This window comes from Amblyomma mixtum, chromosome 10, assembly GCF_055824585.1.
Source record: "Amblyomma mixtum isolate Tamu chromosome 10, ASM5582458v1, whole genome shotgun sequence".
Taxonomy (NCBI): Eukaryota; Metazoa; Arthropoda; class Arachnida; order Ixodida; family Ixodidae; genus Amblyomma; species Amblyomma mixtum.
This window is the reverse complement of record NC_143021.1, coordinates 79,277,450-79,349,538: the sequence shown is the minus strand read 5'-3', so window position 1 is coordinate 79,349,538 and position 72,089 is coordinate 79,277,450. Positions and strand designations below refer to the sequence as shown.

General features: G+C 45.7%; 1 protein-coding gene and 1 long non-coding RNA gene across 2 annotated transcripts; both read left to right on the top strand.

Moving 5' to 3' along the window:
* The first annotated feature begins 24,182 nt into the window (after positions 1-24,182).
* On the top strand, positions 24,183-35,346 carry LOC149326249 (uncharacterized). Its single transcript, XR_016286014.1, has 3 exons — positions 24,183-24,593; positions 25,677-25,750; positions 35,119-35,346. It is a non-coding gene; the product is annotated as an uncharacterized LOC149326249 (long non-coding RNA).
* Positions 35,347-37,004: 1,658 nt separating this feature from the next.
* On the top strand, positions 37,005-43,733 carry LOC149326248 (uncharacterized). Its single transcript, XM_089564517.1, has 3 exons — positions 37,005-37,357; positions 37,603-37,797; positions 43,588-43,733. Exons 1-3 carry the CDS (start codon positions 37,006-37,008, stop codon positions 43,731-43,733), a joined length of 693 nt encoding a protein of 230 aa, XP_089420643.1. The 5' UTR covers position 37,005.
* The last annotated feature ends 28,356 nt before the right edge of the window (positions 43,734-72,089 follow it).

Below are 72,089 nucleotides of genomic sequence, written 5' to 3'. Positions count from 1 at the left end.
GACCGTGACTCGCAGGCACGGCGCTCTGCGAAACTACGGCACACGCGGTAAACAGCGGTTTCGTGGTCCACTTTAGGGGAGGAAATAGCCAATACAAACAGACAGGAACGTTACCTAAAGAGAAACGGGAGAAACTAAAAACCATTGCTTCGCGTGTTTGCTTTTCTTCGGCCGTGCGCCGCGCTTCCCCTCTTTCTTTTCTCCGCTGACTGAGAGAACGTCACTCTGCATTCTCAGCAGTGTTCAAACGTAGCGCGCCCGTATGCGGTGCGACAGCTTCGGTGCTTGCAATGTGCGGGTTGCTTGCGTTCTTTTTGCGTGCGCCTCTCTGCCCATGTGGCAGGTTCTGCCCACAGCTCTTTCGTTCTCGGAGACAACGAGCGCGGCGAGGCTTTTCTTGTCCTGGCTGCTCCTCCTCGTACTTGCAGTAAGCGTTTGAAGGTTGCAGGGAGCCAGATATTAGGCTCTATGAATTATGCAAATGCTTCCGTAAATATGCATTGGAAAGTTCTGGTTAGCTTAACTATAAACGTCTCGAAGACAAAATCAGTTCTTTTTCGCCCTAAAAATAAACCAGTTAATTCAAATATTGTATTGCAACTTGGTCTTTCAGTCATAGAGGTGGTACCAGTAATAAAAACCTTAGGTGTCCTTTTTCATGAGAATATGCAGTGGAACGCACATACTGACCTCGTTCACTCCAAACTATCCCGAATAGTTGGTATTCTTGCACGTTTTCGTAACTTTCTTCCTAAGCACATTAAATTACTTTTGTATAACTCCCTATTCACATCCACATTATCGTATTGCTACTTGATATGGGGCACAACAACGTACACAAACTTGTCCAAAATATATCGACTGCAGAAAAAAGCTGTAAGAATTATTTCAAATGAACCCAATGACGCCCCGCACAAAACCTCTTTTTGATGACATTAGATTACAACCATTACCAAACCTGTTCAATACACTTCTGTTAAAACGTCATCATACCTTTCATCTAAATAATGACCCTTTCCTTGAAAACCTTGCGACCCTGTCTCCGTTTGCGAAAGCATATAGCACACGAAGCAGTCAGACATGGAAGATTCCTCACATCCGTACTAACTATGGCCGCCAAATGCTGATGCACACACTACCACATGCTCTTAACTCTTCTAATAACACCTCCAAGTCACCTCCAAGACATTAACACTTACAATTATGAACCCGCAATGTTAGCCCTATCAATTAACATGTTTTTATGATTATGTAAAGCCGTCGCCATATATATATTGCTTTTCTTTATATCGCTATCAGTTTTTGTCCACTGCTGTTTGCTTTGTGAACGGGGTGCTAGCCTTTGTCAAGCCGTTATAGGCTTTTTGCTAGCATCCCGTTGCATCACGAGTTCTGGAACATCATTGTTGATGCTAAATAAATTTGAATTTGAATTTGAATTTGAGCTCCCCGGATATGGAAGACAGTGCCAAATCAGTATCAATAAATTGCCCTCCCTGTGGTTCTAAATTATTTATTGAGCTGGCTAAAAAGCCATATTAGTGCTTGAACATGATTCCTTTCATATCAGACAAAATAACAGTTTTCAATGTTGTTGTTGTTGTAGCCCTTGAAAGAATGGCAGGTACCGACACTGGGGGATCGGCCAAGAATCGGAAGGTAAACGATGTTAACTTTGCAATAGCGAAATGAAATTTCAACTTTAGAAAATTCCTTTTTTGCTTATGGGGACGCACGTGTCAGGAGCATCCGAAGAAATAAAAAAACCAGCTCTGTTTCAAAATAGTCTAGTTCAAGCGAAATAGATACAGCTATAGAAATATTGATTGATAAAACGGGCACCGAGTGTTCAAACGTTTCAGGCAAGCGCAGGGAATTCAAGGCATTTGAGGCTTTTGAAGAATATGGCGCAGAAGAGGGTTTCAAACAACCGTAGACCACTGCTGATGCAGCAGCTCTCACCTCTCATCGCTCGAGTGTACGCGCAGTACTCGAAACATTTTCAAATATGGGCCCACTGAGCAGAAATTGAGCACTGCCAGCGATATGCCAGCCCAAGCACGTGTTACGACGCTTCAAGCGACGGGCGATTTAAGCGATTGAATCTATTAATCAAGCTTTCATTTTATTCAGTATAGGCAGCTCCCACCATTCAATTTATGTTTTTGTTAAAGATTGGTGCATCAGTGCGACACAGTGTGTTCTTTGGAGGAGGTTTATTTGTGCGTACAAGGTAAAAGAGCCAATCATCCGAAGCAACTTACGATGACGAAGGAAAACCTGTCTGTTTAAACGCCATAGTTTCATTTTTGTTCGAGCTTTGGTCTTGGGGTTGCGTCCATCAGGTGCAATGCACTGTTTAGTGCTTATCTTTAGCCCTTAAAAGACGAAGTTATTGCCTGACCCGCGAACCATCCCATCTGAAATCAGAATGCACTGCCCTAATACTAGAGCCTTGGTTACTGCTTCCTGTGGCACTGGTTTGTTGCTGAATGCGATGCTTTCAAAGCGCTACAATTCGAAAAAAAAGGGAGGCAATCAACTCAATTTCTCTTTGCAGTACTACTCGACTGCATTAAAGCTGCGCGAAAAACGGAAAATCTAAAGGTCACCTGCACGTAAAATGTTTTAAAGCTAATTTCTGCTCTTGTAAGCACGCAGCACAATTTCAGCGTCAAGAGAGGTTCGTAATTGACTTCAGTTGCGTTGGTCGCCTCTCTCTCTATTTATTAATTTAAAAGAAGCTGAAATCGAACTGCTTCTATCTGAAACACTTGTACACGCCAAAACATGATCAGGAAAGGCAGCTATCTAGAAAACTGCTTAGTGGGGGCTTCGCTATCTTGTGCCGAGGGAAACTATCCGTACATGTGTTGGGAAGGAGTCGTGGAAATGTCTTTTACACTGCGTTGAGAAGTTTCCGAGCAGATGTACAAACGCTGGTGATCTCACGACGCCGAGGCGTTGTTCGTGTCATAGTAAAAGTGCTCGAGATAAAAAAAAGTACGCGCATATAGAAAGTTCAGTCCCAGTTCACAATGCAGTTAAGCTGCTGAATTGTTCTTTGCCTAGTCTATTTAATTTTTGTTTTTCGGCGTTGTTACCATTAGCGATGACGATGACGCATTTATCAGCGAGTACGGCTCGTTTTTGTTGAAGTGGAGCAGAAATATGGGAGTGCACTTTATTCGGCATTTGCGATACATTGCGATATATCTTCTGTTATCACAAAATTACTGTGTCTACAATCTAGCTCACTCGTCAGAATTTGATTTAATAAATTGTATGCGTATTAACCTGAATTATTTTTGTTGGTCGCCTAGCATCGCTGATATTCTAGTTAGGCTCGAGTGACTGTAACGAGCAACGCACTGTTGAAGGTGTTCTTGACGTGTGGAAGGTACGATTCGGCTCGTGTCTGAAGAGTATCTCGTGAGAGTGCGTCGCGCTGACTTCGTGTAACACTATGTCGTTCTATTTGGTCAGGAACACGTGCCGTAACGAGGGGTTACTCGAAAAGCAGTGCACGTGATTGGAAACTGTACGGGGGGAATTAAGCGTCCTGGTGGTTATCTTGCTCCATTAGAAAAAGAAGAACAGCGCTAACGAATAGAGCTTAAGCTGCCTGTGAAGCAAAATGGTTCCTTTGAAAGCTTTTTTTATTGCTTTAGTCAAAGGTTAAACATAAGACGAAATTGTAAGCAAAGTATGCTCATGTCTCGGGTATGTTTGTTAGAGTGAAGCGTTAAAATGTTCATTCGTGCAGAGCTGCGATTGGTCAAACACACAACCTATCATGCCGTCAATCTTTGCTGACTTACTGCTTTTTTTGAAAAATATCAAGTCAAGAGTATGAAAGCACATGCACCAAATACTAGTAGTTATTTTCATCGTCAGCAGCCAGGAGCATGTTTGCATGCGTGATGGTTGTCGTGGCCGATCGCGTCCCATTAACCTTTTTCTAGTAACGTTCTGCGCATCCGCCAAGCCTCCTCGTCCGCCATTATTGCTGACCATGCAAGGCGGAAATGGGGAGAAGATCGCTGTGCGTGTTCTTCCACTAAAGAGCCTATGCGCCCTCCAGAAGCGAAGAGGAGCGGTCGGTTTGGCCAGCATCCTGTAGTCACTGATCGAAAGGATCAATGCAGTGGGGAGCGTGTAGCCACAGATCACTCACGCCTACCTGCTCTGGCTAGGCGAAGCCAGTGTAGCTCTTTAGTATTGTCCTCGAAATAACCCCGCCACCCCGCTTTCGGGAGAGCGCCAGCCCTGAAATGGGAGGCGGTGCGGGCTGCAGACTTTGCCGTACAGCTTCTTCCACAGGGGAAACAAAGCTGGCTTGAACAGAGTAAAATAGAGTAAGTTTTCCGAAACATACTAAATGCCTCCACGAGGGGCAGTTAAGTCTCCTTACGTGCGGAAATGCGAAAGCTGAATGGGTGGGTGGGTGGGTGGGTGGGTGGATGGATGCATGGATGCACGGACGGACGGACGGACGGATGGATGGACGGATGGATGGACGGATGGATGGATGGTTATATGGATGGATGGATGGATGGATGGATGGAAGGCTGGATGGATGGATGGATGGATGGATGGATGGATGGATGGATGGATGGATGGATGGATGGATGGATGGATGGATGGATGGATGGATGGACGGACGGACGGACGGACGGACGGACGGACGGACGGACGGACGGACGGACGGACGGACGGACGGACGGATGGACTGAGTGATTGATTGATTTATGTATGTATGGATGGATGGATGGATGCATGGAAGATAGGGACGTCCCCTTTGAAACGGGGTGGTGGCAGTTGCCATCATGCTTATCTTTTCTTCTTTATTTTTGTTTAACTCTGTTCTAGACTATTAAAATTTCCCATTTTCTTTCAATACGGTTTCCTATACTGCTGACCTTATGTCCCCTCTCTGCTTTTGCGGCACCAATCTGCCTTTCGCTTTTTGCTAACTTCCACCGCAGATTTATTTACATGACCATTGTTATCTGTAAACCATAGGGCATCTGGAAGAGCGACTGTGCCTGCATCGACATCCTGATGGATACTATCGCATTTGAGTATGAGGTGTTCAAGAAGTATGGTGAGTTGGGCGAGTTGGATGTAGTTCGATTTGGCGGAAAGTTGAGCGCGGAGGGAGAAAAGATACTGGAAGGGGGACAAAACAATCGCTGTTTTTTCCCCCTTCCAGTGTCTTTCGTCCCTCTGCGCTGAATATTCCGCCAAAATTAGGTGTTAAGTTCTTTCTACAGGTATACCGCACACAGCACACGCGTCATCTTTGTTAAATTTCTTTTTGTAGTTGCGCATTCTGAGACACCCTGATCTAGCTTCAAAAAATAGGGCACTGCCTCTTGAGTTATCGCAGAGCAATTCCTCCCTGATCAGCCTTTTCGACTACCGATATTGTTCTACGCAATGCTTTTCTTTCCATTCAATTAATCCAATTTTTGCATTCCGCGTTTTTAGCCTGTCGTTTAATGCTCTTTCTTTCCCCGTCCTCGTGTCCGGAATACTTACTGGATAGTTTTCTAGTTATTTTCTGCCACTTTGAGTCAACGCTATTTCTGTATATGTATTTAAATACCTTAGCTGCCCACCTGTTATTGCCCAGTTTCCTCAGGCGTTCCTCATATAGTGTTTTACTCTTACCTTCCCGTGCTTCGAACGATGCCCAGCCCTTATTCCCCTGTACAGCCTCGTTTTTGGTTTTGCTGTCACCTGGTGCTAATCTTCCAACAGCTCTCAGATTTACTTCTAACTTCTTCGAACTTCTTCCATTAAGCACAGAACCGCATTCCCGAAAGTAAGCCCCGGCACCATTATTTCTTTGCAAATACCTCTCAGTACTTCATATTTGTTGTGCCCCATAATACCCTATGTTTCATTATCTCGGAATCTCTATGCCCTTTTGTCCCAAGAGGTTGTTCGTGCTTTTCCTTGCATATTCCCACTTCGTTTCACCATATCCCAAGATATTTGCATTCGGCCTCTCTGGTATTTTGTGAGGTTGAATTGTAAGGACCTGATCAGTTGTATTGTTCCAAACCAACACACCTGACTTAGTTGCGCTAAAATTGAAACCTTGAGCGTCTCCTTCGTCTCCACAACAATTAACCAGAATTTGAAAATCTTCGTGCCTATCTGCTGACACTACAATATCGTCCGCGTTGCTCAGCGACATTTGTGCCTAATCTGTAGGACAGATTATGTCCTACATTACTTTCTTGTAGCCGTCTTTCCATATTTATCAAATTACGCGTCTCTCATAGCCTCAGTCGCTTTGGGACGTTAAACCCCAATAAACCAAACCATATTTGTCAAATAAAGCATCAACCACAGTAATGATGGAGGACAACCTTGCCTTAAGGCTTTGTGTACCTCCACAGTTTTGGTACTTTTTATCCTTTTTCATGTAATTTCCCCTTATTATCTCTGTACATTTCTTCTAAACATCAGTTACCTCATGAATGATATCTTCATATTTTAATATGTTCCATTGGAGTTCCCTGTAAATGTTGTCGTATGCACCACTTATGTCCAGGGAGGATAAATACAGAGGTCTGTTTTCACCTTACCTATTTCTATTCTTTGGGTGAGCATGAACAGGCTATCATCTAAGCGCCTACCCCTTCTGAACCCGTTTTGAAGTTCTCCGAGTATCCGATTACTTTCTACCCATGACAGCATTTTTAATTTCAGCGCCTTTATCGGCAGCCTGCACTTGCAGATGCTATCCTAATCGGTCCGAACGATTTTATGTTCATGTTATCTCCATTCCCTTCATAAATCAAATCCAGTTTACTGTGTCTCCAGCTGTACGGAATTTACTCATTTGTTATGGCTGTCTTCAATGCATTTATCACCGTTTTTTTGCTTCTTGTGCTAATTTCATTAATGAGCTAGACTGGAATTTCGTCTATCGCTGCGGATGTGGATTTAGGAATATTTTCTTCGACCGTTTTCTAAATAAGACTGGTCAGTTCTAAACTGTTCTCGATTGTGCTGTCCTGTATTGCTCCCTCAATTGGGGCGATTGCATGACGCAGTTATAACTGAAGTAATGTAGTTCACAGCATCATCTCCCTCTAAACATTTTCCCTCGGCATCTCAAGTCTGTTCCTGCTTTCTTTGATTCGTTTTATCCAACCAGCTAATACGCTTCCAGAATTTTGTTGTCCCCCCTTTATTTTCATTACGATGTTCAGCCAGCCAGTCATCAGAGGACTGATTTATTTTAGCCTGGACGAGGGCCTGCCCTTTCCTTTTCTTTTGTCGATAAGATTCCCATTTTTGGCCTACTTCATCTTCACATAACTGCGCCTTCTTTTTTTCTCTGTGTTCTGTTGAAGCTACGCGTCATTGTACGATGGGCTCCTTAATTTCCTTATTCCAGCAGTTTTGTGGCCCCCGTTTTCCTCTCGAGTGGTTTCATTCGTTTACTTGTCTTATTTTTGTACTGATCAGTAGTTCTACCTGATTATAATCCCGCTTTTCCACGGGTGCTGTTTCACTAATGCTTCCCATATGTCGGCTGGTCTTAGCGCTCTTTGTTCGTCGTTTAATTTTACGTTCTCTTTTTTTTTCTGCACTCCTCTTTCCATCAGGGCTCCCAAATGTAGACTAATACATTGATGATCACTTCCTAGGCTATACATCTCTTCATCTGTTTCCATTATTGTGAGGCTGCTATAGATGCCTAGCGATATTATGCACCAGTCAATGATCGTCTGCCTGATACGGAATTCCGCGTGATTTTCCCCCACATTTCGTTTCTCTTTTGACAATAAATAGGTTGTGTTGCTCACACAAGCCTAGCATTAACCTCCCCTGATACTCTGGGTATACATCCAGATTATCGATATTGCCATTTATGTCACCCAGCAGAATAATATCGGCACCGTCTCCAAACTGTTTTAAATCGTCATTGACTGGATCCCTGTTTGCTTGGCTGCATTTGTCCCTTGTTCCTAAATAAACTACCTGTAGCAATATCCTTTCAACCTCAATTGTACCTGATACCCAGACATGTTTTAGCGAGTTCATTTTATTCTTTGCCAATTTGTTCCTTGATACATCAGCATACGTACTCCTCCTCCCCTCTTCTCCGTTGTTCTTCTGTTGGTCCCTTCTCAGAGAAAGAAATCGATTAACGGTGGATCTGCTAGATCCCTTATATGTGCCTCGAATAGCGCGTGCACACCTTCTTCTTTGTACTTTAACTGCGGTTTCATTTCTAGCCATTTCGCTCCCTTTCGACCCCCATTGCATCTTTATGTAACTGATCCTGGTGTTAAATTTATTGTTAGTAACTGTCATAACTAGTGAAGCAGCGCAACGGCACAAGGCCAAGGGAAAACGAGGACAAACACAGCGCTGAACAAACTCAGCGCTGTGTTTGTCCTCTTCTTCCCTTGGCCTTGTGCCGTTGCGCTGCTTCACTAGTTATGTCAGACCAACTCGCCCACCAGTTCATGTTAGTAACTGTGTTCCAGGACCGCCTTGTGGCCATTTTCTTGGGCTCGGCCGTCATTGTTACGCTTCCTACGTCGCCCTGAGTTGCCCTAGACCCCCTTAAAAAGCTACCGCCCGGCCTGCCAGGTGCCAGCCGATCTCTGCTCCTACCCTTGCACGGAAATGGATGTCATCTCGTATAAAGCCTCTGCCAAAGGCTGCTTTGTGCATTTCCCTGTTTATGTCTGCCACTTCAAAGCCCTCCTCCAGGCTTAACTTCCTTATCTGTCGATTAAGGTCACCACGTCCTTGATAACCTCTCCGTTCCGTCCTTGCACCTCCGGCACAGTGCACACCCCGATCTGCACTTGCTGTGCTATCGTACTTACATCGTCAACATCCTCAGCTAGTCTTTTCACTACTTGTGCGGCGTCACCATTCAGGACATTATTTATCCCACTGCTATCACTACCAAACTGCACCCTGCAACGTTCTCAGGAAATTCACTTTTCGTCTCTCTCAGTAGGGCGTCCATTGTCCTCCCTGCCAATACCCCGTTTGCTACCCGCCTATCAAACTTTACACGCTCCACTGCAGCTCTTTTGCACCTCCTCATGTTTGAGTCACTAGCGATAAGCACTAGGGTACTCTCCCCCTCCTTCCTAACTTTTGGATTCTGCTGCTTTTTATCAGCGACTGAGACCTCATTCTTCGGGCTTAGCTTGGTCCTCTTCTAGCTTGGTCCTCTTCTTCTCTCCATCGCCTACCGACTTCCTAACTGCTACCTGTGCGTAGCTGTTCCTGTCTCAGCCTGCCCGACTTACTTTCTTATCGCTGTCCATGCCAGTTCTAGCCACATCGAGGCGTCTGGCGCTGGAACGTCCGCTAATGTGGCTTCTCATGGCGGTGTTAGAACTGACCAAGCTTTTCTTGAAGTTGGCGCTCCTCAGTCCCCTCTACCTGTATCTCTCTTTCTACAGCGTCCATACGTAACACCCACCCATTATGTGCAGCCAATATGCAACATTTGCACACGAAATACGTCCCTTCGGCCACCTGTATCGATTCGAACAGCGTTTCCTTCAAATTCACCGAAACCTCACACTCCTTGCTTTTAACCTTCAGTTGCTTGAGCATCTTAGCAGCAGTCGATTATGGCTGCCACAAAATGCTCAAATATCTACTGGCTCAAAAAAAAATGAAACCACTTACAAACACGTGCTCGAATAAAATTCTGCCAACCGGAAGTTCTGCCCACCGATCACCTAGAAAAGGATTAACCACCTTTCTAAGAAAGTTATCTAACATATGAGCGCTGAAAAGATATAGCTGCCGGCCAGAATAGACACAGCCGTTAAGCCCGGGATACATGTGACTTTTTTTTTCGAACAAGATTTGCCCGCTAGGAAACGTCACGGCGGCGCGACGCCCGGCTGGAGGTACACGTAGCGTAGAAGGGGCGGCGCGCCGACGCGTATTCCTCGACGCGAAAGCAATTGTGATCAATAAGTGTGCAAGCACCGCTGAGCGAGGAGGTATGTGAGAGCAGCATTATTGACGCTTCTTTTAATATCACGAAAGTGTTCACTTCGACACCAAAATACTTATTTTTGCACGCGTGCATCACTATCTATAAGAATTTGCGTGCTCGAATGCATGCCGTCGCGTACCTTTGGACTTCCGCTCGACCACGGAGAGCACCGGCTGCGGTTTTCTTCGACACATTCGCGTCAAAAAATAAACGTAGGCATTCCGTTCCAAGATTCAGCCATGTTCTCCAAAAGAGGTGACATTTCGCGTCTGATCAAGCGTTTATTTTCACGACAATAACATTTGCGTGCTGAAATCACTGCCAGGCTCGTCGGGCATGGCGACGGCAGGCAGAGACCATAGAGTTAATATAACCAACTCTAGAGGGAAAGCTGCCCATTGAGCCCATGCGTACCAGTGAGCATGCGTACCATTGAGCCCATGCGTACCCATGCGTACCACCGTACCAGTTGTTATTTGAAGGCAAGTACCGCGACTGTGAAGCGCTTGGAGTGTATTTCGTCCGCAGAGCGAGCGGGATTTGGCATGACTGTTGCCGTGTGCATATACACGTCGGCAATTTGCTTTATCCCCAAAAGGACGAACACAATTCGCAAAGGAAACGAATGACCAAGGTAAATGGAGCAACTGCTCTGCCTAGTTCGTTTTGAATGTTCATCGTTTTGTTATATTAGATGTTGAAGGTTTGTTAAACTACAGAGGGCCTCTCGCATTTTTTTTAATCTTTCTCCTTCGCCGAGGAAGACGGTGCCGTGTCTTTTCTGGCGCGGGACGAGCTCGTAATGGGATTTTTCGTACGAAACAGCACTCGGGACTTCATCACGAATGACTGAAACAAGGTGGAGGCAGAAATGCATGAAACAGCATGTACCGCTCGACAGGCCTTCGTTTCATGTCCGGCATAGTGCGCACTAGATTGTGGGTGCTTGGTTGGTGGTTGTGGTGGGTTTTTGTTCTTATTCGCTTTTGTGTTGGTTTTTTTAGATTTCTGACTGCTTTTGCTTCCAATTTATGACGCTGCCTTTTTCCTGACTTTCTTTTATTCCCCTATTTGGTTTGAAAACCCATTTATGAGAAGCTAGTGCCGCTAGTACTTTATACGCACGGGATAAAAAGGGTCCTCCGATTACATGTATGCTGTCTTGTTGTCATGCCGATTTCCTGTCACAGGCTGAGTTCAGAGCGATAATGCGCTGTCACATGCGTGTGCTGAGGGTAATAAGAGTGCCTCTTTTCCGTGTAATAAACAGTTGGTAGAGTGGGCATGTGTTGTCCTTCTTCTTGTGCCGTTGTCGTTGCGCGGCCGTTCATTTCAACAGTGTTACCTTGAATTACAGCATGCATTAGTGCTGAAAAACGTAATAAAAATGCATTTAAGCGAGAACACCTGCACCCTTTATTAGCAGCACCAATGTTTACTCTGTCAAGTAGACTGAGGCAATGGCGTTTAGAAAACCGAATGCTGTGAAAAAGTCAACGGCAGCAAGGTTCATTCGCTTGGTGTCATCCCCCTTTAAAGAGAGTTCTGAGAGCGGGAGATTTTCGTTCACACGCTTTGCAGTACACAGTTGTCGCGAAATGTACATATGCATCACTTCCCACGTTTACTCACAAATGATGCGATATGCCCGATCCTTTTTGAGCTTTTGCGATGCATGAACGCACGAAGGCGGCATTGCGATGCAAGAGAGCGCGAGTGACTCCTCGTCGTATGCAGCTCCTTGCATTAAGCGGCTTGATCCCATTGCTTAAGCAACCTGAAACCAGGTTCGAAAGCAGAACTTTAAAAACGAAACTCCAGAGCGTTTACTTAGTTTTGTCGTGAATATGTTAACAATCATCCGTTATTAAAAGAAATGACCATAATGAGTATGCTAACCCAATCGAAAATTCCACCAGGCCGTATGTGGTGTTAACACCAGAGTGGAAATTCAGACACGGTTCTGGTGTTTCCGGGCTGGTGTTTCCGGGCTGGTGTTACCGGGCTGGTGTTCCCGGGCTGGTGTTTCCGGGCTGGTGTTTCTGGGCTGGTGTTTCCGGGCTGGTGTTTCTGGGGCCGAGAAACCCACGAGGTTGTGCCTGGTGTTAACACCAGAAAATACGGTTTGGTGTCTCCGGGCTGGTGTTTCCGGGCTGATGTTTATGGGCATAAAAATCTACCAGGCCGTGACACGACGTTTCCATGCATGCAGGCATACAGGCTCGTATCACGACCCTGGCATGTGCCCTGCTGCATTCGGTATGTATGGTGAGACGTAATGGTGCATTATATGGAGAAAGTTGCATAGGAAAAAATCCCATGCTACTTCTTGGATAAAGAAACATGCAATTTTCTATGCTTACGCAAGATGTTTATTTCGGGGGCCTCTGTCGCCGCAGCTCACAGGCCTTTTGGGACAACCACATTCGAATGTTTTTCGAGGCTTTGGCGACGTCCTCCTCTCCGTAGCCTTTTCGTGACGCGTAGTGCGTGAAAAACACTGCGTAGAAAAGAAAATGCACCATGAGTGTTAGAATGCCGCACATTTGGATCTCCGCACTAGTTAATTTAGCTGCGGTACGTTAGAATGCAGCTGTAAACAAACAAAAAAATTTGAGGGGGCATTTAAGCTCTGCGGCTCACAGTTTTCTTTATTTAAGAGCCACCTCTCACAACCAATCATTAATTTCCCTGCTACCTGCCATGATGGGCAGTTTTCTCACAATCCAGTCGGGATGTTGTGATGATGCCACAACATATGGTCCTTTCTTCCACTAGCTGTCAAATTATCTGCTATCAAAATTCCTCAATTGCTTTCCCACTGTGAACAATAAACCTTTCAGGCATTATTTTCTTTTAAAAACACTTAAATATTTAATTTCATGGCTGAAGGTGGAAGCACAATATCAATCACACAGAATGTGTAACACTAACAGCAATCAATTTTTGCGGACACAGAGCACATTGAGTGAAAACTTTAGTCTGCTTACTAATAAATTTAAAAGTTAAACTGCAGTTAAATCACAGAACTAATAAATTTGAGAGTTAAACTGCAGTTAAATCACAGAACTAATAAATTTGAGAGTTAAACTGCAGTTAAATCACAGAACAGAGACCAAGATGACCGCATTCACCTTTCAGTGCATCAACTTTGTGGGGGGTGAGGGGCTGTTGAGGCGGCTTCTCTCCGCCTTGCGCCACGAAGCGGTTCGACAGTGTGCCCGTCACACTCCGCTTAGCGAGCACTTCTTTCGACCAAATGGCAGTCGCGGCTCGCTTCACGAAGTGTGAGTCCTTGGGCACTGTGAGCAGTTGTCCAAAGACCTCTTTGGTCAGATGCACCCCATTGGCCAGGTGAACCTGCATGAAATCAAACCAAACTACTTTCAACACCACTTCATAATGTGAAAAAACACACACAGCCATACAGCCCATAAAAACAGCTGCTTCAAGGCAATCTGTGTTCAGTGTAGGTTGGAATATAGCAGTTAATGCAGCACAAAAAAAAGGTTACGTCACTTTCCTATCTGCCCTCAGCTCATGACAATATTGCGGCCCCTGGCCAAGTAATAAAACAACAAAACAAGAAAAAGGTAGGCACTTCCAAGAAATTACAATAATCAAAATTGGCCATGTTACGTCCACTGCAACACAAATGGCTCCCCCACGGATTTCCAATAACAAACATGAGGAATTCACAGCCCCAAATATTTTCAGAATGTGTCCTCTTACTAGCTGTCGAAGCTTTCACACTCGCAGACAACCAGCTATATACCACAAATCTTGCCTAAATCAATACCCAGGTCCCATGCAAGTCTATTGTTAAGCTCGAATATTCCAAACCAAGAGTTGTGCTTCATTCCACACTGCTCTCGTCGCACCCGAGTGCACCTGACCACCATCTGGTTGGATTTTTGTTTGACTTCAATGGTTTCCGGCCTGTTTCAAAGAATGCCCTCCCACAAAAATTTTCTGTATTGACCAATTAATATTGGAGATATAGCTATCACAATCAAGAAATTTCGCTGCCTTCTGTTTTGGTTCCAGCAACTGAAAAGTGCAGTATTATCAAAGCACGCACACATACACTGCAAGCCATGAAAAGATTATAAGTACAGGTGTGTTTTTTGTTGCATTACTACACTATCATTTAGAGGAACACACAATATAAATTTGAGTTGGCATGCATCCCGTTATATTCTCAGAGACCACTCTCATTCAAAATGTGAGCTTTTATCAGCTAGAAAACACCAAAAAACGATGTACAGATGTTGCCACTAGCGGCCCAATTTATCCAGAGTACTTGTTTGTTTGTAATCTCTGAACATGGTCAGGGGACCTTTAATGTTATGGCTGTCACTGAAGGAATGAAGCTGCCTGAATAGTAATTGCCCGGCAAGTTTGTTGCTTGTGAATGTACTCTGCTCCTGCAACCTTGCCAGTGCCTGTGGCACAAGACACAAGAGTTTCATTGTCTCGCCTTCGCTATTATGTGAAACAACTAAGTGGTAACGTTACTACTAATATTAAATATTATTAAGCTGTATCTTTAACCATACCCTCCCATCCTCTGCTACTGTGCACACTTGTGTGCCTTCCCTGGTGGGGCCTTCCTCCTGGCTGCCCACTCCACATGAACCAGGGCTCCAGGAATAGGGCTCGGTGGGGGCTCAGAGGTGGCTGCAGGTGGAGAGGAGGGAGCTGGGAACACCTCAGCCAAAGGGGCATCTTTTGCAGGCGCCCAGGTAGCAGCTGCCGATGTAGCAGCCATCAGTGACGAAGCTGCTGATGCCTCAGGTGCCGGTGCCGCAGGTGCCAATGCCGCAGGTGCCAATGCCGCAGGTGCCAATGCCGCAGGTGCCAATGTCGCAGGTGGAACAGAAGCAGACGCCGCAGGTGCAGATGCAGTAGAAGCAAATGCAGCATGGGCAGGTGCAGCAGAGGCAAAAGCAGCACGGGCAGGTGCAGCACTCGCAGATGCAGCCGCCACGGCCGCGGAAGGTGCAGACGCAGCAGGCAGTGCTGCAAAGGGTGGCACAGATGTAGGCCAATGAAAATAACTTCACCAACGATCATGGTTTTTTGTAATGCGAAATTTGAGCACAGCTTAATTTTTTTATGTATTGAGGCAGAAAACACACAATACTTAAGCTACCCTCAAGAGTACAATGTGGAGCACTCACGCTTTATCCAGTGCAAGGCCTCTAAACTACAACACTGAAAGAACGCTCCTCAGCGGTGCGGAGTGGAGCAGTACAACCCTTGCCTGGCTGCAGCGTCCTCTCCTGTGTTTACTGCTCTTTGCAAGAATGCATTGCAAGTTGGTCGCCTCAGTGCTTCAAAGAGAAATGTTGAAGCCACAGAGGACGAGTCTTGAGTCTTTGTTAGGAGCGGGCCGCGAGGCACATGTCCCGTATATTTATAATATTGTGTGCCTGTTCCAATGGTAAACGCCTCGCACTCCACAAACAGCCCTCATACACGCTCATGCATGTGCTGGTTGACAATTCGACTGCAGATTCATGCCCGACTCAAGTTTAGACGCAGTTTTGTGGTAGATGTTACACTGATTCCAACATAATCAGCCATGCATCTGTGCGAAAAGTGCCTCAAAAATAAGCTCCACTACAACCTTATCCCCCGTTATTCCTTCCCATTGCTGGGGATTTTTTGCGGCATGGCTCACTGCTGTGCCAAAAAATCTATCAGTTCGTGTCCCACAAGAAACTGCATGCTTAGATATGGCTTTGTCAGGTATTTATTTTTTTTTCTAACACCTGAAGTAATGAATTTTAAATCTGACATTAATGGAAAGCTTGGTCTTATTCAACAAGCCAACATGACTGAGTGAACTACTAGCGTGTTGACTTTGTGAACAAATAAAAAATTGTGATTTATGGCTTAGCCACAATTTACAATTAATCCATGTCCCAAAGCGACACACAGGCTATGAGGGACACCGCAGTGGAGGGCTTCGGAATAACTTTGACCACATGGGGTTTTTAATGGGCAGACGTTGCAGAGTACACGGACCCTTTTTGTGTTCTGCCTCCTTTGAAACGCCGCCACCACGGCCAGGATTGAACACAGGTGTCCTGGCTAAGCAGCCAAGTGCCCTGACCACTCAGCCACCGAAGCAGGTACAACAATTATTGGTATGGTGTTTTAAAGCAAGGGAAGAGAGTAAAAGAGTAACACAAAAAGATTTGTCGGCAGTCATGGCTAGGTTAAATCCTTCAAAGTGAGAGCAAGTTGCTCTTCAGTCCGCAGATTTCAATATGCGCCGTAAGCTATTCCCCCCTCCCACCCCAACACACACACACTTCCTTCTTAAACCACCCAAAAATTTTTCCAGGTTATGTGACCTGAAAACATTTAATCAATAAGCTTGACCAGCAGGAAATACAGGAAAAAAAACTCCTTATAAGGAGTGTACCATCAGCTGAGAGGAAGCGCAAGAGCTGGTGCTGCAGCTTGATGTTCAGCTGGCGCAGCTCCTCATTTTCTTTTCTCAGCTTCTGCACCTCTTTCTCTGCTGCTGTCTCCGTGCTAAGGTCGTCCGTTGCGGCCTGCTGCGCGAGCATCCGCAACTTTTTGATGTTTCGAACCTGCAGTAGTTAACACAGTGTCAAAACACATATTCACCCATATTGCCTTTAACATTATAAAAAAAATTAAATTTCTTTGGACGCATACTGCAGAAGTGCTTGCATGTGACACAACGTTACTGAAAACCTATTAAACATCACATTTCATTACAAGGTTCGGGTTTCAATTGCGCATACATACTTTAGCACGTGCCAGGTCTCTTGGGCGTTTTGCGGGGCGCGCGACTGCGCCACGGTGTCATTGACCAGAAATATGTTGGTCCATTTCTTCTTTGGATTCTGGGAAGAAATCTCTTTTAGGAGTATGTTCGCACAATTTTCCATACATTGATTGTAATGATAAAATGCAAGATAATGTTTCCTGCACCAAGCCTTTTGCAGCAGCTTCTATTCTAAATTATTTAATTGACAGTGCCTATCTGGCCATCAGCCAGAATTCCCCCAACACTCATCAGAGACTGGCTGCTCAATTGAGTAGTCTGTCCTTTTTTTAAGAATGAATCATTTTCGCCACTGTTCAGCAGCAGTAACAAACATTGCTATATGAAACTGCAGCCCCAGGCTTTTTTGTTTATGGGGGTTCAACGTCCCAAAGGAACTCAGGCTATGAGGGATACCGCAGTGAACGGCTTCAGAAATGTCGACCTCCTAGCATTCTTTAATGTGCACTGACCGCACAGTACACGGGGGCCTCTAGAATTTCGCATTCATGTCAAGTTTTCAAGAAATAATGCAGAATCGACACTTCCTACCTGGTGTGGCGTGAGAACCTCTGTCACATTTGGCAGCTTTCTCGGCTACAGAGGTCTTCACAGTTTAATATTCAATACACGTAGCTAGGACATGGTCATCAACTGAGCTATAACCAAGAGCAGTGAAGTATACATTTTATGCTTCCGAACTAGTCCCAAGTGATACACCCCCCCCCCCCCCCCCAAAAAAAAAGCAATGGGTTCACCCTGGGAAGACCAGCCACTCATCACTTGTACATAAGACAGTTCATTACTACAACTGAAGAATGCCTGGAGGGGCGCCAGTGAGAAAAAAAAACGTATTCACGAGGCCCAGTTGATGGAGGTGCCGGGGTAATTTCAGCTGGGCGACTCTACCATCTACCGGACACTGCCAGATTAATTTCGTTACATCCATCAACATGCAACATGCTGCAAACAGGACGGAATTCGCAAACCTGCAAGTTGAACGTGAGAACTGCACAACAGCGGTGCGCGTTACGAAAGGCAGAAAAGCTCAAGAACACATTCCTATAGCCCTGACAAGCAAATTCGAGTGCTGTACCGCCGTCAGCACGCTTAACAAAGCAACCACAGCTATCCATCGGCCGGCCGTTGGCCGTCCGTTTCGGATGTTCCGGACGGACATCGATTTCGGACGTCCGTTCCCGGATCTTTCTCGGATGTTTGCATATATGGCACATGCATACTTTCTTCGTGTCCGCGGGGCAATAAAATGAAAAAGCAACTGAAAGTACAGCGAGAATATTTTATTGTGACTGTACATCAGCACAGGACTGCGTTAATGTGAAGTGTGTAACTCCTCAATAAGACGTAAAACTTCGAGCGCACATCTATCTTCCTATTTCCATGATGAAGCAGAAGCGAACAGCTTTCTGCAAAAAATGAAAAGAAAAAGGTTAGTAATCAAGTCCACGCCAAATCTCAGTAGACCATGATAAATTCAAAAATGCTTGGCAACTTTGTTATTGGTATTCTCAACCCATTCTCAACAAATCTCAACCCATCCGTAGCCCACACCACAGTATAGCCATAACATAACTCCAACTCTCCCGCGAGAGAATGTTACAGATCCTGCTCCACTGTCATAAAAGTAATTCCCAAGCAGTGTACTGCACTTACCTCCGTAGGACATGCCGTAGGCAATCACACTAGGCCTTCTTTCATCCGAAGTCGGTGTAGTACGATATTCCAGCGTTCCAGGAGGGCTTCAGGCACTTGCCGCATCCTTCGAATTGTTCAAGTTACACACCACTTTCGTCCGCAGACTAAAAAAAGCCACACATTCTAGTAACAGAGCTCAAAAGCGGCACCACACTTCGCACCAAACCTGCAACGCCGCCATTAAGCCGCTGCACTCTGCGGCTGATGGATTGGATTGGGCTGACTACAAGCTGCATTTATGATGATGATAGCGGAGTTAAACGGCAGTTTTCAATTTACAAGTGGTTTCAATCGCGTTTTACCACGGCTAGGGTGGCTACCACGGCGGACACGATGTCGCTACTGATTTTTAGATGTTTTCTAGATGTAAATTAGTAATTGATTTACTGTAAATTTGTGTAGCACTCGCTCCTACCCTTAAATAAATTTAGTTCAGCAGTGGCCCTTGCACTTCAAGTATATGACTAGGGAATTGCGCGAAATTACAAAAGTCCTCAAGTCAAACCGTGTAGCTCATGGAAATTTCTCCAAAGCAGATATGCAGATATTAACGCAATTTCTCGCACACTAGCCAATAAAACTGACAAAATTTCCTTCGCGAATAAAATTTTCTAGGTTAAAAAAGCGAACTCTATAGTATACATACTCGAACGGCGCGACTTTTCTGTGTGAACAATTATAAAAAAACTCTATACTCATATCCGGAGAATATACTCCACCGTACATCCCTCGGACGTACACCTTGTCTCTAATGCGGATAGACAAAAGCGGATACTGTCTGTACGTCCGGCGGATGTATGAATACGGATATCCGAAATCGGATTGTGCTCGTACGTCCGATGGACGTCCGATCTCGGCAAAGGACGTTCGGATCTAGCTCGTACGTCCGACGGATATCTGTGGTTGCTTGGAAGAACGCTCGCTTGCGCGTCCTGCACTGATATTACAGCCTCTGAGCGCTGGGCGCAGAGGTATGTTGGCGGACAGCTCGTGCCCTGCTTCCACTTTAATTTTGTCTCAGACGCAGCGGCCGACGCCCAGCGGCACTAACGTCAGTGAAAGACAATCGCTCGAGCGTCTGTGTTAAGCGTGCTCATGGCGGTACATACATAGAGGCTGAATGAAGTTTCAATATCAATCAACGCCCTGTACATTAAAGGCACTTGAAATACACGGGTAGCTACAGCTGCCGCAAAGTAGAAATTACAAAAGTACTCAGACAGTAATAAAAGTGTTCTTACCTGTCATCTGTAGGATTTCCGCGTCGTAGTATCCGCCCTTTGTTTTGTCGTCCCCCTCCCAATAGACCTGATAGATATTTCCCGCCGCAAAATCTTCCGTGCTCTTTGGGTGGAAATTTTTCACAAGAACCGATGAAGTGACTTTTTTCACGTTGTCAAGCAGAAACTTCACGTAAATGTAAAACACCATTGCACTGATGCACACTCGGGAGCAAGTCACCAATGTCGCGCAGTATAGAACAAAAAGGATGTTGGAACGGTTGGAACAAACTATCTACATGATGTTTTGACAACGTAATGGTGTGCGTGGCGCTGCAGTCTTGTCAAACAAAAAATTGCATGCTGATGAGACTGCTTTAGCGCGTTGCTCTGAAACAGATTGAGTTATCTGTAGATGTTGTAAATGTAGTTAACTTTGTAAGCGCCACTTTCTTTTTGGCTAGATTGTAGCGTTTGCCTTGCTCGGAGAGGCGGGCACGCATTGAAGCTATAAAAAAAAAGGAAAGGAGAGGCGGGCGCGCGGAATTTCCCGCGCAGTCTGTAGTCGCCTCCTTGGTTGTACGTTCCATCTGTCTTCAGTGTCGTTCTTGCAGCTTATACAAGCCAACGCCTCATCTACTTGTACAAGCCTGTTACAAGCGGGCAAAGGAGGTGCTCCAACATGCCTCCCAAAAAACGCTACCGCGCCTATTTGGAGCCAAATGCGCTATCACTGAAAATTCCGCGGCAGACGACATGGAGCCGGCTGCAAAAGGAATCCGCTGCAACGTCTCAAGCACCGCAGGTAATTCACCGACTTGTTTACGTCATATGCTAGGGCCCATTCACTTTCTGCGGCGAAAAGTTTTACATTCCATGAACTCATAAAGAATCCGCAAGTGTTTTTTTTTTTTCCGAGCTGTGCAATGTTGCAAAAGCGACCTTTGCCATTAGGCTTGCGAGCCGTGAGGAGAAGCCCGCTTTTCAATGAATTTTTGAAGCAAAACGCGGGGCGAGCAAGTGCATATTTGTGGGTGTGGATGCGGAAAAGAGGTACGGGTCGCTGCGAAATAAAAGGCACTGCAGAAGTTGAGTGAAGTAGGGACAGCAAAGAAGGGCAAACGGGTGCTGGAGCTGGACAGCTCGAAACGCCGAGCACCGGCGGCACGGATCATGACGGCGCGGCTGCTGCTGTGCGTTGTGCGTGCATTACCGTAATGGAGATTTGCTTCGCTAGACTGTTCCGCGCTCCTTTGAAGCGTTGCCTTTTGAATAACTTGGACCTATTCGTTTATTCTGTATTTCAACTTGCCCCCCCCCACCACACACACTTTTTTTTCTTTGTGAAAGGGGGGGGGGGAGAAAGCTAAAGTCAGATTTTTTTCTTTTGCGGAATCGCGAGAACCTAGCGTCCTTACACCCACCGCAGGCAGTGGTCATGCTCTTACCTGCGCGGTAAGCATCTAAAGAGAGTTCCTGAAAAGGCGGAGCTTACATTGCTTACATGGCCTATCAACGTCCAAAATATTGTCTGTGATGGATGCAGACGGCTGATAGCAGAACGCAGCATGCAGAAATGAGAAACAGGGCTAGGAAACGGAAATGATGAATGTGATGAATGAAACCATGGCAAAAAAGTTTGTCGCATCAAAGATTGTGGCAGAAGAGCAAGGCAGCGCGGGTGTACAATGATCAGGAAAAAAAGCACTCCGCAGCATCGAATTAAGAGGAACAAGAAACAGAAGCAGAAGGAGACTGGTGAGGTGAAATGTTGATCGAAATATTGCGTTGTGAGGGCCTTTTGTAACATAGCCAGGCTGAAATACAGCCAAATAGCAGCCAAATTGGATGTAGCCGCCATCATTTGGGGACTTGAGCACAGGCGCCAATGAAAAATGCTGCGTATAGAAGAGTTCATCAACATAAATGCAGTCAAACACGAACTCCAATTGAACACTATAAATGTGTGAGAGGTGTCGACTACATCGGCATACTATATGTAGATGTGGCAAACATGAGTTTACGTGTCGTACATTAGCCACCACCTGTCATTTCTCACCATCCTAGGCGATGGCATAAAAGACATCCGAGGAAATAACCCTGTTGAAAATTCCAGCAAAAGTCAAGTTGGAGAAAACGGTGGGCCGAATGGAAGTGTTGGTTTCCATGTTGGAGAAAACGGTGGGCTGATTGGAAGTGTTGGTTTCCACGCTGGGTGCTGTTGGAGCGAATGGGAGAGATGTTGGATGCACTAATGGCGACTTTGGGCCACCCTGGATTGAGTGGAAATTGTGGTGGCTGCACTGGCACTTCTAGTAAACAATATTGGGCTGAATGGAAACCACACTGGACACTTCAGTGAACACGGTGGGACGGGATGGGCTTGGTGGTATCCATCGTGATTATCTCGGTGGGCCTGGCAGGCAACACTGGACTATGTGGAAACCACGGTGGGAGCCTATGGATGTGTACAGTCGCGAGCAAAAAATATTAGCTCAGATCACTGGCGATCAGAATTCGTATATCTCACCACGCGGCGCTGCGGTAGGCAGAACTGCCTAACGGGCCGTTTCCATGTTTGCAGCCTACGGGGGGGGGGGGGGGGCGGCAGGAAGTAAGCTTTATCAAGCGTGCACCGCCCGAGCGTTGAAGTGCCGACCCTACGTGACTGTGCTTGCGGAATTTATTTTGGCTCGGTTATCATGAGCACAGATGGCTTCTTTTTATTACTGTTTTTTTATGTCCGCGATGGTTTGTCAAAAGGAACTCGCGGGAACAATATATGATAGCGCTGCTTTTAGTCAGCAGTTTTGCTGTCCGTGGCAGTCCGCTAATTTGCTGTCCGTGGCAGTCCGCAGTAATTTTATTGTCCGTGGCAGACCCCCTTAATACTGTAGAATGGGAACGGCCCGGCACTCCCGTTATCAGCCTCTCCGCCACCCGCAGTGCCAGGCGTTGTCATTCCGGCGCTCTGGTGTTCCGTCATGTGTGCTAATCTTTTTTACCCACGACTGTACCTACTTGTTTGGCATGGCACAAACCATGGCTGTATTTGTATGGCCGATGCTGGGCAGCAGATACTGCATGCATGTGCCTATATGGTTGACAAAATGAAACTCATCAATGCACTAACAATCTCAGTGGGTCAAATCCATCAAACGTACAGTCTTTGTCAAAAGTAACCAGGCTGCATGGTTGTATAGTGGAGCCCTTGTGTTATTCCTAAGGATCAAAACGTGTTGGAAGGTAATAAGACCCTCAGTCCTTACCTTTAGCTACCATTCCAGCTTTAGGGAAGCTGTGAGGGATCCACTGTACGAGCTAGAAGCAAACCATGCAGCCTGGTTACTTTTGACAAAGACTGTACACTTGGCACTTTATGCTGTTAGAATAAAAACTGCAAGACAAATTTCTCTTTTTTACACGTGCATTTGTTGACTTGACAGTTTCAGAAAATTTTTTTAAAAAGTAACGACTTATATACTTGGGCTTAGATTATCATTAGCAAAATATTTGAGAAAAAGTTTAACTTCATTGTTCACAAAATAATAAATTGCAGGTTTGCAGAGCCCTGCATGCCTGAATCCGAACACTCAATTTCATTCAGAAAATTTTATTGAGCGTGCATTTCAAGACATATACTAATTCAATTAACAAATTGTTAACCACATAGCTGGCCACAGCTTCTTTGTAGAAGGGTTACGAATACAAATATATACACAGAATATTTCGACAAGGCTGCACTCTTATACATGCACCTCGGTACACAATTACCAGTACAACACTGTTTTTCAAAATAGAAATGCAGATATATATAAACTCAATATGAGGATATAAATTACACAGCATATTTCATACTAAGAATTGATTTGGTTTTCACGTTGGATGAGAGAACTCCACTATAAAAAATGCACACCTTCACTGTAGTCTCAAGAAAGCATATACCGTGGAGGTTGTTCTCTCGACGCGCGTTTCAACGCTGCCGCCTCTCACGTCGTGCTGCCGCTCAAACAGCGTCACCATGTTTTTACGACAACCTACTCTCTACGACTGCTACGTTGGGTATTTTGTTAGCCTTGCTGATCTCCCATCAATATAAAAAAAAACATCCCCATACAAACAGAAATCGGCATGTAATTTCGTGAATGAGCAAAGCAGCAAGCCATACTGCCGTGAGAACTCAGGCATTTTTCAACCGCAGCGCAAGCAACAGGTCGTTAATTCGCGCGTTTCTACCAGTGGTAATTGCTCGCAATCGCTGCAATTTCTGTGGATGCCGATACGGCTGAATACCCAATAAAAATACCAAAAATAAAATAAAAAGTAGGATACAAGCTTTTTCACAACGAAACCGAAACAAAAACTGGTTGTCACCGCCAGGTGGCTGCCGGTAGCTGTTTTTCTGTATAACCCTCATGGCGGCTCGGGTGCTGCGTCGCGTTCATCGCGCTTCGGCGCTTGCTACAATTCGCTACTTGGATTGTGAGCCGTCGTGAACTGTGTTGTGGTTTGCGTGTGTTTCTTCTTGCTCAAGGGTGCACAATCGCGCAGTGCTGTCGACGTAGCCTATTCGAGGCAAAGTGTCATTTTTCTGGTCTCTCTAACTTTTCAGTCTGTGCGCTTCTTTGTGTAGTCCAGGATGGGTGTCCAGGCACAAAGACGCGCGGGCAGTGTCGCGGTGGAAATGTTCCAAATAAGGCCCGGAATATTTTCTTCTGTGTGACTACGTGGTAGAGAGTGCCGGCTACGTAGCACTCGTGCTGAAATCTCACTGGTTGGTGTAGTGCCCGTGACACGAAGGCAAACAGCGTTCTGCACGACTACGCAATCATCTGAAAAGGTAAGCAGTACTCGTGCATTATCCGAAGCATATAATGCTGGAACGGTGACCTGTCGTACTGCTGCAGTATTCGTGTTCAATGCTATAAAAAGCGTTTAAGGCGCTTTTGTTGTCGCCGCGGTGAGTTGCTCTGCCAAGAATTGTCGCTGTCGGTACTTGTTTTGGCGAAGGGGATGCGACCGTGCGTGCGCTAGCTTTGCATGATTTTGGTATGCGCATGTTTGCGCGTTTTGTTTCTTGTTGAGCACAGATTTGTCCTCGTATATGCCTCGTTCTACGCGTTTCTGCCCATGCTTGTTCACACCACCGCGCACGTTTCAAGGACCGGCACTTTGGCTGTGCGTAAAATGTATGATTGTCTTTCAAGATAGCGTTAGCACTTTGAGGGGGATTGAAACACTTTTTATTCGCCGCGGTTTTTGCTTGGCCCTAGACTGTTGAACCTTAGGTCGTGGGGTCGATCCTGATGGCAGTAGCCGCATTTCGATTTAGGTGAAATGAAAAAAAGAATGCCCCTGTGCTGTGCGATGTCAGCTCACGTTAAGAAATTCTAGGTGGTCTAAATTAATCCGGAACCCTCCAATACGATCAGTGCCCATTTTCCGCATCTGAATTCAAACCCCACTATAAAGAAAGCACTGTCTCAGGTTGCAGTTACCAACGAAAGTTAATTTCCGGCCGTCAGGATCTAATTTTTAAATGAGTATGTGAAGATTTTTTTTTTTATGATACCGATAGCGTTTCTGGCTACCCAGAGTATAGGGTCTTGCATTTTGATCACTCTGCTGTTTGAAAATTGGTTTCTGAGGAAAACAAGTGACGCAATAATTGTCTCAGTTATTACGATGTTTATCTACGCTTTCGAACGCAGATTTGTTTTGCTCATAGCAAGATTCCTTTACTAGTGCTAGGGGAACTGATGCATTTTAAACAGGGTAGTTTTCCTTTGTATTGAGGCGTATACTTGGGCAAGTATATTTTTCCTGATCTTTTTACATTCATGTGATATTCACTGTTGGACCGAGTTCGCATGCTTGTTTTTGTACTCCTGTCATAGTGATAATGGGAAATTGGTATCCGCAGGTGGCGCATCTGTCTTCCAGTCCGAGTCAATGGCATGGATTTTGTGGCCACCAGATGAAGTCAAAAGCTGTGTTGTAAGTTGTTACTGCATTGTGCTTTGTTCTTGTGGTTGCCATGAAATGTTCTCTTACTTTCATTGCTCTTTTCCTTAATGCTACTGCTTGGAGCAGTTTGGATAGCTCTGGCCTGATATGTTTACATGTTTATATGAGTAATATTAGTTGGCTGTCAGAATGGGCCGGTTGCAGGCCATTTGAAGTTTTACATTCAATATTGCTCGTCTTTTAACCGTTGCATTCTATGCATGAAGTGCGAAATGTCTGCATGTTTTTGGCTGCATTATGTGATACTATTTGACTACGAATATTAACATTATGATGCATGTGTGTTAACTTATATATGTGTGTTTATGCCACTCATCGCAGGTCACAGATGTAAAAGAAAAAGTGCACACATGAGAACTGGTTTCATTACTGCTGCCTTGTTTTTGCTAAGCATGGAGAGCTGAGCTAATTGGTTCTGGGTAGAATTATGAGACATCATTCCAGTGTACAAAAACACATGAACGAAGAGAGTAGACTCCATAGACCCCATACTTCAACTGAGGTTGATTTCACAACATGAGCTTTTTACATGCAAAGTGGTACTAGTGACCCCTGTGGTTGAAAAGTGTTTCCTCGACCAGGTAACAATTATTCAATGTTGCAAAAACAAAAACATAGGCGTAAGGTTAGCTTGTCACTCAAGTTGAATGCATTGGCGTGACTAAACATTGCCTACCTGGCTGACCCAACACACATTTGCGTTGAGATAATCTATTTCTTTTTCTGCCTGCCTGCTCCAGTCGCCTTACTTCGGCATTGACGCTGTCACGACTCTGTGACAGCATCAATGCGCAAGTAAGGAGACTGGAGCAGGCAGTTTTCACAGGAGAAATTGTAGCCTTAGTGGTAGAAAGCCAGGTTCGAGAGATGAAGTGTGCTGGGCAGCGCAAGCCGGAAGACAACGCACATTCGCAACAGTGACCTGTCATTGTGCCGTATTGCCATCAGGTGTCACACCGCCTCAAGAAGGCCAGTGACAAACACGATGTACATGTTGTATTTTCAGCTTGGGAAAGCTGGGATGCATGTGCCACCTGATAAATGACGTTACGAAAAAGCCTGCCTACAAAACTAAGCACACCAAACCCCTCGTTAAACATGAGGTTGACATGGTGTACAGCATCCTCCTTGCCTGTGGCAAACATTACATTAGACAGACGAGGCTTGCATCAATGAACGCTTGCTTGAACATTGCAGGACAGCTGATTCATTAAGTGGCAGAGGTCATTTAGCTGAGCACATTCGCCTTTGCTCGCACAAGCGAGCATGCAAGGCGTTTTTGAAAGAAACACATGCCTTGTGCAAGTTTAGCACTTGAAAGGGCTGGGAAATTTTTTAAGCCTTTTGTATCTCTGTTGAAAAAGAGAATTACGTCAGCAGCCCTTCTGCAGCGCTCCAGAAAAAGAAATAGATTATGTGGAGGCAAATATGTTTGTTGGGTCAGCCAGGTAGGTGATGCATAGGCGTGCCAATGTGTTTAATGTGAGTGGCAAGATACCTTTACCCCTGTTTTTTTGTGTTTTGGTTTTTGCCGTCCTGAATAATTGTTATCTGGTGGCGGAAATACTTTTCAGCCCCAGGGATCACTAGTACCCCTTTGCACATAAAAAGCCTGTGTTGTGGAATAAACCTCAGTTGAAATATGGTGTCCATGGAGTCTACTCTCTTCATCCGTGTGATTTTGTGTGCCGGAATGATGTCTCATAATTCTCCCTTGTTTTCAGTGAATAGGAGGGCTTCTGGTGTCTCTTTTTTTGTATGTGATGGTTATAACAAAGTGGCTACCCATAAACTGTCATTTTGGGCTTAATTGAAGGATCCTTGGGAATTTGTTTGACAGCATATTCCATGGGCACTTTCTTGAGAAAAATCAGTTATTTGTTTCCCATTTCACTGCATTAACCATTGCTTCTCATCATGTCTCGAAAGTCATTGATAAGCACAAGCTTTCGAGTACCTGAGGGCTGTGTGAGAAGCCTTCTGACATACTTTAAACTACTGAGGATATCTGAAGACAGATTTTACCAATAATTGTTAGCCAATCCAAACCTCTTGGTTCTATCCCTGACAACCTGAAGCTGACCTGTCAATAATTAAGGCTGGAAACCGTTCTGATCCCCAAACTGTTCTCCTATTTTATTGATGTGCATTTTGCATGAACTGTTAGAGCACGAAATGAGTCCGCATATTACTTGCCACCATAATTCAAACTAATATTTCTATACCAGTCATCACGGCTCCCATTCTCTTTACTAATGTGCAATCCAACTTTTTGAATTCACAACAGATTTTCACCCAAATTTAGATTCTTTATTTTAGGCAAGTGTCATCGACTTGAATTTCTCCAAAGCTTTTCATGTTTGTCATTATAACCTTTTAGCTACACTCTCATGCTTGAGCCTTCATTCTTTGATATTAGTGTAGATTCATTGCTTCCTGTTCTACGGCTGGCCTTAAAAAACTATTGTACTTCTTCTCTTATGAAGCCCAGCATATCAATATGCAAAATCATAAGGCGTCCCTCATCCTGAGTCACTTTGGGATGTTAAACCCCCATAAACCAAACCAAGCACATTACTAAAGTACATTAATATTAGCCATTCAATAACAGTCTTTGTCTTTATGTCCCAACCTTGTCTTTATGACTGCATTATTCTGAAGGATGCCCCAACTATCTCAGCTACTCTGACTGTATTGACTTTTGCAAGACGGATGAATGGTCTTGTTTGTAATTCATCGTGTCAAAACAGCGCAAAGAAGAGAAAGATGAGGAAGGAATGCGACGGTGCGAGTGCTGACTTTCAAGAAGGTTTATTGGAAAGCACATCAAAATATATACACTGTGGCCTAAAAAAAGAATGAAGAAAGGGCGCCTTGTAACATTCACTTTGGATCTGTCAAAAACAAAACGAAAGTTGAATATGAAGCATTTAAGAGCATGAACTCTTTCTTAGGGAGCGATAAAGAAGGTGTGTTAACACATTGATTGCGTTTTTTCTACAATTTCAGTGGCCTCGATCATCTCATGCACAAACTTTTCTGTGTCTGTCTAGCACAATGCAGCACAAGAAATTACGCCTCACAGCATAAAGGATGTGGCAAACGATCGCAGTCGCGACAAGGAAACATCAGATTCCCCCTGCTAGCTTTGTTCACATCGTAACGGTGGTCTTTTGACCTCTCATTGGCACCTCTGCTAGTTTCTTGCTGAAGTCGATACATTAGCCAGATGGTTCAACTTTAGATTATTACATAGTTTCTTGGCTCTGGACATTGCTATTAACAAATCAGCTGTTGTGTGACACTTGAACTCAGAATTAACTGCCTCCGTTGCCTTGGCCAGAAAGACGCCTTTAGACATGACCACAAAACCACCTTCTTTATCAGCAGTTGAATGCGATAGGGCCCACCGTCTTAAACCCGTTACAGTTCAGCCTGCGGGCAAGTTCCTGGCATGGTTCAAACCACGACACCCCATCAACCAACGCCCCCTGAAACACACCTGTCATGCTCAGGTCCAGGCACAGGAAGGCAAGACGTCAAAGTATGGCAAACAGCTCCAGAATAGTCCTCTTCGAAGGAACAATGGCAAATTTTGGCCCGTATATGCTTCAAGCAGCAGACGAGGCAGCAACTCAGTGTCGACATTGTGCACCTTGTTTTCAGACACTCGTGCCTTGGCTTCTCTGCTCCGGGCTAGTGAGCGCAAAGTGGCTGCAAAGTGGCATTCCAGATGGCTTTCACCTGGTCAACGGTGCGTGACACCGTCAACCAGCCACTCCCTGGCTTGTTTTCAGGCACAAGAGTTTGACAACAAGGTGCACACCTTCAGCTTGGAGTCGCTGCCTCGTCTGGTCCTTGAAGTGCTTATGGACCAAAATTTTCCGTTCCTCCGAAGAGAACTATTGTGGAGATGCTTGCCATGGTTTGACGAGTTGCCTTTTCCACGCACAGACCTGAGTGTGACAGGTGTGTTTCGGGATGTTTTGATGCAGTGTCACGGTTTGAACCCTCTTTAGGAACTTGCCCACAGGCCGAACTGTGTCGTATTTAAGAAGGTGGGCCCTCTTGCTTTCAACTGCTGATAAACGGTGGTTTTGTGGTCGTATCGAAAGGCGCCTTTCAGTCCAAGGCCACAGATGCAGTGTATTCTGAATTTGAGTGCCACTTACTATCTGATTTGTTAAAAGCAAAGTCCAGTGCCAAGAAACATTAACAATCTAGAGTTTAACCATCAGGCTAATGCCATCAACTTCAGTAAGAAAAATTGTCCAGCTATCTTCTTTACCGCAAAGACCCATAAAGGTGACTGCTCCTTGAGGGTTGTAGTTTAAGTGAATGGAACCTGTCAGAAACAAATCGCCTTCTCTTTGCGACATAAAATTAAGTTGCTGAGCATTGATGACTCCTCTCGTGTAAGATCTGCAGAGAAAGTAACGCAGTTTCTACACAATAACTCTCGCACCAGTTTCATGGGGTGCTATGTTGACATCAAGGATTTATATTACGCCATCCCTCAATCAGGATCAATAATGTGTTGAAGAATTCATTAACCTAAATGGAGCAGTGGCATTCCAAACGTCTCAGGCGTTTTGGTGAATAATTTTGTCGCACTTTTAAGCTCATACCTTCAGTCCATCTTTATTACATTTCAGAATAGCTTGTTTTTGCAAAAAAAACTATTAGCGCCGCTGTTACGTGGCTTATTGCAGGATCTCCAATCCTGACGAAGCATTGTCTAAGGTGAGAGAGGAGTTCAGTCAAAGCCTCAGTCCACTTTGAATCACCACTGAAATTATAGAGGATAATATGTCATCACATTTATTGGATCTCAATCTTGGGTGGTTACACTTGTTGGGCTTACGAGCCAAGGGAAAACAAGCTACTTTTACCATTTTCTTCGGTTCAGTCTAAGCTGGTCAAGAGGTGTCACTAACCTTTGCTTCAAAAATTCCTTAATGAAATCCTGTTTGATTGCCATGACATCCAGTTTTGCCCAGCTCATATGCCGTTTGTCCTTTACTGGATATTCAGAACCTTTGTCAGTGTCTTTAGCCGATTGCTTTAAGCAGAAGTTGAAACATTCTTTTTGTGCCCCCGTCGAGACTGTAACTCCCAAAAGGAAGTTTGTACGTACCTTTCCCTACATCCACAATTGGTCGCACCGGTTAAATAGGCAGTCGAGTTGGCGTCGATATTGTTTTTCTAACCCTATGAAGTTTCAGTACCTGTAGTCAACCGAGATTATCCATCAGAGTCTCTTCGTGCACTGCACAGAAGACATAGTGTGTTCGAACGCCTTGAAATGCGGCTATGTTTACATTGGGAAAACAGGCAAGTGTGTCACTTAGAGGTTTAAAAGACCACCACGACGATGTGAACAAAGCTTGCTGGAGAACTTTGATGATTCACTGTCGCAATTGCAATTGTTTGCCAGATCCTAAACGCTGTGAACCGGAATTCATGTTCTGCATTTTGCCTGACAGACACAGAAAAGTTTGTGCGTGAGATAATCGAGGCCACTGAAATTTAAAAAAAAACCGCAATCACTGTGTTAGCACACCTTCTTTATCGCTTCCTAAGGAAGAGTTCATGCTCTTAAATGCTTCTTTGTCAGTTTTTGTTTTGTTTTACACTCATGCAATGTGGTTGACACAAGGTGCCCTTTGTTCGTTGTTTTTTTAGGCTACAGTGTATATATTTTGACGTGGTTTCCAATACACTCTGGCGATAGTCAGCACTCATGCCATCATATTTATTCCTTCGTTGTCCTTGTCTTGTCTGCATTGTTTTGTCACAACGTATTGACCTCCTTTCCCACCTCTAGGGTTAATGGTATGGAGAAACCTTAACCAGATGCAGCCCCACATACTTGGAGCATGTCACGATACATGCTGCTGGCACCACAAGGGCACTCGGGTTTATCAGGAGATGTCATGATCTGTGTGCTCTTGCCATGCTGCGCAGTTTATGCATAAAAATTTTATTGATTCGAAACTGAAGTATTCCCTAGCTCTTTCAATTTTGCACCAAACTGTTTGATGCTACGCCACCAACTCCCTTTAATCCAACAGCGACACTTGGTACAGCATATGTGTAATCAGTCATCTCATTTGACCACCAGACATCACTGCATAAAAGGGGAAACGCTCGTTTAGGTGTGTTCCATATACTCTACAATACTTTTCCACAACTTAATGTTAAATGTTGCTGCCCCGCTTCAGACCAGGATGCCATCACAACTAAATCAAGAAATTTTTCCTGTTCCCATTGAAGAATAAATCAAATCAAAGTTTATTTCCCATCTAGCACTACAGATGGAGGAATCGTAGAAAAAAGCTGCCCTTGGGCAGCTTGACGAGTCTACAATCCTTATTATTGACAGGGAGGCAACACAAGAGTTTATACAATTTTAAAAAACAAGCACATTAAGGAAGCACTGGAGAATACACGAAACAGCAATATGTATACATAATGAAACTTAAACAATGTTATGCAAAAACAAATTATGTAGTTCATGACGTGAAAAAGAAAACAAATCGAGGTTAATGTGGATATACCTATTTAGAAGAGATGGAAGTGTGTACTGAAGGCATTCCCTACCAAGATTTAGTCGAGGTGTTGGCACTATCCATTCTTCGCCACGTCTTGTTGGATAGACTGATTCTTTTTTCCTTAGTTCTGCAAAATTTTTAAGATTTGTTACATTCTTCTTGATTTCTGTTTTAAAAGTAACACTGAGGCGATATTTATCAAGATTATGTGCTTTAATAACTCTGGAACGACAAAAGAAAGCTGCACTGGGATGTCGGAATGGTAAATTATATGCATTTCGGAGATATCTTTTTTGCATTAAATGAATACGTTGAAGGTTAGTGAATGTTGTAGTGCCCCACACCAACTGGCAATAGTTTAAATGCGAGTTGAATATTGAATTGTATACCAGCATCTTAGTTTTTGTGGGAAGTATGTATTTTAGACGGCCTATAACACCAGTGATTTGAGCTATTTTTTTCAAGATATAATTGACATGATAATCCCATGACATACTGGCAGAAAATATGACCCCAAGGCATTTAAACTGCTCAACAATTTCTACAGCCCGCGAGTTTAATATAATATTCTCGTGCAGTGGGATAACTTTATTTTTCGGCCTAAATATGACAGCTTTGGTCTTACTCTCATTTATTTGCATCAGGTTAACTGCAGACCAGACCTCAAGAGGCATTGTGGCATTACATTGTTTGATAAGTTCATGAACATTTTCACCCGAAAAAAATACGCTCGTATCGTCTGCATAGATGGAAAACTTTGTATTATCGCTAATGTTGACAATATCGTTTCGGTAAATATTGAAGAGTAGAGGCCCTAGCGTACTGCCTTGGGGGACACCGTAGAAGAGCGGCTTCGGTTCAGACTGTATACCATTTATGTACACCACTTGCTGTCTAAACGACAAATAAGAACTTAACAATGAGAGCGCTTTTCCTCGGATACCATGGTAGTGTAATTTATTTAGTAAGATTTTATGATTTACCAGGTCAAAAGCCTTTGAGAAGTCCACAAATACACCAATGACAATAGATTTGTTTTCAAGTTGCTTTATTATATATTCCTTTTGTTGGAGTAATGCAAGTTCAGTGGATTTGCTTTTGCAGAAGCCAAACTGAAATGGTGTTAGCAAGTTAAATTTATGGATGAAATTTGACATTCTTAGATGCAGCATTTTCTCAAATGCTTTCGAAAACACTGGCAAAATAGAGATTGGTCTGTAGTTGGCGAGGGCGTTGTGATCTCCTTTTTTGTAAAGAACAACAACTTTTGCTAATTGCATTTTTTCCGTAAAAACTGCAGTTTCTAAACAGATGTTAAAGATGTGAGTAAGTATGGGAGCAATTATGTCAACTACATGCTTGACTGGCCGTATTTGGATATCATCAATGTCACAGCTACTGCTATTGTTAAGATTTGTTATCACCGACACTACTTCGTCTACCGTGACTGGGTGCAGAAAAATTGTTTCATCATTCTGAATTCGAACATATTTGCAAGCGTCAGATCCGGCAGCACGTGTTATAGCACGGGTAGCCAAGCTCGTTAAAAAAATATTGAATACATTAGCCAGTTCGACGCCAGAAACTTCCTTTCCATCAATATTTAATTTTGTTAATGCAGTGCGTGAACTGTCCCGCTGCAGAAGTGTATTTAATCTCGACCATAGTACACCATTTCGAGCATTCTTAACATCTAGAAGTGACACGTGATAGGCTGTTCGTGCAGACCGCAGTTTTTTAGTCAATTTGTTCCTATATTTCTTAAATACCGCAAGGTCCTCAACCTTCCGGCTGCTCAAAAATTTTCTGTACAGCTTGTCTTTCATTTGTATTTCTCCGCGAAGCTCTGGCGTTACCCATGGCTTGCGGATTCTGCGACTTTTCACGCGTGTTACAAGAGGAAAGCAGTCGTGATATATCTGTTTACAGCAATCGACAAACGTATTATAGGCAACATTTGCATCATGAAGTTCAGCTATCTTACTCCAATATACTTTCATGAGCGCATCCCTAAAGGATTTCAATGATGATTCTGTAATAGCTTGGTATGTGATTGATGTGGACTTACTTCCTATTGTACTAGTGTTCTCAATGCAAGCAAACACAGGAAGATGGTCACTAACACAACAAGATAAAACACCAGAAAAAGCATTCAGCTGCATAGAGTTAGTAATAATTAAATCGAGAACAGAATGGCCTTCGCTTGTGATTCTACCTCACCACATTTTCATTGCATGTGGTCCCTCAAAATTATGGAAATAAGTGATATCGCTTGGAGCATTGACACTGGTTTGTTTTACCTTTTCTTTGCTGCTGTTTTTATTTTTTGCAACTGATGTATCAATGGATTGTATGCCTCTTTTCGTAGTGTATCGTCTGCGACATCTCAGCTGTGCTACTGCAGTCACCCTTCTGATGTTACCTTTATATTGTCCCTCTTATTAATACCCCACTAAAAGCCTTCAGAGGACAAAAAACGATGGCTTTTTTATTTTGCTCATTATGGCACACGTCAGGCTTATGTTTAGGGATATAGGAGAGGCCTTTGTCTTGCAGTGGTGCTAGTTATGCTGCTGATGATGGTACTTAATGACGAGCATATGATATATTGAATAAGAACCTCAAATTATTTTTCTTTTTGAGTGCGAATAGCTTCAGTGGTTCTTGATTTAGGCTCACTTTATTCCTGTGGCCACAATACGGAGTTTACTTTTTTAGCACTCTAATACTGGCAAGAATAAAAACTTGTGGATCCTAATTCTTTCATTTCAATCTTTTCTGCAGAGTGCATCGCCCAGTTTTCCCAAGCCCTCATGCACCGGTGGTATGTTGGGGAGGAGGGATAACCACAAACTTGACAGGACTGAAGATCGAGAAGAGGACAGGACGAGCGGTGGTACATCAACAAGGCTGTTTCATGGGGCCCAGCTGCATTGACAAGTGGCTAAAGAAGAGCAAGAGGAGCATGAACACAAAATAAAACTGGCTGTAGGAGCTTCATCTATTTTGAAATTTGCTGTCTCATTGCGACAGACATAACATTGCTGCATGGCCCCTGCCCCAACATCTCCCAGTCATTCCAACATGCCCAGTCATTCCAACATGCCCAGTCATTCCAACCTGCCCAGTCATTCCAACATGCCCAGTCATTCCAACATGCCCAGTCATTCCAACATGCCAGGTCATTCCAACATGCCCAGTCATTCCAACATGCCCAGTCATTCCAACATGCCCAGTCAATCCAACATGCCCAGTCATTCCAACGCATTTTCCATTACCATAATCCACCAAGGTTTCCAGTGTTGGTTTCCAATATTTACATCATTGCCTTTTTTTCCAATAGGGAAAGCTCTGATTACTGACAACACTTGGTTAAGTATGCAACAAATGCCGGGAAGTATGCATGCAATTCTGCTCTGACATCATCTGTGAGCAGCACGGATTGCACTGATACTTTTTAAAGCCCGTAGTAATTTTTATGGAAAATTCCTGTGCATACCAGTAAGAATGACAAAAAGTAAAAACACTGAGCCCTCAACATAGCGGATCTCTCAGGTCTCTCTCTTTGTCCAGCAGAACACCGGTTCAGATAAATCTTCTCATGTCAGTGTGGGAAGCTCACTTTATAGCACTGTGAGAGCTGGAGCCGGTCACTTGGTCAGCATCTTATCACAGCGAATGGCAGAGTTGTGTGCAGTGGACGCAATTACAACTGCTGCCCTCTCACATCCATTCCCATTTCGTCAGCTGGAATAGTCTCAAATGCTTAATCTGGGTAAAGAACAAGCGGTGTGAGGATGGAGCAGCAATTCAGCATTAATTGGGCTCACATCATGCCATGATAAGATGCTGACCCACTAATCGGCCAGATTTCTCAAAGCATGCCACTCGGGCTTTCGTCACTGTCTGATGTAGCTAATACATTGCTCTTTTGTTTATTCTTTGCAGTTAGCTGCAGTAAATGAGGTACCAAGAGGGGACGCTGAGTTTACAGACGAACAAACTGAGAGTGAAGAATGTCTGCTGCCACTACCTCAGCTCTCTGAACAAGCAGGAAGTGCTGCCTCTTTTAACCAGAATGCTGAGCAGGGAGACCCTGATGTGTATGCGGAAGCTGACGACCCAGATGATGATCTTTCTGATTTCATCGCAGCCAACTCAAAGACGACTCTTCCTGGCCAGTCCACAACTCGACTGCAAGCCATGCTCCTGATATTATCATTTGTTGTGGCAGCTAAGCTACCATGGACACAAGTTGACAGCTTGCTCAAGCTTCTGAACGCCCTCTTTGCTGAAGAGGTTTTTCCTTCAACCAAATATGGTTTTCGAAAACTGTGGAGGCTTCAGCAGTCAAAAATGGTGAGCATTCATGCCTTCTGCCCGACTTGCCAGTTCTTAATTGATGGCAATGGTACCAGCCACTGGCGTTGCCGAATTTGTTCAGAAGTTGCAAGCCTAGGAGAGGTTTTGAAGAAGGGGAGCTTTTTCATCACTCTTAACTTGAAGCGACAACTGCAACAGCTCCTGAAACGCATGGGCAAAATAGTTGGAAGCAACCTGCTTCAGCTTGCTTCATCATGCCCAGAGGCTTTCACCGATATCACAGATGGCCTGCTCTACAAGAAAGTTCGCAGCGACCACAAAATGAAGTGGAATGACCTAACTTTGACGATGAATACTGATGGTGCACCGGTATTTAAGTCAAGCAAAGGTTCTGTGTGGCCAATACAAGTTGCCCTCAATGAGCTTCCCGTTCCTCTGCGGTGGAAGAATATTTTGGTTGGAGCAGTGTGGTTCGGCAAGGAGCATCCACCTGCACATCTCTTCATGAAAACCTTTGTGGACAAGTTCCAAGAGGTTGGCAGCCTGATGTGGACCTTTGCTGATCAAGTTGTGGAGTCTGCAGTCAGAATTGTGTGCTGCTGTGTCGACTCACCGGCCAGAGCTGCTTTGCTCAATGCAAAGCAGTACAACGGGTACTACGGCTGCACTTGGTGTCTTAACAAGGGAACTTTAGTTGACGGTGAGACTCCTGCTTTCATTCAGTCTTATGACGGACACAGATATACAGCATATGTTTTACATGGCAGATTGGTTGCCAGCGGTAAAAGTAAGGAATAACAGCCTACTTGGCTAGTTGGATGTTTTATACTTTGCCGGTGTTATATTCATGTTTTTAATTATTTTCATTTGTTCTTTACTACTGCTTTGATCTGTGCGGCATGAAGTGAGTTTTGATTTTAATGATTTGTTGTGTTTTTGTTGTAGGCACAGTAAAGTACACGTTTGAAGGCGGTGCCATGGTTGAAAGGTCCCACGACACTGTGCTGTCAGCCATGTCCCTTGCAGTTACAAGAAAGTGCTCTGTCGATGGAGTGAAGGGGCCATCTCCAGTTACGAAGCTAGGAACATTGGACTTGGTCTGGGGCTTCCCTCCCGATTATATGCATTGTATCCTGGAGGGTGTGACTGCACAAATGACAGAGCTTTGGCTGTCTGCAACTGGGAAGCCTTGGTATGTAGGAAATAGAATTGCCGATCTAAATCAGCGTATATTGAAAGCACGGCCACCAATAAGCTTCTCGAGACTGCCAAGGCCAATTTCAGAGAGGGCATTCTGGAAAGCCACAGAATGGAAGTATTGGTTGCTATACTACAGTGTGCCATGCCTTCAAAACATTCTGCCAGATAGATATATTAGGCATTTTTCATTGCTGGTAGAAGGCATTTTTATGCTGCTGAGAGAAAGTGTTGAACGCAGTGACACTTTTATTGCAGAAAGGTTGCTGAAACAGTTTGTGGAGGAAGTGAAAATATTTTATGATGAAAGTGCGCAAACATTCAATGTTCATCAACTTCTACATCTGGCGAAATCTGTTAGGATGACAGGTCCACTGTGGGCCACGTCAACCTTCCCATTTGAAGGGGGCAACGGGGACATCTTGAAGCTTGTGTCTGCTGCGAAAGGGGTTCCTCGGCAAATAGCAGAAAGATTCATTATGAATGGAGTTCTAAATTCTTTGAAACGTCTGGTACCTCTTCCTCCATTTTTGAAAAAGCAGCAGGAGCTAATTTCAGGTAAAATTTCTAAACAGCACAAATCTAGTGTCTTAGGTGCAGCTTTGCCACCTTGTGTCTATGAAGAACCCATCCAAATACTGTTGAGGCAAAACATTGGTTCCGAGGCATGCGTAAGTGAGTACCTTAGAGCTCGTGTCAAGGGGTTCACTGTACACAGCGCCCATTATCAACAAGCAGAAAGAACATGTTCATGCTACCTGGAAGCAAGTAACGGCAAACTTGTTAAAATTCTCAAGGTGTTTGCTGCTGACAGCAAAATCTTGCTGTTGTGTCAAGAATTGATTACTGAAGTGTTTGAGCTGCCCTTTTTGTTCAGAATCGAGCACCCTCCATTTGGCATCGCTCTCTGCATGCTTTGCGAAGAAAGCGTTGTTTCATCTTGGGTGCTTGTGGAACAAGAGAGCACATTCTTAGTGAAGATGCCTAATCTTCATGAAAGTGATTAGTCATTTTCTGTACCATGAGGGAACAGCATGAAAATATTCTTGAGTAAGACACTTGTATCCCACTTGCTTCAAATGCTGTCAAATGGGAAAATGCCGCCCCTGTGCACCATATTTTTGCATGCTGGATACTACCGAGCTATGAAACAAACCATTCAGCATATTTTTAACTTTTAGGCCTCCTTGGTGTTATGTTTTTACAAGCACGGGCGTACAGTTCGACACGGCCCACTTTTGCAGGGAAACAAAAATTTAAACTTCTTCAGCTTTTGAGCTTTTTTCATCGGTGAACTGCAACATAATACTTCTTGAAGCAAGTTTCAGTGTACAAGCAAGTCGTCTTATACATCCAAAAGACTGCGGTATGGATATTTACCATATTTGAGGTCTTTTTATGAAGTGATTGCTACAGCTCTGTTCCTCTCTTTTTCTACAAAACCAGTGGTCAAAACTTGTTCAAAGCGATGTCATTCTGAGCAGTTTTACGATATGTATGCAGCATGTGAGACACGAATACAGCTTTGTAAAAAATGCAAAAATGATGATGCTGATCTTTTCGACATAGACAAAATACCCTTTGCCCAGTCTGTTGCACATCTTCCTCATAGCAGTTTCACTCATCCACTTTTTCACTGATCTCCATTTATGATTGTGGCCAACTTGCTATTGCGTTTTACAAAATTCAAAATGTCATGAAACTTGGCAGCACATTGCAAGGTACCTAGTTAGTGTTGTTTGAGGTTGCAGCGTGTTGCATTATCATTAACACACTGTCTTGTTTGTTGTGCATGTTCACTGTCACATGGCAGTGGCATCCAGTACACTGTCTTGTGCATGTTCAGCAAGAAAATGTTTCGATAGGCATGTTTTTCTTTGCATTTGCCAACACGTCAACACATACATGCTTCAATGGCAGCTTAGTACAAAATTCACATACGTACTTGCCAACTGTCTCCATCAAGGGAACACGTAGCCTTAAATATTGAGCCCGCTGGACAGACCAACCAAAGCATGAATGCTCCTGCAGTGCCGTGTTTCACATGAGGTTCGGAACTTAGTATTCGGAGAAGCCTTTGCCCCACAGTATATGCAGTTTAGCTGATGATTTCTCTACAAGATGTATCCCTATATATATGACTTAGCAACCCAAATGAGCCAGCTTTTTTGTAAGTGTTCATTTCTGTTAAATGAACACACTTATCAGGGACTGTTATCTCTGTGTTTTCAATCTGTTCCGAGTTCACGAACAGTTCTTTGAAGCAGTTCTCATGCATTCGTTTATATCCAGTGAAAACTGCACCCATTTATTTTTATTCTTTGCTTACTTCAGCTGGATAACCTGACTGACATTGTATCCTGTGATATGAGCCCTTTTTTATATAATATTGTGCCTTATTAAGTAATGTCAAGTTGCGGTGTACTGTCTTGTGCATTATTTGCTGCTCTGCTGCTGAGCACGAGTTTTTTTATTCTTGTCCTTCATGCTTCGAAGTAGGCATTGTCATGAAAAACAGCAACTCATGCTGAAGATGTTCTCTACAGTGTATTTGCACTTCCTTTGCACCTTTCCATAGCCTTAAGTGGTAATGTACAGCGGGGAATTTTTTCAGTGCATGTAACTTTGGAAGGGCATTGTTTTCCAAGACCCTTTATATAATGATATGTAAAATGTCTTTTGCTTGTTTTTTTTACCTACATGTGCTGACCTTGAGACTTTGTTTGGCTGCTGATGAAAAAGTTGTCTGGGGCATCTCACCTAGCGGGTGTTAAAACAAGTAAACTACAGCAGCAAAATGCTCCTTTTAGCAGCTATGCAATTGGTGGTGTTTGGTCAGTGCACGAAATAATCGTTGGCCATTTAAACTTGATAGTTCACATTCTCTTCTTCATCTCTTAACAATGTACAGCTCTCATGTCAGTCAGAAAATTAAGCTCTTACAGGCAGAATCTATAGCACAGGGGGAGCTTAGGATGTTTTCGGCTGTTTTGCCGTGTAGCACTTTTCACTGTTGCCAACTCAGCCATGCCTGTTCCTGTCTTGCTGTTCCTCATGGTTTCTGGCATTGCGTCGATGAGCAAATGCACAGTGCTGTGTGAAGTTGTCTTCAAATGCCCTTGCAAAATTTGTTATCAACTGAGCTGGCATTTGCTGTTGTGCTTAATGCAGCTGGCAGCACTTCAGTACTTTCCCACCTGCCCGTCAAGTATTGTGTCTGCACAAAAGCCCACCTCCTTATCACCATTCTGATTCCAGTAATTTCATTGCCTTCATCACTGTGAAAGGCACTGGTAAGCACTGTGGAAGCTGCCTGGCTGTATGAAAGGCCCCACATTGCTACAATTCAGGGGAATCAATTGATGGTGTTCTTTTGTGATGCTTTCAGGGGCACTTTGCCAAATGCCCATTTCGCGAAGGCACTACTGCAACTCTGAAACGAAGGAGTTCTATGCTGAATTTTGAGAATAAATGTGTTTTAATTTCTTTCAAGCTTTAGTTCAACCTGCTGTCATGCCTTTATGTTTTCATAGTCACACCAGATACAAATTTTTTGTTGTCCTGGCTGATATGAGCATTTAACTATACCTGGAAGCTAAAAAAGTGTGCCTTTTTTGTCCACATAATAAACAGACTGCCATTCATCCTTAGTGTAATAGTAATAAATACTAAATTATATGCTGTATGATATGCAAATGCACCTCACAATTTACCTTGGACTTTTTTACGGTTTGACTGTGGTGTGAAGACATGAACACCCATAGTTGCAACAATGGACTATGCAATTAAGCAGGACAAAAATCTTTCATTAATCTCAGTAAGCACCAAACCAACCTACATGTTGGTCAGTGCATGAAATAATCCTTGGCCACATGTCTGGCATGTGCCTGAGATTGTATCTGGCACATCATGCAAACTAGAATGAACCGAACAGATCTTTTTGGTGGCGCTCGGCTCCCGCACATGAATACAGCAACAGGTCTGGTGTGCTTGAGCTGGATCATATACGCCAGATGACTCGAAACCAGTCTAGTGTACCTAAACACCAGACGACATGAAACCAGTCTAGTGTGCACACCAGACGACATGAAACCAGTCTGGTGTGCACATCAGACAACACCACACCGGTCTGGTGTGCACATCAGACAACACCACACCGGTCTGGTGTGCACATCAGACAACACCACACCGGTCTGGTGTGCACACCAGACACCACCACACCGGTCTGGTGTGCACACCAGCACCACCAGGCTGGTCTGGTGTGCACACCAGACACCACCAGGCTGGTCTGGTGTGCACACCAGGCTGGCCTGGTGCCCACCCCAGCCACACCAGGAAAGCCTGGTGTTAACACCAGAACACACCAGAACATTCTGGTGGATTTTTCAACTGGGAAAAATTATAAAATGTTTTAAAACATTGAAAATACGTGTAAGAGTGACATACATTTATTTTTCTCTGCCGCAGTTTTCCGAATTTAAGTTCAAACTTCACCCATCCTTGACTTTAAAAGAAAAAACTGTGCTGGCCACGATAGTGTGTTGTGAGATGGCGTCCAAGATGGCGACTTATATGCGTGGACCGCTTTGCTAGCTCTAACCTTTAGCCCCCTGGCAGGGGCAGCCAAGCCGGAAGAGCAGGCCTTCTGCGCTGCTGTTGGCTCTCTTCAGCCGCCACTTCCGGTATCACCTGAGGCCGTGCGTCAATATCTGGCGGTCCCAGATCGGCGGCAGAGGACGTCCTTGCCCTGTTTCTGAGGTCTGCGTTTAGAAATGCAACCGGATCGTCGTACCGTGCTTCTGTCTCTGAACTGGTCGGGTCGGCTTTATCTTCGCACAAACTTGTGGCATGTCGCCTTTCCACCTTTTCTGGGTTCTTTTCCTTGAGAGGAAGGGTTTAAGAAAGTATGCATTATAGCTGCAGACGCCCGATTTCCGGTGTTACCCCAGATACTCACAGCTTTCTCGGCGCTGCGAATGCAGCGCGTATGGCGAGCATGTCGCGGGTTCTTTACATCCCGTGCTCCGGTGGCGCCATCTCGCGCTGTCGATGTGAGATGCCGCACCCGCGGGCTGTTCCTGGCCCACTACCCCCTTGTAGAACACTATACCACCGCTTCATCAGGGGCGCGATTACGAGTCGCCCAAAATCGTCTCAATCGGAAAGTGCCTAATAAAGTGTCTCATCTGCCCCGTTCCTATTAGTCGGCCGTGACCAGCGGCCATATTGTTTTTTTTGCGTCACCGGCCGACGTCATAAGTGTGCCAGAAGTGTTGACGTCGCTTACCTAATTATGCGAACCGATTGAGACAATTTTTCGACACTGGGACGAGCGGTCTCAAACCGTTTCATACAGAAAATGGCGGCTGTTTACCATGCAATGCGCGGCGGGTGGCCACGCCAGGTACGGCGTAGGAGGGTGTACGAAGATGCTTTTGACTTGCCGAACGAGCTGTTTCGTCGTCAATTTCGTCTCAGGAAGTAGACTGCACTGTGGCTGTACGACCAACTGGCGGACGAACTGGGAGGGGTTCTGGTGAGTGCGCTGTCAGTGCAGCGGCAAGTGTCATGCGCGCTGCGCTTCTTTGCGACCGGAGGTTCCACGGAGCCGTGGGCAGTGAGGCGAGTGTCGGCATGTACCAGCTAACAGTCCGCAAGTGCGTGCGGTGGGTGGCAGCGGCAATTGTGAAAGGGGGGTCGCGGAGTGCTGGGTGCATTTCCCGGCCAGCCCAGAAGAGAAGGCGGCGGCGAAGGAGGGCATCCTCCGCCACGGCAGCATCCCCGGCGTCGCTGGGTGTGCGGATGGCGCCCTCATCGCCATCAAGGCGCCGCGGGGCAATGCTGCCCACAAGGCAGCCTTCTGGAGCCGCAAGGGCTAGTACGCTTTAAACACCATGATAGTGAGTACGCTTTGTTCTCCGTTTTTTGCAGCATGTTTTCGGCTGCAAGCTCTGGCCTCGACGGCGGACGTTCACAACTAAGCTTGTGCTGCTGTTTTCTCTCAGGTCTGCGACTCCACAATACGCATTACAGCCGTCGGCCCCCGCAAAGTTGAAGGGGACGAGTCAATGAAAATGGGATCTAACACAGTTTCCCGGGGAGGACAGGTGGGCAGTGACCTTCCATTCAATGTTGCATTCAAGGTTGATAGCCCAGCACAGAAAAAGATCCCGGACCTCAAATCCTAGAAAGATAAAAAGATCCCGGACCTGGGAAGACCGCCTGCGTAACCCAGAAATATCAATAGCGTTTACTACTACTACTACTACTACTACTACTACTACTACTACTACTACTACTACTACTACTACTACTACTACTACTACTACTACTAATACTACTACTACTACTACTACTACTACTACTACTATTATGATCCATTTCCAGCTGACTTATTGAACCGGATCATGCCCTTCCAGCTACAAAATGCCATTTGGAGCTTTATTATTGCAACACAAATTATGTGCAGCTGCATACTTTATACTTCCAGTTACCTTCAACTGAATTAATGTACAATTTGTAGGTTTTCGTCAGGGGCACAAATTTGAGCTAGAAGATGTGAATGGGTATCTTATCAGAACGCTTGCCAGGCACTGGGAAATTTACCATGAAACAATTACGTGACTTTTCCTTCAGGAAAAATAGTTCACTGCTGTATAACTACGTGCAGCATGTGAAAAGCACTCGAAAGCAAGCACACAGAGGCAACCAAATGCCATGAGGCAAAGCATGTTGTGATCTTATCACACAAACAGTGCCACACCAGACGTGTTGCACCCTGAAGAAGAGGTGTAAATAACTAGATACACAGCGACCATGCTGTATGTTGAGCATGTTCTGGACTGTTGGCTCTCAACAAACACCAAAGCGAACAGAAAAGCACTGATGAAAGCATGTCCAGTCAACACCCTGGTGCTAGAAGGAAAGCATTTTGGTGCCTTCCTGTCCTTCACTGAACTTAAGCACCAAATAAATTGTGCGTTCTGTACAGGCAGAACACATAGGGAGGCACCACACGAAGGGACGGCACTTCTTCACAATCACCAAGGCATGTGTTGAAGCACACAGCAAGTTGGCTGACGGTAGACTGAAAACACTTGGGGCACTTCCCGACTCACACAAAACTGCAGCGCCAGACAAAAATGATTTCTACTGTCATGGATACCTCCGATATGGTCCTATTTAAAGAACAGCACCAAAATGATGAAGACTTCACCAGCTTCCTAGCAGTATGCTATCAAACTTGAAGCACACCAAATATACGCTGATTACCTGTTATATAGCTACACGTGACAACCACGGCAGTGAGTGCGATTCCCGCACGCAGCTGCTGTGCATGCACTTCCTGTCTGTCAGGTAGAATCCAAATGGTGCTGTGTCCTCATCCTTGTTGTAGATGTTGGTGCTCCTGCTATTATAACCACTTGCCAGTGGTGTCATGGTCCTGCTGCTGAGTGTAGATGAATATGTTGTGTTGCACAGTGCAAGCTCCGCTGACCTTCGCAGAGAACTCTTGACCATGCCGTACGATGACCATGACAGCTTTGCAGACACCTCACGTAATCGTTCAGGAACCCAGTATGGCCACCCAGCTAGGCAGCCAGCCCAGCCGAGGGGTGAGCAAAGATGAATCTGGCATCCCGGTTCCCGAGCACATGAGACCCCATGGTGAGAATGGTCCGCCACGTCTGCATAAGATGCACACCATCACCTGCACGTTAATCAACGCTGTGCATCGAAATCTCCCAACGAGCTAGACATTGCGTTTCCAAATATGTGAAATTTTTGAAGCGGCAAGTTCAACTATATTCTAGTTTTACGTACAAATGTACAATACGCTGACTGCAAAATCAATCATTATTATAAAAACGAAGTGTTGCCTTATAGCTAGAGGTACTTGATGGCACATTTCCCAAACTGATGGACACAAATAGTTAATAGAGCCTTTTTATACTCAAGAAAACCACCACAGAATGCACTTCAAGGAAGGGCACAAGTTTCACTGTTTATGAATACCTTGAGTTTTTGAGTATCTGCATGCTTTTGCATTTTCCACCAATTGAAATGAGGCTACCTTGACATTGTGGTCACTACGAGAAATGCAAAGCCACAAAACGACACTGCGTGCCACCCACACCTATCTCCACTGTCACCTGAAAAGCACAGACATGATTAATTTACATTATTTTCATATTTGGTTCTATTTACACTGTTCTTCCTGGCTCAATAAACTATATATAAATGCAGACAGATATCATTAGCCGTACGCAATCTTACTGCAGGCAAACATGTTACCCCTTCATGCCTGCCACAACACACTAAGCACGAGCTCACCAGTTTGACGATTTCATTGCGGGCAGCACATGGAGAGAGACTGCACATAAATGAGCCATGGATGGATCCCGCACAGACTTCTTGTGACCTGGAACCTTCACCGGCAGGAACACCACACCTGTAAATAAAATGTACAAGACTCACATATATTTGTTTTCCATGTGCCCTTAGACAAATAATTTTTTCCTCCCTCCTACGGTAATTTCCACGTAACTGCTGTGTAACTGATAACGTAACACTGTTATGCAAATTTCAGCTTGAATAGCGAAATCACTTTTGTGTGCTTTATTAATGATGCTTAACCCTTTCGGCCCTGCATTTTTTATTTCGGCCGTAGATTTTTTTGCTTCGCGTTTTTACAGTGCCTAAGGCCCCATAACCACACAGTAAAAATTTAAAGCTTGTGGTGCGGGTATTAATCGATTTACAGGTATGGTGTCCAAATCGGACATCAGGGCTAAATAGGTGTAAAATGCTAGTGGGACCTTTTTAGTAACCGCAACACACAAGAAAGAAATTAACGAAAACGTTTCTTATTTTGCAGTGTGGAGACCTGTAAAGAAGCTTTTTTTTTACTTTGTAAGGGATAGGTAATCTCGCAGTTTACAGAAAGAACTCCGCTCGCTCCTGTTTACCTTGCGTTTTGTATCATACCTCCGCGTTCTTGTTCCTGCCAGGTTTGTGTTCCAGCTTGTGTGCGTTACGTCAGCAGCTCACATGTTCAAAACTTGCGTAGCCTTCCTGGAAGGCGACTGTGGCCAAGATAAAGGCTTCCCTCGAATTTGTTACGCCCTCCTCTATAGAGCTTCACGCTGCACTTCCGTAGCGCCGAGCGCGATGGTCGGCAAATCTAAGTTCTAAGCTTGCGCGCGGCACACTGCATCTCGCTTGCGCTTGTTTTCAAACCAGCTGTTTGCTATAGAAGAATTTATAAAGTGGAACATAGTCTCGTCGTGTCTGTGTCTTGACCGAATGCTGTTCCCTACAGGTGACAGGAAATTCCCTCTCAACCATAGGCTTATGACTTCAAAATATCTCTCGGCTGGGAAGAAAGCAGAAGCTGATTATCAGCACACCAAGTGCGCTTTCTCAAGAAAACACAGCCAAACACGCTGCATTGATCCGAGCGTTGAGGGCGCGCCACACGTGCTGCAGGAGCGGCGGAGCGCGAGTTTCAGTGTAAATACCCCGGTCGCTTCTTGCAGCTGCGTCCATGCTCAAAGCTCACAGGAGGAGGAGAGAAGTAAAAAAAAGGAATAAAAGCGCAAGGTCAGGCGTGCATTTGTTCTCGCTATTACTTTGATCCGGTTGCTGTTCGCCGACATCCGCATGGTCATTTCCAGGCTCAATCCGAATATTCACCATGTATGATAGCAAAAATTTCCATTTTCCAATTCATGAAAACGCAAATTTTAAGATTTTGCCCATTTTCTGTAATGAACATTCATGTCAGCAGTCCAAAAAGGCCGTTAGTATAGGTGCATCTGCTAAAATACTAGCAGATTCTAATCTACAAAGATGTCCAATCATCACTCAATGGCCACCGCTGGCAACCGTTGAGCCCTGATGGTGTCAAAATCGAACATGTCAAAAATGTGTTCAAACGCAGCGTCTACGCATTCAGTAATATTTATGACGGGGATGGGAGCTTGGATAGGCGTTTCACACAACATATACAAATCTGAGCGCAGAAGACCGAATGGTTAGTGAGATAAAAATGAACAAATTTGCTACACCTCGGCTTCTTCACTCCATGCCTTCCATGCTGCTTCTTCTTCTTCCTTAGACCGCAAAGCTCAATGGAAGTCCGTGAACAGCGATGTCGATAGCAGCAGGGATCCCTAAGGAACTATTGTATGAAAAATTAATAGTATTCTCTTCTGTTACTCAGACGTGAGCGTAATATTTGTGTTGTGGTGTCAATTGACACCGCCAGGGCCGAAAGGGTTAAGCCAGGTTATAGTATTCTTTTACGGTTTCACGCAATTTTTTTTTTCGCACTTAAGGAAACGACCCCTTCCAGCTGATTTCAACGATGCTGCCTTTCATTTTCATCAACACCCAAAAACAAAGAAATCGACCAACGTACTAGCATGCTAGGCTTTGTTTTCTCAACTTGGCGCTGTGTGCAAAAAGTGCAACACAGTATGAAAAAAGCAACGGGAAATGCCGAATACAAATTTCGGATTCGCGGCATGCATCCTGCATATACTCGTGTGCTTGTTTTAAAGTCATTTCCAGCATGCATGCGAAAGGAATGAGAATGACGCTACGCACACACGGATGTCTCGTCGAGAAGCCCGACACATTCCTGGAGTTTGTTGCTCGGCCGCGCGAACACCTGTCGTGTCATCCACTCATCACGCGCGCAAAGCCCATCCGTTCAGCGACGTTTCACATCTGGCGATTGCCTCTCAGAGCTCGACAGTACGGCACTGCTGCTCGCCGCAATGCATCCTTGCATAGCCACCACACCATATGCCTCGTCAAGTGATTGCACACACGAGCTGTCTGGTCAGACAACTCGAAAGCATCGCGGTGACCTCGAAAGTCGCTCACCTTTCCCACTTCTTATTGTTTAACAAACGACGAATGAATGCAACGAGCAGCAAATCGCAGCGCCGGCGCAGCCATTCGAGCAATTTCCGCGCTACACTAACCGCACGCACGGATGATTCCTCACTGCGAGCGAAGGGTTTGCAACGGGAGAGCAGTTAGCGCCCCTATACGGCTGTATGCTTAAGCCTTCACTATTAACGCTGTCAAGGGTAGCTTATTTCAGATGTGCACTTATAACGCCATGTCATTGCATTGTGCAATCAAAACAAGACTTATGTAAGCTTAATTCTGTCATGAAATCAATACCAGTTAAAATGCGGCTACCTAACGCCGTATAAATCAGCACCTCACTAACTCATTTGCATGATTCGGATACCTTTCGCCGGGCGAAATTATGGCTGCGAATTGCAGCAATTTTTTTGGAATGGCGGCCCAACGTAAATGTGATGTAACGTCATTCTGACATCACTCCAAAACTTGTGCCTATCACGTGCTTTACGTGATATTGTTCCAAGCAATCAGATTTTAGGAAGTTGCCATTTCCGGTGTGCAGCTATTTCCTCCAAATTGCCAAGTCGAGAGCAAGTGCCCTCACACGGACCACATGTAGCTTCTTTTCCCTTCACAATCACATATATGTACCAGCCGGGCACCAAGAATAGCTCTGCGAAAATAAATTTTCAATGCCACGTCAAATCGACGTCACCGCGAAAAGTGCTCGTGTAACCGACCCTGATTGACACGCCCATTGACGGCGATTGACACTTCTGACAGCCAATCAGAGAGGCAATATGGCGCCGACAGGCGAATGTGAATATCGAGAATCGGGCCCCAGATGTCGTCATGTGATTATGCACGTTATTCGGCGTTCGCCTAAGGAGGCGGCGCACCTATCGAAGAATGCCGTTTGGCCATGGGTAAGAGCGCGGCTGACAGTGTGCCTTGAAATGCCTGCGAGGCGTTTCAGGCGTTTAACAAAGCGTAGCCAAGTGTACTGGAGCTTTCTAACTAGGTTTAGAAGAGTTAAACCACTAGCAATTGTTTTTTTTTTTCAAAGTGCAACAGCGCACGCGGGTTTTTGCATTTCGCCTCCTTCGAAATGCGGCCGTTGAGCCCAGGATCGAACCCGCAACCTTGGAATCAGCAGCCGAGCTCCACAGCCAATGAGGCATTTTTGCTTTCTTTATTGCACCACTGACCCATCGTCAGGGGTTTTATTTAGTACCTGCTGTCAGACACAACGAACGCTTACAGAGGTAGGTGTTGCACTGCCCACTGCGGTGGCTAAGTGTTCGGGCCGCTCGGCTACTTATTCGGTGTACCTGGGTTCGAACTCGGCCGCGTTTTGTTGCAGGCGAAAAGCAAAAGGCACCTGTGTGCTGTGCGATGCCAATACACGTTAAACATCTCTGGTTGGTCCAAATTATTCCCGCGCCCTCCACTACAGCATCGGTTTCTCTCTTTCTTCTTTCACTCCCACTTTCCTCCCTTCTTTTACGGCTCGGCTGAGGTGTCCATCAAGCAGTGAGACGGTTATTGCGCGATGCCTTTCCTCAAAAACTGCCACTACAACGATGTTAGATCGTTTGTTTCATATACAGGGTCTGTTCTGAAAGTAGTAGGACTGATTTTTTTTCTAAGTTTTATTCATGATAATAGTACAAATGATTAGCATTTTTCAAAGAAGCACCCTTACGCATCTACACACTGGTGCCAATGGGTTTTACAGTTTTCGTCCGCCTCCAGGAACGCCTGGACCGGAATGCTGTTTAGTTCCCTCGTCACGGCCTGTTGAACCGCCTTTACCGATCCGTGATTCTTCTCCTTTAGCGTCGACTTTATTCTCGGGAACAGAAAAAAGTCTGGCGGGGTCAAGTTGGGGCCCTAGGGGGGCGAGGCAGCGTTGCCACCTTGTGCTAGGCAAGATACTTTTTTAGGAGGAGCCCTGTGTGGCTCGGCGCGTTGCCATGGTGCAGCCGCCATTTGTTGGCGATGGCGGCGCGGACACGAACAATGCGTTTTCGCAGTCTTCTAAGGACTTGCACGTAAAAAAACTGCATTAACTGCTTGTCCGGGTGGTACGAAATCTTTGTGAGTGACTCCATGTCGATCAAAAAGCAAATGAGCATGGACTTTTCCTTGGATTTGCTCATTCGCACTTTCTTGGGGCGTGGGGAAGAAGGGGTGGGCCATTCTGAGCTCTGCGGCTTGCTCTCCGTGTCGTATTCAAACACACATGCCGCGTCACAGGTCAGTGCACAGTCCGAAAAATCGGGGTCCTCATTCACGTGATGAAGAAGATCCTGGCAGATCGCTTTCCGGCTGGCTTTTTGCTCCTCTGACAACACTCGCGGCACCAACCTCGCGCACACTTTCCTCATGGCTAAGTTTTCGGTCACGATCTCAAAATCTTGGCTTTGAGGAATGCTAAAGTCATCAGAAATCATTCTGATACTCATGCTGCGATCACTGTTAAGTAGCCGCCGCGGTGGCTCAGTGGCTATGGTGCTCGGCTGGTGACCCAAAAGACGCGGGTTCGATCCCGGCCGTGGCGGCTAGAATTTCTTTGGAGGAGAAATTCTAGAGACCCGTGTACTGTGCGATGTCAGTGCACGTTAAAGAACCCCAGGTGGTCGAAATTTCCGGAGCCCTTCACTACGGCGTCTCTCATAGCCTTAGTCGCTTTGGGACGTTAAACCCCACAAAACTAACTAAACTAAACTAAACTGTTAAGTAAATTTTTCACCCCCACACATTTTCGTTGGTCTTGCTGGTCGATGAGCGTCCGGAGCGGTCGTCGTCTTCCACTCTTTCCCTACCTTCTTGGAACAGCTTGTGCCACTCACAAACACCTGATCTACCCATAAAAGCATCACCGTAGGCCTGCTTAATCATGTTGTGAGTCTCTTTTCCCGTTTTACCAAGCTTTACACAAAATTTGATCGCATATCGCTGATCCAGTAAACGCTCCATGATTCTGCGTGACGAGGCGTTTCGACAGGGGTCTACAATACAAGCAACCTGCTCTCTTCAACGGCCGAGAGCAGACTGCCGATTTTTCCCAGCATTCCCAATCTCCCCCTTCACCGATCCTGCGCGCGCAGGCAACCTTTCGTCCGCCCGTTCGCCCAGGAAAAAACCAGTCCTACTACTTTCAGAACAGACCCTGTATTTCTCGTAAATGACACAAAGAAATGGAAGGTATTCTCAATCGGTGCCTAAAAGACTACGCACAACTAATTTTATTTCGTAGTTACTCCTTTAAAATGATGCCCTATATATTAGAATACATGGAACACCGCATGGTATTCGCCTACTTCCGCTGAAGAATTTAGAAAAGAATTTATTCTTCCATCTTGACAGTGAAAGCGCTCAAAAGGACAAGGACGACAGAAAAGGAAAGATATACAAAGCGCTTTTCTGTCGTCCTTGTCCTTTTGAGCGCTTTCACTGTCAAGATGGAAAACCAACTCGCCCACTCAATTCCATTATTCCATTATTCTTCCATGCTGCTTCAGTTTCATAGCCGAACGATGCCTCTGACGTGTAGTTAAACTTTAGGGCAGTTGAGGCGCGGAAAAACCGTTGTAGAAACGCTGGTACGTTTTTTTTCACTCACTACTGCACATAAACCAGCCTGATTCAAAGGCTAGAGTTACAACAAACGGCGCATTAGCAATTATATTACTGCATTGTTTGTGCCCCACCTAACCTAAATTAGACTCCATCTTAAAGCCATCGCTCTCTTGATGAAATAGAAATAGCGTCGAGAAGAAATTCAACTATAAATTATTCGTCGCAGGCAAAAACCACGGTGTGCTTCATATGTACCAATGTCGAAAGCATCGTTTGAAGGAAGAAAACACGCAAGCAAAAATTTGGTGTCTATAGTCCTTTATCGAGTTAGAGCACTGCTAAAAATTTGATTAAAACGATACGCAAACATGCAAGAGGGGAGCTGTAGTAACTCAATATTTGACATAAAACTCGCGTGGAATGCTTTAGAATTGGTGCTAGTACATTACAGAAGCGTCTATTAAATTTCTTCCCAGACACCAGACTTCATTCATTTTTTTTTTGTCGCACATACTGGGTGCCATTTTCGCACTTTCTAGCGCAGACAGCTTCGGATGGGTAAACCTACGCGCTAGACCATCTCATTTTGTCTCAAAAAAAAAAGTTGACGGGTTTGCAAAAAAAGTGGCGCTGAGCCGAGCTCCGAGTCGGTTCGGAACGGTTCCTTTCGATCGTTCCGCTTCGGATTCAGTTCCAAGATGGCGAAAAAAATGTGGGTTCGGTTCAGCTGCTGTTTCAGGTGAAAATTAGGGTTCGGTTCCTGTTTCGAGTTCAGGTTCGGTTCCGGTTCGACAGCAAAACCTGCTGCTTTAGACAGCAAAAGTGCCCCCTAAATTTTTTGCTGGCGTTTTCGCCAAAGGTAGCCTCATATTCGCTACTGAAAGCATAACTAGCAATCGACTCGAGGAATTTCTTCTGCTGCTAACTGCAACGAAAAAGTTAGCGGCAACAAGCGCGGCACATAAGAGAGCGCGAAGACCGGAGGAACATCTGGCGAGCACGGAGCCTTAGCTTTCGCGCTCATTGATGGTACAATCACCGAGGTCCTTACCTGTGGGAATAAATAAACAACGTCCTGACGTACTTCTATCCCTTGGGGAAACAGGAGCCCCTCGGTTACTGTACTGCTGACTCCGTAAATGCATCCCTCAGTCAGACCGCTACCTCATATGCGGATCTGTCACGCATCCAATGCCACAACTTCGGTTTCGGTGCCCATGGGCTTTCTAGAGCACATCAGAATTAAGTGGTAACCGTCAAAAACGTGGCCGCTTTCCACATACCAGCGCGAATTTCGCCGCAAGCCAGGAACAGCAATAAATTTCAAAGCTGCCAGTTATATGCACGAACACATCCACAGACCACGTACGGACCTTCATAAATACGTCATCTTGACCAGTGTAGCAATATGTTTATGATGATGATGATCATGTCCACGCCACGCCCCTTTGGAACGGGCGGTCACGTTGTTGTGAGCCGCCAGACAAAACAGCGCCCCCTGACGCTGAGTTTGCTCTCGAATAGAGGACAGCGCCAGAGAGCGAGGAGGACAGAAGTTTCTGGAATTTCCCTGCCCTCGGTGTGTTGTCGCGCTCGGCGCATTACTCACGTGACCTTTTCTTCCGCGCTCCAGTCCGTCGTGTGGACAGTGAAATTCTCGAAGACAGTGGTTACCGCATCAAACAGCGTATTTCACGGAGATACGGTCACGTGGTCGGTACACAAATAATGCCAAGGTTCCACCGCTCTAAGGCGTTTGGCAATGCAAAATTAAAATTATATATTTTTGTTTCCTCCGATATCGCTCTCCTTCCTTCTTATATTATGGTACTTTCTTTTCGAATATAATCTCATGACACGTGTTTCAGTCAGTAATTATTGTGTCAGTCCCTTTAATGTGCACAGACGTCGACGTTTCATAAAAGCTGTACTTATCTACCAGCATCCAGCTGCCTAGTTTCAAGCATAATTGCCAGTAACCCTGCGTTCATACCAACACTGCTTCGTTTACCGGACATGGCACGTGGTGACTCAGTTCCAATTGCTCTGGGACTGGGTATACTAGCCAATATCGACGATCGGTGCCAGAAAGAAGACAAATGCTAAAAAAAAGCTTTTTATTTTGACGAAAACGGTGGAGCAAGTCCTGACATACTGTAGGAGGCACAGGCACTGAAGGCGCAACGTTGACACAATGAAAATGCTCAAAATTTTGTAGCCCTCCAATCTCCGTGGGTCACACATGAAGTAATGCTTATGTCCTGCTCCATCCCAGTCTCGTTGGGTCACACATGAAGGCATACCGATGTCCTGCTCCATATGGTCGGCGGCCATGTCATGATGCAGATGATATTAAGCTAGTCGCAAATCCCATGCCGAGTTTTCTGTATCAGTCACCTGACCACGTTGCATACCTTGAGAGCCATCTCTAAGCTCATGCCCACACATATATCGCGTAATCCTCAGTAAGCATAAATCAACCTTCTCTGTCAGTTAGCTATGCACACAATTCTTCGACACAGTCACTGCAGCTTGGAATTTCCGCGATGTAGGCAACAGCCTCCGGAACAGTCCAGCCACGAGTGCTCTCGGCAGCCAGCAACGCCAGATACTCCAGCAGGTTTTGCACTTTCTCCTCGTCAGTCATGTTCCACTCAGGATCATAGCCAGCAGTCGTGTTGTCCGGCATCCAGGCAGCCGGCGGGACAGGGTTCCTTAAGCCAGAGTACTCCTGCGTAGAGTAAACATGCCGACTCTAGATTGAAAGCTCCACATTCTTGGAACAGCTGTGGCAGCCATTATGGCAACACATCTTAGTAACCAAATTATAGTTACTATATAATTATAACCAAATTATTTCAGTTGGCAGAGACAGCGGCAGCAGGAGCTCTTTCGGCTAAACTTTCTGCAACTGCATTACAGGTATCAATTCCTGATCTACCGGTGCAACACCATCATCGTGTCACTGTTATCATCGACAACTGTGACGGACTGACATCGACGGACTGACAAGGCTGCCACGCCCCAGCGTGCCAGGAAGCAACACGGCCACCAGGGGACATCAGGGATAAAAGAGCCGACACTGGAGAGCAGCCCTTTCAGTTGGCAGAGACAGCGGCAGCAGGAGCTCTTTCGGCTAAACTTTCTGCAACTGCATTACAGGTATCAATTCCTGATCTACCGGTGCAACACCATCATCGTGTCACTGTTATCATCGACAACTGTGACGGACTGACATCGACGGACTGACAAGGCTGCCACGCCCCAGCGTGCCAGGAAACAACACGGCCACCAGGGGACATCAGGGATAAAAGAGCCGACACTGGAGAGCAGCCCTTTCAGTTGGCAGAGACAGCGGCAGCAGGAGCTCTTTCGGCTAAACTTTCTGCAACTGCATTACAGGTTTGAGTGCATTCTGTAACTTACCCTCTCTACTACAAGTGACCTTTTTCCGCTGTCGCTGCCAACTGTGTTTTGAGTGTTTTGAGCATGCCGAGTGAGATAGAAAAATTGCGTGATCAGCTGCGGAAAGAATTTCGCGCCGAAATTGCAGCAATGCGCAGTGCAATAGAAAGGGATTTACGTAAAGAAACCCGTGAGCTGTCGCAGAGCGTAGATTTCTGCAGCAAGAATTATGATGACATGTCTGCCGAACTCTCAGCACTAAAGGAGGAAAACAAAACGTTAAAAGAAGAAAACGCTGCGCTATCTGCTGATCGCGACAGCTTACGGAACATGCTCCTTGCTTTTGAGCTTCGGCTGACCGATTTGGAGCAATACTCTCGAAACAGAAACCTGGAAATTAAAGGGCTTCCCGAAGCTGACAACGAAAACCTCCCCGACATCCTCCAAAAGATTGGAGAAGTAATCGAAGTGCCCATAACAGCTCAAGATATTGAAGCCTGCCACCGGGTTCCGGCTAAGAAGTTGACATGCCCAAATGTGATAGTGCAGTTTCGCAACCGATCGAAGCGTGATGCTTTCCTGAGTAAAGCAAAAGAAGTCAAAGCCACAACTGCTGATCTTGGTTACACTGATCTTGGTCAGACTGAAGGTTCTGCCGTGTATATTAACGAACACTTGTGCCCCACTCTGAAAAAGCTAATGAGCCTGACTGTGGCGAGGAAAAAGGATAAAAAATGGAAGTTTGCCTGGACAAAGAATGGGAAAATTTTCGCCAGGCAAAATGAGACTTCCACAACTGTGCGCATCACCTGCATGGGCGACTTGGACAAGATTGTCTAAGCCGCTGGTGCTGGTCACGCAGACCAATACTGCCGTCCTCAGAACACTATGCTATACCTGGAAAACAGTTTGCCTTGCAACATTCCTTTAAAGTGTTGTACACAGAACACAGTTTTTGCAGTCCATATAAATTCGCGATCTCTTATATCTAAACAGGAACATGTTTCAAACTTTCTTGATGAGTGCCGCATCCAGTTCGATGTGATAATGTTCACAGAAACGTGGTATCGTCTAGACAGTGACATGCTATCTATAGACGGGTACAGTCATTATTTTTTAAACAGAAGTGAAACTCGTGGTGGGGGCGTTGCGATGCATGTCAAGCAAAACGTATCCTCCGACATTTTTAAACCATTTACGCGGATCACTAGGGATTATGAATCGTTGTGCGTACAAGCCGAAGAACAATTGTTTACTGTGGTATATCGGCCGCCAACTGGCCGCCATAGCATTTTCTTCGAGTTCGTTGAAGAAGTATTAGACTATGTTGCAGATAAAAATTATCGCTTGCTACTAGGTGGTGACTTCAATGTAAACATGGGCAGTGATAACGTTCATTCTTTACAGCTGAATAATATAGTGACTTCGTGCGGCTTCAAAAATGTGATTTCGACACCAACTCGCGTTTCGCTTACTGGACAATCATTGCTTGATCAGTTCATTGTAAACGCAGACACAGCAGTTGAAACTGCGGGCACTATAAGCTATGACATAAGTGATCATAGTCCCATCTTTATATCATATTCAAGCAATCTCTCCAAGAAAAAAATGCTTAAGCCTCCAATAATCTCTCGGTGCCTATCGACAGCAAACATGGATTCTTTTCGCGCGTGTGTTTCAGACGGTGACTGGTCTCTTGTATATGAGAAAACAAATGCGAACGATGCCTACAATGCATTCCTCTCTATTTTTCGCCGTTACTATGACACCTGCTTTCCATATAGACGAGTGAAATCGAATGGAAGTATAAGAAAGCCTTGGGTTGGGCCCGACCATCTGAAAATGATAAAGAAGAAAAACAAACTTTTCAAAAAATTCCTGGACACCAGAGAGCCATCTGCTTTCTTAAAATTCAAGAAATGCAGAAATAAGTTAAATGCGGAGCTAAGGAAAGCGAAGAAATTGTATTATAATAACCTTTTTACAAATACGTTAAAGAGTCGTCCTCATAAGGCATGGAATGTTATAAACATGGTGTTGAAGGGCCGAAATCCAAGGTTTTCAGCGGCAGAATTTCTAAGCAATACAAACCTCTCCGGTGTTGACTTAGCGGAACACTTTAATACTCATTTTGTCAACTTGACAAATACACAAGATAGCCTGAAAGCAGATTTCACCTTTCCATCTCGCTGCAGTGACACTCTTTTTCTTCAGCCAACCGATGAGGCAGAAATTTGTTCCACATTTCTGAACTTATATAACAGTAATGCCAAAGATGCTGACGACTTGCAAATAAAGCCGGTTAAATACGTTATTGATATCATCGCACCCTATTTATCGTATATATTTAACTTAGTGCTTGAATCAGGCTGTTTTCCAACCGCTATGAAGAAAGCAAGAGTATCCGTTATACATAAGGGGGGCGAAAAGAATGATATTAATAACTATCGACCGATATCTATACTTCCTGTATTTTCAAAAGGACTAGAAAAACTAATATTTGCACGTATTAACATCTTTTTCTTGAAGCATAGCTTACTAACCGACTGCCAGCACGGTTTCCGGAAAGGCAGGTGTACTGAAACGGCTTTACTTACAATGAAAGAACTTATAATTAACAACATTGACAACAACTACCTTACACTCGGCATATTTATTGACTATAGCAAAGCTTTTGACCGTCTAAATCATCAAATATTATTACACAAACTGTTTGCATATGGCTTACGTGGTGTATGTCATTCGTTGCTTGAATCTTACTTATGTGACCGGCAACAGTGTGTTTCTATTGACAATATCTGCTCGTCTTTTCAAACAGTTACCTCCGGCGTACCTCAAGGTAGTGTTCTGGGGCCGTTTTTGTTCAATGTATATATTAATGACGCTGTTGAAAATAGAAATACTGCATCATTTGTGCTTTATGCTGATGATATGAGCATGTTTGTTTCTGGCAAACATATTAGTGCAGTTCTAGCGGAAGCTCAATCTGAATTGCTGAAAATTTGGGATTGGTCAAATCTTAATGGACTAAAAATTAATACAACTAAAACTAAAGGTGTACTGTTCAAAGCCAGAAACAAACATGTGGATATAAACCACCCTCTTGTACTTGGTCCTGAAGTGATAACATTAGTTGATAAACTTAAAATATTGGGTGTAACCTTCTCCGCTGATATGACATGGACTAGTCATATCGAATCATTATCAAAACACCTATCAGCAGCAGCAGGTGCAGTATCACGATGCCGGCATCTCTTACCAGTGAAAGCCAGACTCCAAGTTTACCACGCTCTTTTTGCTTCTAGAATTAATTACTGTACACTTGTGTGGGCTACAACGAGCCTTAAGAATCTGTGCATTCTTCATCGTTTGCAAAAGAAAGTTTTGCGCTACATTGGCAATCTCCCACGACTACATGCAACCGGCCAGTTATTTGCAGATTTTGGCATTATCAATGTGATGACTGTCTTTGAATTCCTCTTAGTCTACTCGTTGTTCTTTTCAAGTGAAGATTTTAAAGCATTTTTAACCGCTTCTTCTTGCTTAACTAGTCAAAGAAGCGATCCCCGAACCCGTGCTTCAGATATGTGGTTTCTACCACATCGTCGCACGGGATACTTACTTCAATCACTTACATACCAGGTTCCCTTTGTGCTGAATAAACATGAAAAACTGCGTGCTGATTTCACTACTTTTACTCGGAGACAAGTTCGCGAATATTTCATGAAACGTTGAAACAATCCTTTTGATGCTTTGATTGTATCCCTCTGGTAATACCATCATGTTGCACTGTTATTTTGGTAACCACATATCTATTCTTTATACCTGCGTTTATACCTGCGTTTATACCTGCGTTTATACCTGCGTTTATACCTGCGTTTATACCTGCGTTTATACCTGCGTCTATACCTGCGTCTATACCTGCGTCTATACCTGCGTCTATACCTGCGTTTATACCTGCGTTTATACCTGCGTTTATAACTGCGTTTATAACTGCGTTTATAACTGTGTTTATAACTGTGTTTATACCTGTGTTTATACCTGTGTTTATACCTGTGTTTATACCTGTGTTTATACCTGTGTTTATACCTGTGTTTATACCTGTGTTTATACCTGCGTTTATACCTGCGTTTATACCTGCGTTTATACCTGCGTTTATACCTGCGTTTATACCTGCGTTTATACCTGCGTCTATACCTGCGTCTATACCTGCGTTTATACCTGCGTTTATACCTGCGTTTATACCTGCGTTTATACCTGCGTTTATAACTGCGTTTATAACTGCGTTTATACCTGTGTTTATACCTGTGTTTATACCTGTGTTTATACCTGTGTTTATACCTGTGTTTATACCTGTGTTTATGCTTGTGTTTATGCCTGTAATATGTTCCATGTAAAGCAGCTTCCTGCTAAAACTGTCGCCTGCTGATGTATGCGAGGGCCCTCGGCACTCTCAAGCAGTGAGAATCTGCTTTTTCGCTGAGGTGCCCCCCAACCTAGAGTTGGAAAATAAACATTGAATTGAATTGAATTGAATTGAATAGTGACAGTGTATTCTAGGCGCAATGGCAAAATATTACTATGCAGACCAAATACAGAGTGTGTACTAATTGCGTTCTCCAAAATACAGCACCAGAATAATGTAAGCACTATGAACAAATTTTACTGCAGACAAAATGCTGAGCGTACACAGCAGCGCCCTCCTCCGATCACGTGATCACGTTATCTAAATATTTCCGTGATGATTGCGACGCTTTTAAGTGCTCAAATGGGCAAAAAATATTCTCCTCAATAATACTGAACTGGTAAAGGGGGCAGAATTTTTTTTTACTGGGGAGGCGTGGGGAATTAATTTTTCTTTAGGCATGGTGCCTGCATGACTATTTTTGCCGCTGCCCGTCGCGTACCCTTTTATTGTAAACTCTCCAAGAAATGAAATAAAATAAACAAAAAAAATTGGAGAAGAAGCCCGCACCCAACCAGAGGTTATCGCAGGCGATCCAATTAAACATAAAAGAAAAGGGGCCAACGCCCAAGAGAAAATTTAAGAAAAACCAATTACAATAGAGGGAAAAAAAAAGAGGCACAAATCATGGGCGGGTAAAGTGATTTTCAAAGCAATACGCCCCTGAAGGATTCAGAATGAGGGAATGAAAATGAAACAGGGATGGGTCCAGCGTGCCCAGATTCTTCAGACAGGCTCGCAGGCGGCCAGGAGGAGGGAAGGTGCGGGGATTTGTAAGAACGAAGAAGAGACAGGAAAAGAAATCGAGGAGAAAAAAAAACGAACAAACAGGAGACACTGGGCTTAAGAAAGCAGAAGGGGTACATAAAAAAAGGGAAATAGAAAGGAAGATCAAGTAAATGACAAAAAGGCATGCAATAAAGCAAAGAAATAGAACGAGCGAAAAGTTAAAGAAAAAATCAAACAAACAAGTAAAACATGAAAATATAACAACTAGAGGAAAGAAAAAGTAGTGGCAAAAAATTAAAATAAACATGAAAAAAAAGAAAGGCAAACAAAACAAAGACTGCATGTACACGCAAAGCCAGCAAATAACAAGGTCCACATACCATCCACATGCCCGTGAGCAGGGGCAGGGCCACGGCCCACCAATATTGGCCATATGGTGCCCCCGACCACATGAGACATGGGGAGGCACAGAAATGGCAGGGAGGTCTACGAGCCATCAGGGCGGGAATAAAGACGAGAGACAGGTGAAAGAAGGGAAGAAACGCGAACAGCAACGCGAATAAGCAACGCACGAGACCGAGGGGAGCCTAACAAAGAGGGGAAGTCAAGAGGGGAAAGAAAGCGCTGATAGCCGGGAAGCCGTGCTGCTATGTCTGCGGTGAGAGGACAGGCACGCAGGTAATGAAGAACATCCCCCACAGCTGCCCCGCATGGACAAGAAGGCAAAGGAAGGAGGGAAAAACGATGGAAGTACGAGGGAAAACGACCATGGCCAGTTAGGAGAGGGACAAGAGATCGGGGTGGAGGGAAAGAGAGCGGGAGGCGGTTAATAGAGGGGACAAAAACAGCCAGGAGGGTGTCCGAATGTTCCGCGGTCCAGGTGTCTGACCAAAGCCTAAGTACGGTGGTACGCATGCGGGTGCGCACTGACAAGGGTGACAGCCACGACGGCCGAAGGAGGCCACGCGCCGACGCCAGTGAGGCGGCCCAGTCAGCGAGCTCATTGCCCCAGACACCACAATGGGCGGGGACATGATAGAGGAAGACAGGACGCTGAAGAGAAATGGCGGCAAGAGTGCGCTTGATGTCGCGGACGCGTAAATCGTTCGTAGAAAGGGAGTGAAGAGCCTGAAGGAGAGAAAGGCAATCAGAGTAGACATGCAACGGTAAAGGAGAGGGGGCGCGCCGGGCGTAACAACAGGCCTCATGAAACGCAACAGCCTCTGCGCAGAAGGCACTAGAGGCTGTCTCTAGACGAAACCGGCCCACGTTCCGCAGCGCGCCGAAAGATGAGAATGCGACGTAAGCAGCACCCGCAGAGTGGGACGTATAAGAGCCATCCGTGAATATATGAAGGCCGGGAAGGAAGGACTGAGATGGAAAGTGAGAAGGAAGAAGACGGGCGAAGGAGAATGAGGAAGCCAGAGAGGAATGGTCGCACCAGGGATCAAAGCGGGGCAAGATATCAGACGGTAGGTGTGTGACCGCCAATGGTGACGGCATCTACACCATTTAAAAGGTTGAACTCTGCACAGAGGCGATCCAATTCCAACGGAAGAGGGGGTACCCGGAGGAGTACCTGAAGCGCAGCCGTGCGCGTTGCTCGGAAAGCCCCTGTGATGGCGAGAAGAGGGACCCGCTGCACAGAAACAACCTTCTCCCGAAGGCGGGAATTGGCGCTGCGAGACCACCAAGCGGGCGCGGCATAAGTTAAAGCGGGTTGTATAACTTGAAAATAAAGCCTACGTAGAGAAGAGGAAGGGAGGGAACGGTGGAAAGAGAGAAACGAGACAAGACGCGAAGTGAGGATCTCTGCCTTGTCGCGGAGAAAGTGAGCATGCGGTAGAAAAGTAAGGTGGCGGTCGAATACAACGCCTAAAATTTTGAGTTCCTGCTTGAAACTCAAGGGGCGACCCGAAAAGCGAACGGTTGGATTGCGCTTTTCCATTCCGCCCACGCCATGAGAAAACAGCATACAAAATGTTTTGTCCACGAGATCGTCACCCGCGAATCAGAGGCCCAACAGGCTATTCTGTTCAGGACATCGGCACACAAATGCTCCAGCTCGTGGCGCGTGCGGGCCGGAACCAGCACGATGGTATCATCGGCATAGGCCTGTATTGTTACGCCAGGAGGCATGGGACATTCGAGAAGATCAGCGATTATGACGTTCCACAAAAGGGGTGAAACGGGGGATCCCTGAGGGCTGCCGAGAGTGGGGCTGGCGGACACCTCCTCACCAGTGCGTGTACGATAGACTACCGTGCGCTGCGAAAGAAATGAGCGCAAGAGATGATACAGGTTGGAAGGGAGAGCGCGGCAGCGAAAGAAGCGAAGGACGAGGGGGTGCCAAACGCTATCAAACGCGCCCTGAAAATCGAGTGATATAAGAACTACGGGCGTGCGGGACATGCGGAAATTTTCCAGGGCCGTTCGCAACGAGGCCAGGGCTTGCACTGCGCTGCGTGAATGGGTAAACCCAAACTGGTTGGGATGGAGATAGCCCCTGGCGTGCAAGAAATAGTAAAGACGGCCGTGAAGTAGGCGTTCTAAAAGTTTACCCAGGATTGAGTTCATCACTATTGGCCGGTAGGAAGTAGGAAGGGAAGAGGGACGGTTTGGCTTAGGAAGGAAGATGATCCGCCCCCTTCGCCACGCGGAGGGAAAGTGGCCGAGGCGGAGGGCACCGTTGAAAAGGAAGAGAAAGAAGGACGGGTGGGCACGCCAGACGCCCGTAACCAAGGGCGCAGTCAACCCATCCAGGCCGGGGCTGTGCCAGTACCGAGTGCGTTCACGAGCAGCTGAAGCTCGTTACGCGAGAACGGGACGTCCGGCGGCACAGAAGGATGGTAAGGCGACTCGACGGATGCACGGAGAGACGCGTGGAATGGTGTATCTATGAAAGAGTTGTCAAACGCGACCTGTGTCCGGAGCAAAAGTGCCGCCGACTCAACGACAGAAGTCGTCAGAACGCCGTCTCCTGTGTCCAGAGGTGGGAGGAATACGGGGGCGCGCAGTTTGGCGAAGGCGTTCTTAAAGGGTGCGCCGAAAAGGTTTTTTCGAGTCGCATCGTGACAGGCCTGGCGCAACACCGAGTCCTTCGCCTCCCTGATGTTGCGACGGTAACAGGCAAGTGCCGCCTGAAACGCGGTGCGATAGACGGGGCGCAGCGATTGTTCTGAGCAACGCTGGAAGCGCCGACGCAATGCTCGAACGCGGCGCCGCTCGACGGTGAGCTCAGGGGACCACCATGGCTTCGGTGCCTGATCACTGACAACTGTACGCTTGTGGCGCTCAATCAGCGTGTTAACGCGGTCGTGGAACCGGTTGACGATGGTCTCCAGTGCATCGGAGGAGCGTAGATCGGCGCCAGCAACCAGGGAAAACCATGTGTCCCCTGCTAGGCACTGAAGCAGACGAGCCCGGGATGCAACCGTTAGGCGGTGCTGCTTCGGAGAAGGAGGACCAATTGACACCTCAATATAAGAATGCTCGGACAGAGATTCGGCGTCCGAGACGGTCCATGTGTATCCGGAGCTGAGCAGGGATGGGGAAGCGAGTGTGACATCAATCCACGACTCCGCGTAATAGTTGTCGTATGTGGGGGCGGAAGTAGGGTCATTTAAAACAGTCAGTTGGTGAGCCAGGGCGAAGTGGACGAGTTTGGAGCCACGCGAGTCGGAGGGTGCGGGGCCCCACAATTCATGCTTGGCGTTGAAGTCACCGGCCAGGATGATGGGGCGGCCGGCCGCCAAAGCGACCACTTCGTCTAGTTCGTCTAACGAAGAGTCAAAGAGGGCGCGCGGCGGGGAGTAAACAGAGACAAAGAGGAAGGAAGTAGACTGAGAGGTGCAGAGCACGGCCACAACAAATGTGGAGGCGTAAATAGGGAACACCTCAAAAGGAGGATCCCGCGCAAGGACCAGTGAGCGCGGATGTGATTGCGCAGAGAAGACGGCAACCCCACTAGGAAGACCGGAAACCCCGCCACCAACCAGGTAAGGGTCCGCCACCGCTGCCAGAGAAAACGGAGAAGAGAGGAAATGACTCCAGAGGGCAGCTGTCGCACGCCGGGTATGGTCAAGGTTGATCTGCAGAAAACTAAAGCTAGCCATTGCGATATAAAGAGGCATAAGAACGGAGATAACTGAAGTAGAAAAGGATCACATATGGGCGACAGCTGCTTACTATATTGATTAATAGATTGTGGCGGTGGTGGAAGCAGGAGGGCCGAGGCCTGGCTGCGGAGACAAGCGATAAAGGGCAGCAAGAAAAGAAGAATACGAATGAAAAATCAATTACGAGCAATTACGAGCAATCAAAAGCAATTACGAGCGACTGCTTCCACATTGCTCGAGATTGTTGTAGCTGGAGCCGTATTTTGTAAGCTGTGCGTTTCAGTGTCCAATTCGAGTCCGTCTGGTCCTCTGTAATTGGTTACAAAGATACACCCCCGGCTTTCAAGCGTCCTTGCAAAGCGACCCGGACATTGTGGAGGAAGCTACCGGACCTCACAGTCGGCTGCATATCGCAGCCAATGGAAGCCAGCGGGCAGGTTCGGTCGCCTGCTGTTGACAGAGCACTGCGACGTACCTCACCAGTGGTTGCATATGAATATCGACGCCAGCCAATGGTGAGGTCCGATCGCCAAGCACTCAGTGGCCAGGTCACTTTCCACAGGCGGTTGAAAGCAGCAGGTGTAACTGAGTACAAAATGGCAGAGGATCACGAGGGTCACACGATGACAGTTTTCAAAGATGACGTAGAAATGTGAGGACTTGCGGAAAAAACTAAAATTAAGTTGTGGAAGGCGCAGTGGCCTGTGGAAAAGAAAATGAGAAGTGTAACTAAGAGGCCGGAAGAGAAAAGTGTTTGTCAGCGACTAAACGATATTTGATGATATACTGGCTGAAATTAAGAACAAATGGGCATGTCCCCGGGATATAATGCGCGGGGAACGTAACAGACTGCTCCCATAAGTAAAGAAAGTGGGTCTCAAAGCGTCGCTCGCCCAAAGCCAGGTACGCGGATGAGAATAGGAAGTTTTTCGGGGGTGGAAATGTCGCAACTGGAGAATAGGCTTAACAGGACAGTCCTGTATAAAACAGGACAGTCCTGTATAATACAGGACTCTCCTGTTTTGTACAGGATACTCCGGTAATCCGGTATCGCAAATCCTGTACAATAACCCGGTATGCGGTTCCGGTTTAAAATTCAGACCGGCATACAGGACAGTCCTGTATTCTACAGGCTAGGCCCGTATTATGCAGGAGGGCCCTGTATCACAGAAAAAAGGCAGGAATAAAATGCTTCAAATATATCCCACTTGGACTAAATCTGAACAACAACTGGGGCCATAAGTTTACATGCCAAATGCTGCAATATACAGAGCCTCAGAAACTGGTAATCTGCGATTATCAGCGACTCGTATTGCAGTCGATGTGCAATTGTGTTATTTACTCCCAGCTTTTACCAAGTATTGGTAGCTTGATGAGTATTATAATGCATCAAAAACTCCAAAAGATGTTTATTTTTTTCGCATGTCTTGAACCAGCTCAGTGAGGTAATAATTTAACTCTTCGCGACGATTTACCGGCGCGGGGGCCTCTACAGGTTGCTGGCCAATGAAGTAGTCAAAAGCACCTGCAGAAAAGAAAATATGATTGGTAGTACATAATGCCCCCAGCTTATCATTTAATTGGGCACTGACACACAACATAATGCATTCAGCACTGTGACATGCAACTTACCGCCAATGGCTTGTAGCTTTTCGGGGGTCATTGGCTTTCTGCCCACTGTGGAGGCTTCCGACTTCAGGTTGCGATGGCAAGCTTGCCCAGTAACGCTCCTTTCCAGGAGTTGTGGAGTCGTCCAAAGGCTGCGTCCTTGCAGAAACGCGAATCTTTGGGTGCCACCATAACTGCTGCCCACGTTGCCGAAGGAATAAAAATTCCATTCCCGAGGTGGACCTGTATGCAATAATTACAAACGCATACCCCAGTAGCACAAACCATGCTCTGAATTGCGGGCCCTCGTGGGCCCAGACAAGCCACAGACAAGCCAGGCGTCTCAAGACGCCAGGCCCTGAGCATTGGCAATGCTCAGTATCGTGAATGCACCTCACGCCTTCCATATTTGAATCAATAATGTATTGCAAATCTGCGTCGTAACATTGTTGGTGTGTAAACAGGTTGCTCGGACGATTCTGGTGCTTGCGTGGTCATCCTCCATTATTTACGGCACATACCGTAGCATCGATGCGATGCGTGATGTTTTTTCAAGGTCTTGAGCCGCTCCCCCTCAGGACGCTTATCGCTGATTGCTCTCGCACGTATACACGATATGCCTCTGTAAAGAAAGAATACAAACCATAAAACTAATTTTAGTCGTGTTATCATGAAGGACAAGCAATTTCGGTAACTGAAAGAAAATTTTGAGCTATTTCGTCCCTCTACGCTGTGCAATCCACAAATTGCTAGTTAAAAAGACACTGGACAGTTAGAACGTTTCTGTTGACGCCGAGCATATAACCGAGACGGAGGCAGTACTTAAAAAAAAGGGTGATTTGGAATGCGTACTTACGTCCTAGCAGCACGACGTCGCCGTCATAAAATCCGCCTTCATCGCCGTGGCCTCCACCGGTCAAATGTCTGTAAATGTCACGGTTCACCACTCACGTCTTTCGGAGCGAAGTCATTCAACACTGAGAGAAGGACGATAGGGTTCCACCATATTTGCACTGGACGTACGCATGGAAGGCGATGTCATCTTCGATCGTGGATTGATCAAGCAACACGATGAAAGGCACAAAAAACTGTATAACACAAATTCAACGAGGACTAGTGAGTGCAAGCGTGTTTTCGCAGCTACCTTCATCCCTTGACACTCAACCCAACCGCAGGTAAGAAAAACCTGTTCCAAACAAACGCGACCGGACACAGTGAACAACAAGTAGAATCGGAACCCCTTCTCCACTTCATGGAGCGTCGTGGGGAGTGTGGTAGGGAGGGCGGCTTAAAATGTTCGGTAGTGGTCTGTAGAGTGAGTGCCTCCTCGCCATTTCGGGGAAGGGGGCTGGGAGGGACAGGACAGACACAAAGGAGACCTCGGGGAAGGAACAAAGGCAGACAGAAAAAAACAGGGTTGAGCAGATTTTTTTTTTTTTTTGAGAGTGGACCCAGGAAAAGCAGGGAAGGCGGTGGTGAGAGGAAAGAAAAAAACTCGAAAAAAAAAGTGCGCAAAGACAGGTTACTCGTGTGACGTTTCTACGGGAGTTTGTTTTTATTTCGTTCTCTCTAGCACTGTACCTTTTCACTAGCTAACCTTTTCTTGTTCGTCGATAGAAATGTTCTCGGCGATTTGTGATTAGTATCTCTTCCTGATAGAGTGAAGGGTGGGGCCGCTCGCGATGGCGCTTGGACAAGTTGAGTTATCAATGGGCCATCACTTGACGAAGAAAAAGTGCAAAGAATTCCTGCACGAAAACCAAGAATTTTCTTTCTTCATCGATGCGTCGCTACAGACTGCCGCTAGCGAACAGCTGCTGCAATGAACGCGACAGTAACAAACCTTCTGGAGCCTCTGGCGCAGTCACCGGAGGCTCGCCATGTTTATCAGCCAGTGAAATCCAGAGTAATCTCCGCAGGACTTAGGAAGGCTGCTGGCGGATGTATACTAGCCGTTTGCCCGCACACAGCCGCCCTGGCTTTGTCAGGGTGCTGCACGGGAAGACAATATGGCGGTTGCCCGCAAAACCCCTTCATGCAGCCCCCGCTTTTCATGCACAAACTGTATGTTTTGCCACTGAGAAGCTCACGCTTAGCCCTTTTCTTTTTCTAGCCCTTTCAACAAAACCGTGTATGTGTTGATTATCGCACTTATGCGCACGCTGACCCCCTCCCCTCCCCCGTTCCCCTAAAAAACATCTGCTGGCGTACAACAGTCAATCTGCAGACCAAGCGCCAAAACCGCAGCACATATCGCTCTGAATACATTCTGGTATGTCCGGTTTGAGCTCCGTACCGGTATGTCTGTCCGGTTTGAGCTCCGTACCGGGCTGGTCTGTGCGGTTTGAGCTTCGAACCGGGAATGGACTGCCCGGTATGACCTCCGTACCGGAGCGGTCTGTCCGGTTTGGGATCGATACCGGACCGGTATGAACCGGTATAGCCATCAAACCGGACGGGTCTCGCCGGTATGAGAGTGATACCGGACCGGTATGAAACCGATTAGTTCCGGTAAAATCCGGTTTGCCGCGATAACGGATTTTTCAATAGGGAAGACATATTGCCAGAAGTTATCCTCAAGAATATCAGCGCAATCAAAGTTGCCGCATGCTAAAAAATTGCCTGCGGGAAATCGTGCATTTCTGACAGAAGACAAGTACAGTTGCTAAAAAAAATAATAGATGCAGTCCTCGCGGCATATGAATTGGACAGAGCTTCCAAGAAGGGATGGATTGAAGCAAAATATTTTGCAGTGACGATTAATGACGATAATACAGCAATGTCCACTCTTGAAAGCCAAACCGAGAAGATGTCCTTCTCGCCGTCCAGCCATATCAAACCTGTGGACGGTGAATGACTTATCATGAAGAGTTTCTTTCGGCGCCTATTTGTGTGTTTTGTAGTGAAAGCTACATAGGCCACGAACTTGCGATTTCGCTATGGCGGTGCTCCGAGGAGCCACAGAGACCGACCTTGAGTCGTTGCCTAGCAACCGCCACAGCTGGCAGACGCCGCGAGATCGCCGCGCCATCTGGCACGACGTCACAACGCGCGCCTCGCTGCGGAGCAGTCGCCACCATTCGGTTTCACATCACACCGCTTGCCTCATCGTTGCTCTCGCCTCCGCTCGCTTCGCCAGTTGTAGCGTATGCCTGATAACAGGCTTCCGCTACGTATATCCTGGCGCAGCCCAGCTAAGTCGCTGCAAACTTTTACGTGCGACACCTATTTTGAAGTGCGATTAAGTGGCATTTTTGTAGACTGACGTTTTAAAGACGTACTCGGTATCCGTGAACCCTACAGAGTGCTTTGTTTAGTATCGTGTAAATAAACCACCGAGTAAGTGTTTGTCCTTGTATAACTGGTGCTTCATTCCCTTGGGCAAAAATTAGCGCAACGCAAAGACGGTCACAGGTGAGAAAGACAGGAGAACGTGCTACAGGAGAACTAATTATTTTATAGGAAGACACAGATTGCACAGGCAGGCAGTCACAATGTCAATCTGCTGCAGAAAGCGCCGGAAAGGTTTAGAGGAGCGTAGAAGCGCTAAAAGGAACAAGTTTGGCGTGGAAACGGCATAAAAATGATAAAAGTGAACGACTAATATTTATTTTGTCCTAAATTTTACCCATCCTTGCACTGCGAGCACATGGCTGTTGAGGGACACTAGAAACGCAACGAAATAATGCACGGCTCCTCAGGTGCCGATGCACGCATAGGTCTAAATTATACCGCAGTCTTAGTGTACGCTATACGTCATAACTAACCTACAATGTGGCTTTTTAACGCAAAGTCATTGTACATGAACATGCGAGAGCAGTTGCTGCTGAAATTCATACGCGACTGGATTGCACCACCCTTATTCATACTACTTAAAGTCGCGGGCGAAGAAAACTTTCTCTCGCACGGAAGCGGGTACATGCCGAACTGAGGAGCAGGTGCTTTCTATGGTCGTGCGCTTTTCTATGCAAAACGTCAGAAACAGCCTCCGCGCAGCGCTATTATCTCCAGGCATTTAAGTTTGATATACGCGCGCAACACGGGCTTTTCGAAGGCCTTCAAACCAATGGTTTTCCGATTCAACGAAGGATTACCCTATAGGCAGTTGATGTAGACATCTCACTGTTAATTTAAAATTTAAAGTAGTAAAAGTAACTAGATGAAGACTTGGAGAGTCCTAGAGTGGTGGTAGTGCGAACACAAAGAAATTAAGCTCTCCTATCCCCACTGCATAAAAAATAGAGTCGAAGAAAATAATTAACACAAAAACTGACTTATTTTACCACGATTGAAAATATTGCACCCACAAAGATGTTTCATTGCATTCCAATGCAGTTTAGTACACCTTTTTCAGTCTATTCTGTTCTGAACTGCCACGTGCTAGCACTGATGAAGAGGAAGCTGTCTAGAGACTCACCAAAGAGCCGAGAGTAAGAATCCGCAGGTGTGCCAGCAGACTGCACAGCAAAACCTTCACCGAACAGTGGATGCACAGACCGGAGTATTCTCACGTGAAGGGCTGCGAGTTCGCCTTGACTGAGTGAGTGATAGATCAACCACTTCTAAGCCCTCGGCTAAACGCGGACCGCCCTACATCGCCTGAGACCCTGCATTCTGCTGTCATCTACGAGGAGAAGAACACCGCCAAGTGGCCACACTCCTCAATGGACTAGCGTCTTAGAAGGTGGACGTCTTAACGCTATCATTTCAGTGCGTAAAAAACAATCTAATGGCATCCCTCCCTGGTTTGGAGCCTGAAATTCAGCGTTCCGACAGTGCCCCATCGACCTCGAGAACCTCAACAGCGAAACTAGGAAGCGACAGTCAGCAGCAAAGCACCAACGCCAGAAATGCCAGAGGCGACCTAGCGTTACCAGGGACCCCGAAAACATCCTTGCCTCTACTCAGCACCAAGAAAAATCCCAACGCGAAGCGCGAAACACCTTCAGACGGTAACGCTGCAGGCTCGCCAATTCCAAGCACTTCATACGAGGCACTGCCACCAAAGAGACTAAGAAAGCAGCGATTCCCGCAAAATGAGCTCTTCAGAACATACTCTTCTGACGAGCAGGACGTTATCGAGAAGAAAAGCCGGAAAAAGAAGAAACAAGGCCCCTCGCGTAGGGGTCGCATGAAGGGCAGGACATTCCCTAATCGGAAGAGCAAACCACCAAACAGGAGCCGCTCCCTCATCTGCAACGCACGCCAAAATCATTTTACCCAGCTCTGTGGAATTAAACCAAACGATGCCAAAAAGCCGACCGTCAATGACTTGGCCAGCCAGAAGGGCGTATTGCAGAAGATCAATGGCTGGAAAGTGTTCCATTTGACGACACAGATAGATGAAGTGGCTAACCTGGAGGATACAGTACAGAGCCGGCTTTCGGCGCTACGGAGCTCAATTGAGGAAAAGCCTGCTGTAATGCAAATGGAGCCCCTCG

Bases quoted from the DNA above. Each gene is read 5' to 3' on its own strand.
- LOC149326248 (XM_089564517.1), top strand. From the start codon at position 37,006: ATGAATACTGATGGTGCACCGGTATTTAAGTCAAGCAAAGGTTCTGTG. The intron at 37,358-37,602 runs GTGAGACTCCTG...TTTTTGTTGTAG, and splicing joins CAAGGGAACTTTAGTTGACG to GCACAGTAAAGTACACGTTT. The intron at 37,798-43,587 runs GTGTGACTGCAC...CGGCCAGCCCAG, and splicing joins TATGCATTGTATCCTGGAGG to AAGAGAAGGCGGCGGCGAAG.